This window comes from Lactuca virosa, chromosome 8 (genome assembly GCF_052849685.1).
Source record: "Lactuca virosa cultivar CGN04683 chromosome 8, Lactuca_virosa_CGN04683_v6, whole genome shotgun sequence".
Lineage (NCBI taxonomy): Eukaryota > Viridiplantae > Streptophyta > Magnoliopsida > Asterales > Asteraceae > Lactuca > Lactuca virosa.
This window is the reverse complement of record NC_136433.1, coordinates 164,701,032-164,773,120: the sequence shown is the minus strand read 5'-3', so window position 1 is coordinate 164,773,120 and position 72,089 is coordinate 164,701,032. Positions and strand designations below refer to the sequence as shown.

The 72,089-nt window shown below is 40.6% G+C and overlaps 1 long non-coding RNA gene across 1 annotated transcript; it reads left to right on the top strand.

Annotated features, from left to right (window-relative positions):
* The first annotated feature begins 25,020 nt into the window (after window positions 1-25,020).
* Window positions 25,021-44,427, top strand: LOC145129226 (uncharacterized). The gene is made up of 2 exons (XR_013717390.1): window positions 25,021-25,259; window positions 44,249-44,427. It is a non-coding gene; the product is annotated as an uncharacterized LOC145129226 (long non-coding RNA).
* The last annotated feature ends 27,662 nt before the right edge of the window (window positions 44,428-72,089 follow it).

Here is a 72,089-nt window from a genome sequence, read left to right as displayed (position 1 = left end):
CTGACTCCCCTGTCGATAATCAGTGGCCCTCAACCGTTTCGGCGCAGGCTGTGACTGCATCGGGGCCTGTCTCTGCTCCCTCAGTTGGAGCTCAATCTCTAACTCGCAACGCCTGGCAGCCTCCTGTAACTCCAACACAGTATCACATCTCTGTGTGGACACAAACTGTCTAATGTCCCTCTTGAGCATGCTCAGATACCGGGTCATCTGAGCCTGCTCCGAAGCAAACTCAGGGCAGAACATAGCCCTCTCCGTAAACATCCTGGTGATCTCCGTCACGGACTCTGAATCCTGTTTAAGCTCCAAAAACTCCTGAGCCAATCTCTCCCGCTCTACTCGCGGAACATAACGAGTACTAAACATATCCCAAAACTGATCCCAAGTCACCGCAGCTCGCTGCGCGTCAGAGTATGATCCCGTAGCCAACCTCCACCAATCCTTCGCCCCGAGCCTCAAAAGGTTCATAGCACACCTCACCCTCTGCTCGGCAGGGCACGAACACGTGAAGAAACATCCCTCCACATCCGACAACCATATCATAGCAACGATCGGATCCTGAACCCCGTCGAAGGTAGGGGGCTTCATATTATCGAAGTCCCGGTACTAGAAGCCCCGTCCGTCTCTTCCCCCTGCCACTGCTATAGCTGCTGTAGCTGCCTCGACATCCGTCTCAGTAAGAGTTGCATAACGATCATCGAAGTACTTCATCATAGCGGACTTAATAGTCCCGAACAACTCCGGAATCTGACCACGGACAATCTCGACCACCTCCTCGCGAATGATCTCCCTAACCCGATCCTCTGTCAACATTGGCCCCTCCTGGCCGATCATCTCAGGTGCCACTGAGGCCTCCTTCTCACCCTGTCCTGATCCCGATCCGGATCCAGTCACGACACGCCTCGTAACCACCATACTGAAAATAGAAGAGGAAGATGTTACTCAATCCGCCTAGATAACCGGGGACCAACTCCCTTCTAAACCCTAGGGGTTGTGACTTCCTTTCTACGCGTATGGGTCTTGTGCTTTCAGTAGTACGGGCCCATAATACCTTCCACACCTACCCATATTTGTCTCAAGTATCATCACAATACCCTAACAATAAACAAAACATAGCGAGCACTCAATCCTCACTCCTAGAGGAAAGCTAACCATCTCACAACTGACCTACCGGTCCCACACAACTCACCCATCCATCAAATGCCACACGACCCTCCATTGGTGTCAGTTAACTATTGCATGAATACAATCACATACCGCACAGCTTAAACAATCTCAGACTAAAAGATTTAATCCCACAACGGTTGGACTCAGACAAGAGCTGCGCAGCAGGACCAAATCCCTTACCCTAAGACCATTTAACCCATGTAGCATGTGACTTAGAGTATTCACCCAATAGTTAGTTCACACGCGAAAGAGTTATAAACAATCAATTGAGGTACAAAACATAAGATAAGGCATCAAAGATCAGGCAATTCTATCATACGATTCTTGAGGATCCCTATCTTATTACTAGCATGCTGTTCTAACATATCACATAATATCACATAACTTGTATGGTATTTTGGGGTCTACTTACTGGCTCCGGCTGATCGTACACCCTGCATCCTCCTTTACTTATTTGAAAACCATTCGAAAATTATTTTGAAAACATTTCCTTACTTTGAGACTGGATTCACACGAATGTTCCTCCAATTCACTCAAACCAAGGCTCTGATACCAACTTGTAACAGCCAAAAATTTCAAACCAATTTAAACTTTCGAAAACAACCCAAGTTCCATTAGTTATTACAAAAAGGTTTCCAAATGGTTTATTATCAGAGTATCCCAGAAACAAAATCATAAAAAGTGAGGAGTGGTACGATCACGCCTTTGCCTTGCCACGATCTCCTGATGTACCTGAAACAATAATCGATAAATGTAAGCTCGAAGGCTTAGTGAGTTACCCCCCCCCCCCCCCCCAAAAAAAAATACCCATACACACATAACCATACACATACAGTAACAAACAACACACTATGGGTCCAGTCAACCATCGGGTTGGAATACCCCTGGCCTTCAACCATCGGGGTGGAATACTAACATACTACGAGTCCAATCATCCTCGGGATGGAATACTCTCGGCCACAACCATCGGGTTGGAATGCCCACACACCTACACATACAACAACTACTATGGGTTCAATCATCCATCAGGATGGGATACCCCAGGCCCTCAACCATCGGGTTGGAATGCCAACCTACTATGAGTCTACTCATCGTCGGGATGGAATACTCTCAGCCCACAACCATCGGGTTGGATTGCCTACATACTATGAGTCCAATCATCCTCGGGATGGAATACTCGCGGCCCACAACCATCGGGTTGGATTGCCCACATAACCAATCAAACATATGCACCTATATCAGATAATCATATAACAGTCTACCAGAAAACATACTAGGGCCCTATCTGATGGGTTTCGAGCAATACATCATTCCTATGGTGTACATGCAAACCCTAATAGCTTTTGGATCTAGTTTGTCTAATGAACATGCAATTGAATATCCAAAGCTATAAACCCTAGATCTATCATATAAGAACTGAAATAAGGGTTTAGTAATTACCTTTGATTGTTATATAGTAATAACAATCAATTCCTTGCTTTGATTGGCTTCAGAAAGCTTAGTGCCTCAAGTGTTGCACCTCTAATGGAGTCACAAACACCACTAAGCAACTTGGATGAAGAGGGAGGAGAGAGGAGGCACTAAAAACGGCTGGAAACCCTAAAGGATTAGTTGTCCATGTTTTTGGGGCTTAGGGGCTCCTTAAATAGGTAGACTATTAGGGTTATCTAACAAGGAAACCCTAATTTGACTGCTTAAGCCCTAAACAGCCCATTGACCCCTTCTGGAACATGCCTTGGACGATTTCTAATGGGCTTCCCCATAGAATTCGTCCAACCTATTATTCCAAGGTGATCCATAGCCCAATTGCAATTATCCTATAATTACAACTCCAATCCCCTAAGTTTAATTAATCTCTTTTAGTTACAAAATTAATTCTTAATTAATTATTGACTAATATTAATTAAACAATATGATTTCTCCTTTAATATATTATTCTTATAATATATTAATAAATCATAATTAAACCTTTCTCTCCTTAATTCATCCTACATATTGCTATGGTGAAGGCAACCCAAAAGGACCATGCTCATACTCGGGTCAAGTACATACCAAAATAGTTATGGACTTAGACACTAATCCAACAGTCTCCCACTTGGATAAGTCTAATAACTATTTTGCATAACTTCAGAACCTGATCAACAATCGTAGCTTTCAAAATCCACTGTCAACTCTGATCTTATCAGATACGCGTGTCCTTTAGATAAGGGATCATATATTCCTCCATTCTACAAGATATCGTATAGACACAAGACATGGATTTAAATCATTCTCTCTGTCTATGTATTGTTTCCCGACTTCCGATTCATGACGACTGACAACAGACTACAATTGAACACATCAACTTAGTCCCGGCTTGGCCAAGCGCTTAGGGTGTCATCACTAAATCATCGAGGGGCCCACAGATATCGCTTTTATCCCACTTTGGGTAAAAGGAATGGATAAACTTCGACTCAAATGCTCGCTTGCATTACTAATCGAATCACACACAACAATAAGTTTTATAACACCAAGTTACTGGTGCGTTTACTTATCATCAATGTGAAACCGACCATCAAATAACAACTCACACGTCTCGGTTTCAAGAATATACAATGTTATCGTCTCAAAATTACTCGTGATAAAATCCATGAAGTGATTTAAGTGAGCGTGGGTTTAATCCAATACTTTAATCTTATTAAAGCACTCATGAACTCTGCAGCAAACTTGTGCTATGTCTAAACACTTTAGACAATCTACAGACAGATTCATGACAGTCTTCCTTCATACCTACTTCCAACGTATGACCGACTGTGGAGGTTCAAATAACCCAGTTATTCTGGAAGTCAAAACATGCAAAGTGAAACACAATAATAATATTAATCCTATATGGCCCCAAAACTTTTGAGCGTAAATAAAAACACTTTTATTTAAACACCATATTGATTACTCATTATTCATTGCTTACTGTTTCAGAAAATCAACTTATTACTCGAATTATAACCACAATTGTCCCATGCTCCAAGCATGCACACTATGGTTTCCTATGGTCCATACTTTGTGAAATAGATCAATTGAAAAACTTTTCTAATGAAACTCATTTCACAATCCCCAATCCTTATTATTAGTATAAGAATACCAAATTCTTGCTACTTTTAGAATATGTCAGATTCTAATATTTTATGCAACGATCCTTTCGTAAAGTCATAGCACAAAAGTCATCAAGACTTGGCCAATGAAATCACAAAGTACTCTATCGGAAATTGTTACAAGATAATTCCATAGACGTGAAGTCTCACATTCAAAGTACATTCCTTTGAACATCCTTCTCACATAAAAGTTTCTAATCTAGACATACTTCTTAATATCCAACTCCCATTAATGGAAACATTTCCATATTTTCCATATGACAACTCATTCTTAATAGAATCTTATCTATTCATAATAATGTCAATATAGTCCATCCAGTACTATACTTCCAACTACTCACAAGCGACAAATCCTCAGTGAACCTCAGATCGTCCTTTGATAGTTGTTTAATTATTTTAGTCAAAACCGATTCTAGTCCCTTTTTCCCTCTTAATGCCCTAGGCATTTGGAAAATTTTAGAATGGTCAAATATTATAGCATATGCAATCGATCCTATACCCGAAGCGTATTGGACACGATGCATAATGTCTCACATAAAGACGTGATACTTTATCAACCTTCTGCCATAATATTTTATGTGCCCTGTTCCCATAATTTGAACTATGAAGAGGGATGCCGTAATCATAATCGAATTTTGAGAATGCACTATGTATCCTTGACTAAATTTATTAACTTTTCTCGATCTAAGCTTTAGAATTTTGAAACGAAGTATAATATTCTCTCCCTTAATTATAGCAAAACAACTTTTCAACCCTTGCAACTTTGCAAAGTGAATCTTTGTTTTCTATAATTAATATTGCTAACTTGCAATACTTACCATAATAATCATGCTCCCACTAACATGATGATTATTTTCTTACCAGCATAACACTTATGCTCCCACTAGCTTTGACATGTATTCAGAAAACAATTGAACTTCCAGAAAACAATGCTTATTGAATTCCTTAAGTTCATATTTCTAATACCTAATGCTTTGATAAGCCTTTATCTAAGCTTTTTAAGCTCATACACCTTTGCCTTAGATAGCTCACATGTGTGTCTAAATAATTCAGAATTTATGTTACTAAGTCGCAAATGTTCAGACCAATTGCCAAATCTCACAATTCGAACTATGAAAAGGGATGCCTTAATCATAATCGAATTTGAGAATACAATTTTCACAATTGCTATCTTCTTAAAATCTCTCTTAGTGAAAGCATTTCCTCACAATCATTTTCATGAAGGAAGGAAACCTTACGACACTTAGATTTTAAAGTGTATGTGTTCCTATCCATGTGAATTTGTCAAAACCAAAGTTTGCTACAAATCCAAACTCATATGGACCGAACGTGCTCAATCTCGATTTCTTGCCTCATGGTAACATGAATGCCCACCATGTCTTCCAAGCAACTAATCCTTTCATATCAATGTACTTTCCATTGATCAAGGTGCTTTGTATTCAAATGAGAACTCATAAAACTCATATGCATATTAACTCAATTGGAATGGCACAGAAAAAAAGTATGTCATCCACGATAGGCTTTAAACCTCAAGTCGTGTGCTAGTGATGATCAACTAGGTTTAACTCTTGATTTGTTCTTGAAACCTTTCAAGACCATTAAGACTCCCACTGACTCCGTGACATATAAGATTCTCTTGTCAAGAAACATTCCTTGACAAAACAAATATTCAAGAGTTAGTGTAGTTTTTATCAAGACTATCGCTTCACATAATTGGTTCTAGTTGGTCTTTGTCTTATCCAAGACATCATAACTTACCAATCTCAAATGTGCAGGAATAAGAAGACTTTTTCCAATTCCACATTTGTTGAGTGTTATAAACCTACTAAAGACTTGTCACTCAATTCACAATCTTGGAATATAACTCTAAGACTTGATATTGGAACGAAGTATGATTGACTTCTTGATTTTAACCATTTCTACAATTCTCGATTCCTCTTCTTAGACATACAAATGCACTAAGACTCACTTAGAGGATCAATTGAGATATGGTTCTTAATCATTAAGACTTATCATAAAACACAATAAAAAGTACTCTCCCTTCTTCTTAGAATAGAGAAACTTTTATCTTTCTGCCTACTTGATTCTTCTTATTCGTTCTGCTATTGATTGAAACTCTTTTATTCAACTTAGAATTATACTTAATCTTATAAGTATAACCATATTTACTAAACTTTGGTAAATCATGACGAATATCTTTATCACTCTTGTGGTGGACTTGATCAATGTACAACCTAGTGTACTCGATCTCATAGTCCTTCTCTTGACACTTTGTCAAAGAATTAGTCTAATTTCCAAATATGAAGTTTCTCATTCATCACGCAACCAAGTTGCATGACTCCAAGTTTCTGTCCAACTGAAACTTGGGCGATGAGAATCTTCCCTTATTTGACAAATTCTCGACATTTCCACAAATAACATAATAAAGAATCCATTATTGCTAACAATAGAAACAATCAAACATCAATTTTTTCATACACACCATTGCAAGGATAAATAAATAAGACAAAATCAAAATTTATTTTATTGCGGAAAAATTTGTCCTTACAATGCAATTCAACTGAAAAACTATGCTATTTCATATTTCTTATCATTCTATCCTAACTCTAGAGTAGCAGCTCAAAAATCTGATCCTCGAGTCCATGCGATCGAAATCCATTTCTTCATGATCAGATTCAGCACGCTTCTTCCTTAAGCTTCCTCTCTTTTCTTCGATCCTGCAAAAACATCAAAATGTAATCTTATCACATCATGTATTAAGAATCAAAGAATAGGAACTTATAGAGTTAGTTAATAGATTTTACCTGAAGTAGAGCCATACGTCTTGACTCTCCCATCTCTTAGATCTCTCAGGTAAACAGGGCAGCTTCGTCTCCAATGCCCCTTCTCTTGGCAGTAGAAGCAAATGGACTCCTTTGGCACATCACATGGGACAATCTCATGCTTAGTACTTTCTGAACTTCCAATGTTGGCTAGTGTCCATTGAAGTTTGGGAGTTTGATTCACCAGACAAATTTGCTTGACCAGCATGCCAAATCATTGCTGATTCAGCAACTATAAGCAAATATGTCAAATCAATGAGGGTCACGTCATGGTCCATCATATAGTACTCTCTAACGAACTCACTATATGATTCAGGAAGCGACTGAAGAACCCAGTCAACAGCCAACTCACATGAAATCTCGACACCCAACATCCTTAACCTGTCAATGTGTGACTTTATCTCCAAGACGTGTGCACACACAGGTTTCCCATCTTCGTGTTTACTTGCCAATATGGCTTGAGTGAGCTTGAACTTTTCAAGCCTTTGAACTTGTGGGTTAGGGAGAATAATTGGAGGAGGTGGAGGAAGTGAAGCATGACTCTCATTTCCTTGATTGTATCGTGGAACGTCATCTTCATTTGGAAAGCTTGTTCCAAGGGACTTGGGAAGACCATTGTTAGATTTAGACATCTACAAAACGGGAGAAAATTCAAGTTAGTTGATAAGAATCCTTGATGTGACACCCAAATGAAACATCAAGGCTAAGATCCAAAACAATACTCCACAACCTAGAAGAGGGATGCCGTAATCTAGTTGCAGAATATTTGAAGGTAGGTAAATGACGATTTACCAATTTCCACCATGAAAAACGAAAAGTGAAGTTTAAGTTTGAAATGAATTGAAACTCCTAGATCTTTTGAGATTCATTGAACTTTTCAATGGCATGTTTAATCTCGATTATGCCCTTCAATTTGTGACTGGGATGCCGAGGATCACAAATAAGGTGTGAATAACCATACGAATCTACGTGATGCACTCAATGATACTATCACCTAATCAATGTGCCGGTTAACCACACACGCTCCATTGATCTATGATAAACATCGAGCCACCCTTCGCCACCAGTTTCAATCCCAAATTAGTGTGCCGGTTAACCACACACGCTCCACTAACGTTTGACAAGGGTACGAAGTGTAATTCCATGGATTAGCATACAATTTCACATTTTGCCTAAAGTAACTAGAATTTGGGAATTTGTAAAAGCATGTAGTTACTTTGTACTTCATTATACTTATAATGGAAGGTTTCGTCCTATCCTACCCGTTCGGCTAACGACCCTCCACCAGTCAAGAGTGCGGTGGGTAAGAGTGGATACCCATTCAATCGCCATTTTATAGGCAATTTCCTTAAACACCCCTTATAGACCAGCTTCGTGAATGAGGCCTACTAACGGTAAGACTGACTGTTTACTTATACATATATAATATTAGACTTTTAATGTCATATATACATAGTATAGGGTGTATTTTACACTTTTAAAATACTAGGTGGTCTAATTTAATTAATTATACTTTTAATTTAATTAAATGTAAACCAAAAACTTTATGGATTTATTAACTCTCTTTTAATTATACACTTTAATTAATTAACAAAACCATAAGGGTGTAATTTGAACTTTTTCAAAATACGAGGGTTTTAGAATTTAACATTTCAAAATTAAACTTTTAATCAACTTTTAAATTCCAAAACTTGAGGGCAAGTTTTGAAACTTTTCAAAACATTTGGGATTAGAATTTAAATATTTCAAAATTAACTTTTAATCAAAAATTAAATTCCAAAACTTGAGGGCAAGTTTCGAAACTTTTCAAAACATTAGGGTTCATCCATTCAAATTTCAAAAACAAAACTTTTAAGTTCAAATTTAAACTATAAAACCTAAAGGGAAAAATAGAAACTTTTTGTAGCACCTGGTTCCTGGTATGTAAATTTATCTAAGTATTTTGCATTTTAGCCTTGGACTCGGCGAGTTGTAGGCCCGACTCGCCGAGTAGAGCCGGGACATGGAACACGCTTAAGTTGGCGACTCGGCGAGTCCATATTCTGGACTCGGCGAGTCCCCGCTGTCTGGTGAAACCCTAATTCCAAGGGTTTGCACCCTATTTAAACCAACCTTATGTGCCCCAAGCCCCCCCCCCCCCCATTCACCCTCAGAGCCCCCTATATCGTTCTAACATCGTTCCTTGTGAAATTGAAGTGCTTGGTGTGATTTCTTGAAGACTTTGAGAGAGAAAGGAGAGTAGATCAAGAGGAGAGGAAGGAGGCCAGGCATCTTGGTGTTATTTCAGAGATTTCCTTGAGGTATAACTCAGTTTCCCTCTGTTTTCATGCTTATAGTCCCTTAGAGCTCCATTAAAGTCCTTCTTGAGCCATTTCCAAGCTTGGGTATGAACTAGGGTATGTGATAAGCTGATTAACCTTTAGATCTAGGCATGATTGAGCTCCAGGAGCTCGGATCCACTGCCTTTATGAAGCCATATTGCATGAAAGCCCTAGATCTACTCTTTTAGTGCATTTTGAGCCCTAAAACCTTCATTGGTGTTTATTTACACGTAAAGTTGGAAACTTTACGTGTTAATCAAGCCCTAGGAACCTAGATCTACGTATGGAATGAGCTGGATCCAAGCAAAATCGAGTATATAATAGTGGCATGTGGCCGACTCAGCGAGTCGTTCATCGGACTCGGCGAGTCATTCATCGGACTCGGCGAGTCGAGTCGCGAGTCCTCGAGTTTTCCCCTTTGCGTGTTGCTGAGTGGAGTCGTGAGTCATGGGGGGGGGGGGTGACTCAGTGAGTCGGAAGCCAGACTCACTCATGGAGGAACTCGGCGAGTCAATGCCCTGACTCGGCGAGCCTCAAGAACAGACTCGGCGAGTTATTCATACGACTCGGCGAGTCTCAGCATAGAATGTTCTTCGGTTGAAGATGAACTCGACGAGTTGTTCATACAACTCGGCGAGTAGGATGAAGGACTAGTGGTCATCGGTTTAGAAGGAAACTCGTCAAGTCAATGCCTAACTCGACGACTAGAGACGAGATTATGGTCAATCGAGTGGATAGGGACTCGGCGAGTTGGCAAGCCAACTCGGCGAGTCGGGTCAACTGGAAGTTGACTTTGATTTTGACTCTTGGTTTAGTTAGGGGTAAATGGTCATTTTACCCTGAGGTCGGTTAGCAGTATTTGACTGAGTGTTTTTGTGGGAATTATAGCCGGAGGATTTCCGGAGCAGCAACAGCAGAAGTCAGTCAGTTCCCACGCAGATCAGCAACCACTTTGAGGTGAGTTACCTTCTAGTAGCGGTGGGTATACGACCACAATGCCGGCCCACCAGTAGGAGTTGCATGATAGATGATTGTCTCTGTGATATTCATCTAGGGTTGTTACTACCTGTGATATGTTTATGTGCTAAAATGACATGATGCTATGTACTAGTGACTGTAGGGGGAGATAGTCCCCAGATTACCGGCCAATAGGGTCGAAGGGGCGGTCGTGCCCAGCCATGCTAGATAGATTATGTGATAAATGTGTTATGTGGTAGTAGTAAGGGGGTGAAATAGTCCCCAGTACCCGGTCGAGAGGACCGAAGGGGAGACCAGCACCCAGATATGCTAGTTAGTACCTGGTCGAGAGGACCGTAGGGGAGGCCAGCTCCCAGATATGCTAGACAGTACCCGGTCGAGAGGACCGAAGGGGAGACCAGCACCCAGATATGCTAGTCAGTACCCGGTCGAGAGGACCGAAGGGGAGGCCAACTCCCAGATATGCTAGACAGTATCCGGTCGGGAGGACCGAAGGGGTAGGTCGGGCACCCAGATATGTCGGACAATATATGTATGTTATGTAACTGTATGGTAGGTGGTATGATGGGGGAACTCACTAAGCTTTGTGCTTACAGTTTATAGTTTTGTATTCAGGTACCTCTTCGTCGAAGGGGAAAGAGCTGGCGCGGTAGCGGCACATCATACACACACATTGATTTCCACATCATGAGTTATTCCGGGATTTGTACTCTGACATTATTATGTTTTTATAAAATGGTTTCCGGACACGCGACATTTTTATGAAATGATATGATCAGTGAATGTTTTATTTCTAATGTTTGCTAAGTATATGTTTCAAAAAAGATTTTTTTTTTTTGCTCGTATTTTGGGATGTTACAAGTTGGTATCAGAGCCCTGGTTTGAGGGATTCGGACACACCTTCGGGGGATGTCTGGACTCAAATCGAGGGATTAAAAGATTTTTATAAAGAAATGATTTTCTAAAGACTGAGTAAAAGAGTTTCGAGAAAGAACGAGGTGTGTGATGTGCGCGACCGGCCGAGCTCAAGTAAGTTTTCCCCAAAATACCCATACAAGTTTATGTTATGATTATCAGTTTCAGTTTCAGTAGAACATCATGCTAGAATAGGACTAAGGATCTAGGAATGATGCCTTATGTGCCTGCTTTATGTGTTCCAGCTTTATGAGAATTGCATGCTAGTACCGAGTAGACAGTAGTAGGATAACCTGTTTAGGTTATGCCTGATAGTATGAGCTTAGCAGTGTATGCTAGTACAGATCAGTCGATATGATAGCCAGAGTAGTATATACTTGATTATGTGTACTCAATGTCCGAATGCTGCTTGCTATGTGTTTTTAGGAGTTCTAGTTGTCTTCACTAACTAGTAAACGAATATGTTAAGATACATATTGCAAGGACTAAATAATTTCAGAGGGTTGGGTCTAGCCCTATTTCGCAGCTCTTGTTTGAGTCCAACCGTTGTAGGGTAGGATCCCTTATTCGAAGAATTATCTAGTCTGAGTAATATGTAATAGTATTCGCGAGCTAGTTAGGGGAAGAAAGCAGGGACTTCTTATACAGCTGAGGGCGGAGAGTGGGTTGGCGACTTCCTAGGGCGAGCCTAGGATGAGATTAGCATGAGATCAACAGTAGTAGTAGGGACTTGGTGGAGTCGAGGCAGTTCTTGAGGAAAGTACGGATAGATGTGGAAGGTAGTATGGGCCCGTACTACTGAAAGCAGAGGATCCGTACTTGAATTAAGGAAGGCTGAGGCGAGACCAGGAACCTTGCAGTAGACGTGATCCCTTTAGATGTATCAGTACCACTGGCAGTTGTCGTTATGTATTGCAGAATGGTGGTACTACGCTCGAGGCCAGCAGTTGGCAGTTCAGGAGAGGGATCGGGTTCGGGATCAGGTTCCGAGCCAATAGACGAGAGGCTACGCGAGTTCATCGCGTCAGAGATCACCAGAGGCATCCTTGATTCGACCCCCATTATCTTCGGGTCGATCAAGGAAGGGGTAGTGGAGTTGATGGAGGATCGCCTCAGGGCATTCAGGAGCGACATGGCATTTGGCCAGTCAGGATCTCGCACACTGTCCTTCAAGGACTTCCGGGGCAGTGGTTCGCCGGATTTTCACGGGGCGAAGGACCCCATAGCTGCCAGGCGATGGATTGCAGACATTGAGTCTGCACAGTTGACTAGCTTCTGCCCCGAGGGGTCGAAGGTGAGATTTGCAGCAGGATGTTTGAGAGATCGAGCTAGGGATTGGTGGGAATCCGTTGGTGACTCGTTGGGAGCCTCGGCTGTCGAGGCTATGACCTGGTCGGACTTCGTGACCAGGTTCAGGGCAGAGTTTGCGCCGGCTGTCGAGCTTCAGCAGCTGGCCAGGGAGTTCCTAGATATGAGACAGACGACGGAGACTGTGGCGGAAATCACCGCCAAGTTCCAGGAGAGGGCGTTACTGGTGCCCCAGTACGCGGGTGATGAGGATATGAGGAGGACCCGCTATCATGACATGCTACGAGCTGACATTCGGAAGCATGTCAGTTTTTCAGCTTGCCCTACCCTGGACTCTATGGTTGCCAGGGCAAGGGAGAGGGAGATAGACCTGGAGCACATTCGGAAAAGAAAGGCGGAAGAGGGGCATGTTATGGGGGCTTCGGGGAAGAAGCCCAAGGGACCAGATGCGGGGCCGAAACGCCAACAGGGGCGGGGCCGCTGCAGGAAATGCGGCAAGACGCACGAGGGAGCGTGCAAGTTGGGATCGTCAGGCTGCTACAAGTGCGGCAAGTTAGGGCACTTCAGCAGGGATTGTACCGCTCCTGCACCCGTGTTACAGACGTCAGAGTTGCTGTGTTTCCACTGCAACCAGAGGGGCCACAAGAAGGCCAATTGCCCCCAGTTGACAGCAGCAGCGCCAGTAAAGGCGCCAGCTCCAGCGGCCCTGCGGATTACCGATGGCCGGCAGGGCAAGGCAGAGGCTCCAGTGGTGAGGAGTCGGACATTTCAGCTGACTACCGAGGAGGCACGCGCTGCACCCGATGTGGTGATGGGTATGATTCTTTCCCTCTGGTTTATTTTTATGATGTTTATGTTATTAATATGTGCTCTGTTTAGGATCGTTCCATGTGAACGGTATCCCAGTACAGGTACTGTTTGATTCGGGCGCTACCCGATCATTCGTTTCTCTTGCGCTTAGCAAGAAGTTTTCTGAGTCTTCGGGTATGTTGGATTGCCCTCTAGAGGTCGAGATTGCGGACGACCGATCAGTGCGAGCATCTGAGGTCTTCCGAGATTGTGTGCTGAAGTTATTTGAGGAGCGCTACTTGGTAGACTTGGTTCCCATTCCATTGCGTGGGAACAAGGTGATTATAGGCATGGATTGGCTCAGCCCTAATGGGGCAGTGATCGACTGCGCGCAGCAGTTGGTGCGGATCAGGACCCCAAGTGGGGGAGAGCTGGTGATTCAAGGCGAGAGGCCACAGCGAGGACCGGCCTTATGTTCAGCAGCGAGAGCTAGGCGTTACCTTCAGCAGGGTTGCGCATGTTATGTCGCGTATGTTATGGATACCCGGGAGGCGGGTAGGGCGACGGTGGGCGATGTGCCCGTAGTACGAGAATTCGCGAATGTATTCCCCGAGGAGTTGCCAGGGATACCTCCGGAGCGACAGGTGGAGTTCAGGATCGACCTAGTCCCTGGTGCGGCTCCGATAGCCAAGGCACCGTATCGGTTGGCTCCTCCTGAGATGCAGGAGTTGTCTACACAGCTTCAGGAGTTGTTAGACAAGGGTTTCATTCGACCGAGCAGTTCACCCTGGGGAGCCCCGATTCTGTTTGTGAAGAAGAAGGATGGGTCGCATCGTATGTGTATAGACTATAGGGAGCTGAACAAGGTAACGGTGAAGAACCGTTACCCACTTCCGAGGATTGACGACCTCTTTGACCAGCTTCAGGGAGCATCTTGGTTCTCCAAGATAGATTTGCATTCAGGGTATCATCAGATGAGGGTCAGGGAGGAGGATGTGCAGAAGACGGCGTTTCGGACGCGTTATGGCCACTATGAGTTTGTGGTGATGCCTTTCGGGCTCACCAATGCTCCTGCCGCGTTCATGGACCTCATGAACCGCGTGTGCAGATCGATGTTAGACCGGTCTGTGATAGTGTTTATTGATGATATCTTGGTTTACTCCAAGACGCAGGAGGAGCATGAGGAGCATCTGCGAGAGGTTCTAGAGACCTTGAGGAGGGAGAAATTGTACGCCAAGTTCTCCAAGTGTGATTTCTGGTTGCGCGAGGTGCAGTTTCTTGGGCACCTTGTCAACCAGAACGGGATTTCGGTAGATCCGGCCAAGGTAGAGGCCGTGATGAGATGGGAGGTTCCGAAGTCTCCATCTGAGATTCGGAGTTTCCTGGGATTAGCTGGCTACTATCGGAGATTCATCCAGAATTTCTCCAAGATAGCATTACCCCTGACCAGGCTAACGAGGAAGGCTGTGGTCTTTCGTTGGGGGCCTGAGCAGCAGGCAGCGTTCGAGACACTGAGGCAGAGATTATGTGAGGCGCCAATCTTAGCCCTGCCAGAGGGCATGGAGGATTTTGTTGTGTACTGCGATGCATCCATCTCAGGTTTGGGCGCAGTATTGATGCAGAGAGGGCACGTCATCGCCTACGCGTCGAGGCAGCTGAAGCCTCACGAGGCGAACTACCCGACGCATGATTTGGAGTTGGGGGCTGTTGTGTTCGCCCTCAAGATGTGGCGACATTACCTCTATGGGGTTCGATGTACGATTTACACGGACCACAAGAGCTTGAGGTACCTCATGGATCAGCCAAATCTGAACATGAGGCAGCGTCAGTGGTTGGACGTGGTAAAGGATTACGACTGCGAGATCCTTTACCATCCGGGAAAGGCCAACGTGGTGGCCGATGCGCTTAGCCGCAAGGCGGCACCGATCAGGGATATCTGTCTGAGGATGACAGTGGTGACTCCGCTTTTGGAGCGGATCCGGGAGGCTCAGCAGGAGGATATGAACGAGGAACATCGGAAGAGCGAGCGGATTGTGGGACAGGTTTCCTCCTTCGACTATGATAGTCGAGGGTTATTGACACTACACCGTAGGGTGTGGGTACCGTATCACGGGGGTGTGCGTCAGGTTCTGATGGAGGAGGCGCACAAATCCCGATTCTCCATTCATCCCGGGGCAACGAAGATGTATAGAGAACTTCGTCTAGACTTTTGGTGGCCCTGCATGAAGCGGGATGTAGCATGGTATGTTGAGCGGTGCTTGACCGGCAGGAAGGTCGAGGCCGAGCACCAGAGGCCACACGGAAAGATGCCGCCGTTGGATATCCCGCTGTGGAAATGGGAAGACATCACGATGGATTTTATCACCAAGCTTCCCAGGACCGCACGGGGAGTGGATTCTATATGGGTCACCGTGGATCGGTTGACCAAGAGCGCTCACTTCATACCGATCCAGGAGAGTATCTCGGCAGAGAAGTTGGCCAAAATCTACATCCGAGAGGTGGTGGCGCGGCACGGAGTGCCAGTCTCCGTGATTTCAGACAGAGATGTACGGTTTACTTCCAGGTTTTGGAAGAAGTTCCATGACGAGCTGGGTACTCGTCTACATTTTAGCACCGCTTTTCACCCGCAGACCGATGGTCAGAGTGAGCGGACCATCCAGACTCTGGAGGATATGTTGCGGGCGTGTGTACTAGACTTCGGTGGTAGCTGGGATACCTATCTTCCTCTAGCTGAGTTTTCGTACAACAACAGCTACCACACGAGTATCGACCGACCTCCCTTCGAGATGTTGTACGGGAGGAGGTGCAGGACCCCGATATGCTGGGGTGAGGTAGGCCAGAGGGTCATGGGGAGCACCGAAGTGGTGCTCAAGACGACCGAGAGGATCCAGCAGGTTCGGAGCAGGCTTCAGACTGCACAGAGTCGGCAGAAAAGTTATGCTGACAAGCGCCGATCAGACCTGGAGTTCCAGGTCGGGGATATGGTCCTACTGAAGGTGTCACCATGGAAGGGTGTCATCCGATTCAGGAAACGGGGCAAATTGGGCCCCAGGTACATTGGACCCTTCAGGGTTCTGGCCCGGGTGGGCAAGGTGGCATATAGGCTGGATCTGCCAGCCGAGCTCAGTCAGATCCACAACACCTTCCATGTCTCCCAGCTGCGGAAGTGCCTAGTGGATGATTCAGCGGTGGTGCCGTTAGAGGATATCCAGGTTGACGACAGCCTGAATTACATTGAGCGCCCAGTCGCAATCCTGGACCGGAAGTCGAAGGATCTGAGGAACAAGAGGGTGGAATTAGTGAAGGTGCAATGGCAGCACCGAAAGGGTTCAGAGTGGACTTGGGAGCCGGTGGAAGAAATGATGGAGCATTACCCCGAGCTGTTTCAGGACCGAGCAGCAGACTTTGAGGACGAAGTCTAAAATAAGTGGGGGAGATTTGTAGCACCTGGTTCCTGGTATGTAAATTTATCTAAGTATTTTGCATTTTAGCCTTGGACTTGGCGAGTTGTAGGCCCGACTCGCCGAGTAGAGCCGGGACATGGAACACGCTTAAGTTGGCGACTCGGCGAGTCCATATTCTGGACTCGGCGAGTCCCCGCTGTCTGGTGAAACCCTAATTCCAAGGGTTTGCACCCTATTTAAACCAACCTTATGTGCCCCAAGCTCGCCCCCCCCCCCATTCACCCTCAGAGCCCCCTATATCGTTCTAACATCGTTCCTTGTGAAATTGAAGTGCTTGGTGTGATTTCTTGAAGACTTTGAGAGAGAAAGGAGAGTAGATCAAGAGGAGAGGAAGGAGGCCAGGCATCTTGGTGTTATTTCAGAGATTTCCTTGAGGTATAACTCAGTTTCCCTCTGTTTTCATGCTTATAGTCCCTTAGAGCTCCATTAAAGTCCTTCTTGAGCCATTTCCAAGCTTGGGTATGAACTAGGGTCTGTGATAAGCTGATTAACCTTTAGATCTAGGCATGATTGAGCTCCAGGAGCTCGGATCCACTGCCTTTATGAAGCCATATTTCATGAAAGCCCTAGATCTACTCTTTTAGTGCATTTTGAGCCCTAAAACCTTCATTGGTGTTTATTTACACGTAAAGTTGGAAACTTTACGTGTTAATCAAGCCCTAGGAACCTAGATCTACGTATGGAATGAGCTGGATCCAAGCAAAATCGAGTATATAATAGTGGCATGTGGCCGACTCGGCGAGTCGTTCATCGGACTCGGCGAGTCGAGTCGGGAGTCCTCGAGTTTCCCCCTTTGCGTGTTGCTGAGTGGAGTCGTGAGTCATGGGGGGGGGGTGACTCAGTGAGTCGGAAGCCAGACTCACTCATGGAGGAACTCGGCGAGTCAATGCCCTGACTCGGCGAGCCTCAAGAACAGACTCGGCGAGTTGTTCATACGACTCGGCGAGTCTCAGCATAGAATGTTCTTCGGTTGAAGATGAACTCGACGAGTTGTTCATACAACTCGGCGAGTAGGATGAAGGACTAGTGGTCATCGGTTTAGAAGGAAACTCGTCGAGTCAATGCCTAACTCGACGAGTAGAGACGAGATTATGGTCAATCGAGTGGATAGGGACTCGGCGAGTTGGCAAGCCAACTCGGCGAGTCGGGTCAACTGGAAGTTGACTTTGATTTTGACTCTTGGTTTAGTTAGGGGTAAATGGTCATTTTACCCTGAGGTCGGTTAGCAGTATTTGACTGAGTGTTTTTGTGGGAATTATAGCCGGAGGATTTCCGGAGCAGCAACAGCAGAAGTCAGTCAGTTCCCACGCAGATCAGCAACCACTTTGAGGTGAGTTACCTTCCAGTAGCGGTGGGTCTACGACCACAATGCCGGCCCACCAGTAGGAGTTGCATGATAGATGATTGTCTCTGTGATATTCATCTAGGGTTGATACTACCTGTGATATGTTTATGTGCTAAAATGACATGATGCTATGTACTAGTGAATGTAGGGGGAGATAGTCCCCAGATTACCGGCCAATAGGGTCGAAGGGGCGGTCGTGCCCAGCCATGCTAGATAGATTATGTGATAAATGTGTTATGTGGTAGTAGTAAGGGGGTGAAATAGTCCCCAGTACCCGGTCGAGAGGACCGAAGGGGAGACCAGCACCCAGATATGCTAGTCAGTACCCGGTCGAGAGGACCGAAGGGGAGGCCAGCTCCCATATATGCTAGACAGTACCCGGTCGAGAGGACCGAAGGGGAGACCAGCACCCAGATATGCTAGTCAGTACCCGGTCGAGAGGACCGAAGGGGAGGCCAGCTCCCAGATATGCTAGACAGTATCCGGTCGGGAGGACCGTAGGGGTAGGTCGGGCACCCAGATATGCCGGACAATATATGTATGTTATGTAACTGTATGGTAGGTGGTATGATGGGGGAACTCACTAAGCTTTGTGCTTACAGTTTATAGTTTTGTTTTCAGGTACCTCTTCGTCGAAGGGGAAAGAGCTGGCGCGGTAGCGGCACATCATACACACACATTGATTTCCACATCATGAGTTATTCTGGGATTTGTACTCTGACATTATTATGTTTTTATAAAATGGTTTCCGGACACGCGGCATTTTTATGAAATGATATGATCAGTGAATGTTTTATTTCTAATGTTTGCTAAGTATATGTTTCAAAAAAGAATTTTTTTTTGGCTCGTATTTTGGGATGTTACACTTTTTCACAAGATAATTCAAATCTAAATTACAAATAATCAAACTTTATCTAATAAAACAAATGATTATCTAAATTTCGACAATTATCTTCTATTTTGGCCAAGATAATCACCATGTATACATAAAATTCGGATTTTATTGATAAAAACTGTTTTGGTAATTATCCCACAACAAAATAGGCAAGAAAATCGCAAAAACAGGCTGCCAGATCCATGGACTCGCCGAGTCAGGGACTGGACTCGCCGAGTCAGCAAGGCAGAAGGCGAAAAAACTTCGTTTTTCATACAAAAATCGATCAATCAAGCATCAAATTCACTAACAAACAGCCCTAGGCTCTGATACCACTGATGGGTTTCGAGCAATACATCATTCCTATGGTGTACATGCAAACCCTAATAGCTTTTGGATCTAGTTTGTCTAATGAACATGCAATTGAATATCCAAAGCTATAAACCCTAGATCTATCATATAAGAACTGAAATAAGGGTTTAGTAATTACCTTTGATTGTTATATAGTAATAACAATCAATTCCTTGCTTTGATTGGCTTCAGAAAGCTTAGTGCCTCAAGTGTTGCACCTCTAATGGAGTCACAAACACCACTAAGCAACTTGGATGAAGAGGAAGGAGAGAGGAGGCACCAAAAACGGCTGGAAACCCTAAAGGATTAGTTGTCCATGTTTTTGGGGCTTAGGGGCTCCTTAAATAGGTAGACTATTAGGGTTATCTAACAAGGAAACCCTAATTTGACTGCTTAAGCCCTAAACAGCCCATGGACCCCTTCTGGAACATGCCTTGGACGATTTCTAATGGGCTTCCCCATAGAATTCGTCCAACCTATTATTCCAAGGTGATCCATAGCCCAATTGCAATTATCCTATAATTACAACTCCAGTCCCCTAAGTTTAATTAATCTCTTTTAGTCACAAAATTAATTCTTAATTAATTCTTGACTAATATTAATTAAACAATATGATTTCTCCTTTAATATATTATTCTTATAATATATTAATAAATCATAATTAAACCTTTCTCTCCTTAATTCATCCTACATATTGCTATGGTGAAAGCAACCCAAAAGGACCATGCTCATAATCGGGTCAAGTACATACCAAAATAGTTATGGACTTAGACACTAATCCAACACTATCATCCTCAGGATGGGATACCCTCCACTACTGCTCAATCATGTGCACATATAACATGTAATCTCCTACCAGCATACAAACAGTCAGACCACTATAGGTCACTAAGCATAAACATATCCGCTCTCACAGGATACAGATCTAACCGATCATACAAACATATATCCATCCTATCTACCAGGATGTTGAGCTAACATATCGCAATAGTAACTATCTTAAATAACAAATCAAAGGGCCAGCCTTGGTGCCTTAGACCCTTGGGTACAGTGAGGATAACTTACCTCGCAACTGTCGAATGGAACTAGAAAGCTCAACCCTCGGATCACCAACACGAACTCCACCACCTATAATTGCCACAAAGCCCTTTTTCATAAATTCCCAAATTACCAAAATGCCATCAGAAGTCAACTGGTCAGCTCTTGGTCAAAGTCAAAGTCCACAGTCAAAGTCAACAGTCCATGTTAACTCGACTCGTCGAGTGCAGTTCACCGACTCGTCGAGTCCTTCCTGAAATCGAGAAGTCGTGAAATCCTTGGTTGGCTTGTCGAGTTCCCCTTTAACTCGCCGAGTTCATACGTGTCCAAGAATTGGGAGAAACCCTAGCCGACTCGCCGAGTCTTCGAACGACTCGCCGCATTCAAGGCAATCTTCAACAAACTCGCCGAGTTTGTTCATCAACTCGACGAGTTCATGACCATCTTCATATGACTCGTCGAGTTGACTATGCAACTCGCCGAGTCCTTGCAGACCTTCATCCATGCAGACACCTTTTAAGCCATGCCAAGGTTCCAGATTACAGATCCAAGCTTCTAAGGCATGTCCATCATGTAAAGTTGCAAACTTTACACACATGCAAGGCCCTAAAGGATCTAAATGACCAATCTAAGCTTCTAATAGAGCTTTACACCTTAGGAGAGTCTCATCCTTGCAAGAGCTGGAAACTTTATGGACTTTGGACTCAAAAGAGGTTCAGATCTGAAGTTTCAACTTCAGATCTAGCTCACATACCAAAATCCCTTCATGAATAACTAAAGAAAGCCCTAGTTTTCACATATGAATGATTCTAGAAGAAAAGAGATTAAGGTAACAACTTATTACCTTCAAGACGTGCCCAAACTGAAGTAGACTCTGGATCCATACAAAATCCTTGATGCTAGCCTCTTGATCTACAAGTTTCCTTCACAAAAGTCACCTCTCAAAACTCCAAAACACTCTCCAAGCTCTCACTCACGGAAATTAGGGTTTCTGGCTCTCAAGGGGTAACAAAGAGGCTGGGGTGAGGACATAAGGTCCTTTAAATAGGGTGCAAACCCTAAAATTAGGGTTTTCTCTTCCCAGCACTGACTCGTTGAGTCCCGCCACCGACTCGGCGAGTTGGTCACTTAACACGTGGCCAAAACCCGCTCCGACTTGACGAGTTAAGATACCTACTCGTCGAGTCTACTCCATTATTTACACATAGCACCCCGAACTTATATTCCTGAATTTGGGATGTTACACAAACAAAATTGGAAAACATGTTTTCCTAAAATGCACAAATCACAAACTCAGAAAAGTGAACAACTGGGGAAACAAGTCAGATTTACGATTGGATGTTTATGAGATTGGTATAGTGAGAAAAGTGACACAGTTATTGATTGATTACTCCGCAGGGGTTTGTATTTACACAAAGAAGATTTTGGGGTTTACAAAGCGAAGCAAGATTTAGTGTTACGTGGGAATATTCCATGGAATTGGAGAAGAAAAGCCCTAATTTTGCATAGCCTTCTTGTTGAACAAAGCCTGAGATTAAGCTGAACAAAGCGTGAGATCGAGAAAAGAACTTACTTCAGTGATTCCTGGATGCCATAGCCTTCTTGTGCGATTTCTGGAACTGAGAATTGGAGAAGAAAAGCCCTAATTTTGCATATGGACTTGTGTATCTTGAAACGCAACCATGAAACTAGCAACAAGTGTAGAAGAAGAGAAACGACGCATAATGGAGGGGATGAGATACATACGTACTTGATACCTTGATACCGGCTATTGACTTAGTCAACCGGTTATCTCTTCTAAATAACAAAGATCCTCCAAAAATGTGGTCTTTTTAGGAAAAAAGTAAAACTTTTGGTTTAAATAGAAAAAAACTGTAAATATAAGGTCTATTTTGGAAAAAACCCTGTTTTTATCTATTAAATTAAAACAGGGGTAGAAGTCAAATCATCTTATTTTTATGTGGATGAAGAAAAAACAAGATGATTTTTATTTTATATCATATTTTAGTTTTTTTTAACCGACAAATACAAATATTATAATCTACTCATAAACTACCATCTAATTCCATCTATGTCCACCACGGGACTTGAACCCTATTTTAATTGAATAGATAAAAACATGATAAATAATATAAAAGTCAAAACACTTTTTTTTTAATCTATTAAACGTATTAGATAATTGAAAATAAACTTTTTACAATAGCTTGTAAATTTACAATGTTAGATATCGAGAGCTTTTCATTATTTATTTTAAAATGAAAAAATCTTTAAAAGTTTAAACTCCTATTGTGCAGTAAGATAATGGGTAAATATTAAGAAAAATAAAAAAGTAAATATATCTTCTTTATAGATAGTGTCTTACATAATATTTATGTATAATAATAACCTATTTTTAAGGCTAAGTGAAGTGGCCATTTTAAGGCTCTCGCCAAGGCCTGTGGCTTGCTTCCCTATAGACCATCCCTTGCCTCTCGCTAGGATGTATGCCAAGAAAGAGTCCCTGCCGGAGTATAGTGAGAAAAAGAAAAGAGACTGAGAAGCATTGAGGGTTTGATCAAATGTTTTTATTTATTTTTATTTTTTTATTTTTTTTGTGGAATACTCTCTTGCTTTATGAAATACATGGTCATCAATTTGTGAAAGCATGGAGTATTATTTATTTATTTTGTTTTGAATAAAGAGTTCCAATAAATTATGTTTATTTAAATAAGAACTATCAAAGTATTAGTTTGTTAATTACCTTTTTACAAGCACTTAAATAATAAAAAACATAATTTATTTAAGTTTGTGTTTTAAAAAAAAGTTATTTAATATGAAATATGTGTTTTAAAAAGTATAATTTACTAAAGTTTGAAAAAAAAATCAAGAAATGCTAGAGATACTACCACTTTCTATGATATGTTAAAAAAGGGTTACTAACCAGGTGAAGAAAAAATGACATAACAGCAAAAAATAAATAAATTAATATGACAGTATGTTAAGAGTTCCTTTTAGCCTTAAATTAATAGTACGGTTGAAAGGATATAATATCAGCCTAGACAATGACATAGTTGTCAAAACTATTTCTCTAATTCTCTAGTGTTTTTGTAAAGTTAAAATAATTGGTTCGCATGTGAATTATGCAGTGATGAGACATGAAATGACTTTTCAGATTCTGCTTCTTCTCATGCCTTTTAACTCTACTATAGTTACTTTTTTACCCTCCACCCATAGTCTTTTTTGGAGGCATTCGAAAAAATAATACATTCTAATATTTGAAATGTATTTTAATATATATATATATATATATATATATATATATATATATATATATATATATATATATATATATATAAAAGTTAGTAGGACCGACAAATATTATCTTTGTTAAAATGAAACTATAAGCTTTTTAGATACACAGTTTTTTAAATCTTTTAACTTTTTGATTTAAAAAAAGAACTCTAAAAAAGATTTGTTTTTTTGTTTTTTTAATACAGTAGAAGTTTTTAACTTTTATTTATTCAAAAAACTCAAAACCAAAAAGCTAAGTAGCTTTTAGCCTTTTTAAACTTTAGTTTTTGTTTTATGTAATTTTATATTTTTAAAAGTTAATAACTATTTTTTCGAAACACGTATAAATAAACTACAACTTCCAAATTGTAGGTACCAATTAACAACTTCCATCTATTAGTTAGTTTTGCCAAAAACATCCTGTATAACAAAAAAAAAATGCTCCTATTACATAAAAAAATATATTGTTTAAAATAAAAATCAACATAAAATATAGCAGTTATTAATGCATCAATGTTTTATGTACAATTATTTAAAATTAATAATGTTTACACAAAGGTTGTTTAAGAGATTTTTGGGAGTGTCTTTTAACCTTAAAAGAGCTTTTAGGAAAAGTCTTGTTGGCTTTTTGAAAAAACTAAGAATCACTGGTTTTTTAAAAGTTCTTTATTTTGCCTTGCCAAAAAGTCAACTAAAATACTTTTAAAAAAGCCAAACATTTTTTTAACTTATTAAGTTTTTAAAATAATCAATAAATTAATAACTCATTTTAAAAATATTCCCAAACACCCACTTAGCTTTAAAGTGCAACATTTTGCTTGTTGACTTCTGATTTTTTGCATTTTGGATACTAGGTGTGAGACCCATGTATTACATGAGTTTATTTTAAAGAAAAACTAAATATAAAATTCTAAACATTTAAGAAGTATTAATTTATAAGACCATCAATTATTGTGTGGGTGTATGATCAATTATGTTACAATCATCATTTAAGGGTAAATTAGAAACATTGTAATATTAATTTAATAACATAAAATTAGGTTCTTATATTTTTGATAACTAAATTTTTTATTCAAACCTATATAATTATAACATCCATCACCAATAACTTTACACGATTAAGCAATGCGGCCCCAATCGATATAATCGATTTTTTTATCTCTTTATATAGAAGATGACATCATCATTTCTCAAAAACCATTAAAGGTGAAAGTTTTATAAAATTGATATGATCGTCATTATTCTCTCCAAGATGTGTGTGTCGATCGCTAATAAAGGAAAAAGAGGGAAAATTAAGGAAATTAAAAGCAAGAGCAACAAGAGCAAATACGATCATTCATCTTGATCGTACATCATCACCATCGTTGGCTTCATCTTGTTCGTACATCTTCGTCATATTTTGGTTACCATTTGTATTCAATCTACTATAGAATTATCATGAAGTCGATGTTTCTGATGTCGTTGAACTTATCCTACCAATATATTAAGCGAGGTAACTCTCATAACACATTATCTTTCATTATTTATATAACATGCTCTTAAATGATATCATATATCTAATTAGTTTTATGATGAATATGGTAAAGATGCTAAACCAAGATAAGAAGTTAGGCTAATTACCAAATGGCTTTTATGGTGATGTAGTTTGAAGTGGAGGACGAAATGTTAATTATAAAGAATTATGTGCTTGATATAGTTACCTAATTTGATCAAATCCAAAATTTTACCTAAAATGTTGAAATTCTAGATCTATATTATTGTATGATCATTGGAAATTCCAAATTTCAAATGATTTTCCACCTTTAAAGTAAAACATATTACTAGAATGGAATGGACAGAGGCCAATAAAGGCAAGGAGAGATTGGAAATGGAATTATATCAATTCAGAACTAATCTTGCTGAAATGGAAACATTAGTTGGTTCTTTGGGATGAGACATTTGGATGGAAGATGAAGGTTTCTTAGGATCAAGTTTTATGATATAAAAATGATGAATATGCAATTATTCAATCTAGGTAGAGGAGGTAGAGGCAGAAAATGATAAATTTCATAACTGAAGCATGAGTTGTCTAGCAAAATTACTGTACTTGGATCAACTCAGGAACATATGGCCTTCTTACCAATTTATGATAATTCACAGAAAGCCAAGATTCTTGAAATCAAAGAGGAAGCAAACTTATAAAACAAATATTTATGTGGTGACTTGGTAAGGCATATTGACCCATATTCAAATCATAGCACTACTCAGCTCCCGTGGTCATAGATGTTCGTCTGTAGTGACTGCAGGGCATGATGCATAGCCTCATATTTGCAGTGGGGGATTAGTCGGCATACGAAAGCTAGTCCAAAACCCTTGTTAAGGAAGTTTCCTTTCCAAGAGGAAGCAAACTTATAAAGAAAATATTTATGGAATGGAATTGCTTTTAAGATATATTAAGTTTTCCATTGTAGTTGATATTTCCTCTTATGTAGTAATTATTCTTAAAATATCTATAATACTAAACTGTCATATTCCTTGCCTTAAAATTCTTGTCCATTAAATGAATACACTGCTCTTGCTATTTCGTATATAGACCACCTGTCATAAAAAATATGAACCATTCTAGAGTTAGACTTCACAATATCTACATATACATGAGAATCATAATGAACTTCTTTTTAGATTTTAGAAACACATGATGGAACCATCACCTGGTTAAAGGATATGGAAATAATTATTGGTCTCTTTTGAATGAGTTTTGTATTTTTGTCCCACATCCTAATTTGCTTACTCGTGTCAAAAATATTTAAAAAGGTTCCTGCATATCATAACACCAACACTAAACAGAAGTATAATGATGTTTATATAATAACAATTCTTGTAAATTTAAAGGTATATGATCTTCCTTAATTACTTAGCCAACTGGACAAATATACAAAGGGACATAAGATCATCACTCATTAATTCAATTATTAAATTTATAGTGTTGATGTATAATTCTTCATCACCGTAGCATTTGTGCAGGGATACAGATCATGTAAATTATGACACCGTTGATGAAAAAAGTAATTCTTTAATAGCCAAGGTAAACTAACTAGATAAAAATAGTTTGTTCTTCCATGTAGTTTGGGAGATCAAAATGATCAGTAATTTATTGCGTGTTTTAAAAACTTAAAAAGTTGTCCCATTATAGGAAAACTATAAAATAATTATATAAATTATTTCATAATTTGGAAATTATTTGTATGCTTTCTAAATTGCTTTAGAAATTGGCAAATTGCCCTTATAACTTTGGAATAAATATTTTTTTTCATATTTTTTTAAAGGTTGTCATATTAACATTTTCTCACTTCTTTCAACCCATAAAATATGAAAACTCATCTTTCTCATTATTTATGTTTTTTTTATTTTTTAAATTAAACATTTAATGATTTGAATTTAAATATAATAATAATACTTTTTTATTAAAAATGAAAAGAGAGAACATATATAGTAATAAGAAGGAAAGATAAAGAGATTTGTAATTGTAGCGGTTTAAGTAACTCGCATATTCAACCACTAGTTGTGAGACTCATGTATTACATAAGTTAATTTAAAAAAAAGTTAAATATAAAATATCAAAATATTTGAGAGCTTTGAATTTATAAGAAAATAAGAAAAATAATGAATTATTATAATGGAAATGTTTTTTATCTTTTAAATTTAAACAAATAATTTAAATAAATAAAAGCAATTAATAAGCTTTAATTTTGGGAATTTTGAAATTAAAAGGTAAACCCATTAATGAAATTGATATCAATTTATTACTACATTTATTGCAATTATTACATTAAAATATTATGTGAAATTTAATAAAATAGAAAAACTCATAAAATGATATGTGGAAAAAGAATTAATTCAAAATAACTACAAAATGACATTTGGCAAATTGAATGAGAGTGTGACAAGTGGTAAAAAAACTTTCGTTTATTAGAGAGGATTTGTGTAACGCCCGGTTCCCGGTACGTATTTTTAATATAAGTTTTTGCATTTTTACTCCGGGACTCGACGAGTTGGAAGCCCCAACTCATCGAGTAGATGCGAATTTTGGGACGCGGGTGGAAGAATCTACTCGCCGAGTCGGAAGCCCCGAATCGACAAGTAGACGTGTCTGGATGAAACCCTAAATTTGAAGGTTTGCACCCTATTTAAACAACTTATAGGGTCTCCACTCCAACCTCCATCGCCCTCAGACTCTCTTCACGAAACCCTAATCGAATATTGAGTGTTCTTGAGCCTTTTGTGCCATTTGTGTGTCTTTGAAGCTTGAGAAGAAGGAGGAGGCTTGGGAGATCAAGAGAAAGCAAGTGGATCTAGAGGTTTTGGCACATTTCCAGCTCAGTTGAGGTATAAAGCTGATACCTTGGCTATTCATTTCTTAGATCTCCATTTAGGGCTATTTTCTACCTTTTCTAAGTTTTAGTGAAGCCATATTCGGGATTGTGTGTATCAATGGGGTTGTACTTCAGATCTTGAACCTTTAAGTGTTCCCATGGCATAAAGGTGCCAACTTTATGGCCATGGGAGTCCCATGCACCATGTAGACTTCATTTTGGGTTCTTATGAGTTAGTTAACCCATGCATGCACGTAAAGTTTGTAACTTTACGTGCTATATCGATCCTAGGAGGTCAGATCTATGTTCTGGATGCATTAAGCCCAACTGAAATCGACTTGGTAGACTTGGACTTTGGGGGACTCGGCGAGTCGGGTCATGGTTCCCCAACCTTTTCTGTTTCTGATCGATCTGGTTGAGTCTAGAAGAGGACTCAACAAGATGGACGTGATTATGAACTTGAAGATCAAAGAACTCGACGAGTTCAAGGATGAACTCGGTGAGTTGAAGGCAAAGTTCCAACTTATATGAAGAAGAACTCGACGAGTTCAAGGAAGAAATCGACGATTCAAGGGCTAAACACTTCAACTTGTATGAAGAAGGACTCGACAAGTCAATAGCAAAAAGGTACCGATTCTTTATAAAGGAGAACTCGACGAGTTCTTGAAAGACTCGACGAGTAGGATCGAAGTTCCAGTATTTTGTGGATTATAGAACTCGACGAGTTGGTGGACCAACTCGGCGAGTCGAGTCAACCAGATGTTGACTTTGACAAAATGTTGACTTTGACCAGGGCGTTGACCTTGACTTTGACTTTGAACTGGGTTGACCCTTGGAAGGGTTATGAGTATGAAATGGTAATTAAGGAAGGTTGTTATGTGTAGGAGTTTAAGTGGAGTCGATTCCAACACCGAGGACCGTCAGTTACTGTACGACATCGAGGTGAGTTACCTTCCAGTAGAAGTGGGTCTAAGGCACCAATGCCGACCCACTAGTAGGTGATTGTAGTTGAGATGATTGTCTTTGGGATAATTATCTGGTATGCCACTACCTGTTATGATTTATGTGCTAGTATGCTATGTGATTATGTGGTAGTGGTTAGGGGTGAAATAGTCCCCGTATCCGGTTGAAAGAGACCGAAGGGGTAGGCCAGCACCCAGATATGCTAGGCAGTATCCTGTTGAAAGAGACCAAAGGGGTAGGCCAACACCCAGATATGCTAGGTAGTTACCGGTTGAAAGAGACCGAAGGGGTAGGTCGGGCACCCAGATATGTCTGACAGTATGCTATTGTATGATATGTGGTATGATGAGGGAACTCACTAAGATTTGTGCTTAGAGTTTTCAGTTTTGTTTTCAGGTACCTCTTCATCGAAGGGGAAGGAGCCGGTACGGTAGCAGCGCATCACACACACATATGATTTCCGCATTATGAGATTCTTGGGATTGTACTCTGACATTGTTACTATTTTATGATATGGTTTTGAGACACGTGACTATGGTTTTATGAAATAAATTACTTAATGATGCTTTTTTACAAATTGTTTTATGAGTCGCTATATTAAAAATGAAATTTTTGGTCATGATTTTTGGGATGTTACAAGTTGGTATCAGAGCTTTGGTTTGAGGGATTCGGGCACAATCTTGGGTGTGTCTGGACTCAAACTGAGGACTTGGTATGAAATTTTTCAAAAGAAAAATCATTTTATAAAAAGAATTTTGAAAAGAATTTGAAAAGAGAAAAGAACTTGAAAAGAACAAGGTGTGTGATGCGTGCAATCAGCCGAGCTCAAGTAAGTTTTCCTCAAGATACCCATACATGTTATGTTATGATATGATATGATTATGAGAACTGAATGCTAGATTAGGGCTAAGGATCTAGGAAGGATGCCTTATATGCCTGTTGTATGTGCTTGTAGACTTGCATGCTAGTACTGACCAGTCAGTGATAGGATAGTCTGTTTAGGTTATGCCTGATTGTATGAGCCTTAGAATCTCATGCCAGTATAGATTCCTGATAAGAGGATAAAATGATTTGATTAGAATATGTTGGTTAGATTTTCCATTGTCTGAATGCTGCTTGCTTTGTGCTTTGTGGGACTCCTAGTAATGTGAGCTAGCTATTAAGTGAATATGCTAAGTCACATGTGGCATAGGCTGGATAATCTCAGAGTGATAGATTTGACCCTATTGCGCAGCTCTTGTTTGAGTCCAACCGTTCTAGGGTTGAGTCTTTTACTCGAAGGATTATCTGATCTCTGATGCTTGTGGTTATATTCACGAGGTAGCTAGTTGACATTACTGGGAATCTTTCAGCAGCTGAGGACTGGGTGAGGTCGAGAACCTAGGAAACCCTAGGAAATGCTTTAGTGGATATGGTTGCGCTGTTAGCGAGCATTCGAGGTATCGGTTTGAGAAGGTGACTTGGAGGATTCGGGATGATTCTTGAGGAAAGTATGGATAGGTGTGGAAGGTAATATTTGATGGGTTTTAGGTACAACAAATAAACTAGAAAACAATTCCTAAGTTCACATGCAACCTACTTTGGATCTATGTTTTAACTATTGAACATACAACTTTGAATTGCAAAACAAGAACCCTAGAGGAGAGAGGCTAATTTCGAAATTAACAAACTAGGGTTTAGGGTTTACATACCTTTCAATTGTTATAGCAAACAATTGATATTCCCTTGATCTTGATCTTGATCTTCTTGGAAGCTTTAGCACCACAAGTGTAATGCCTCTAATGGAATCACACCCAATGACTAGCAAGAAGGAAAGTAGAAGAAGAGAGAGGGGAGGGAGTATGCAATTTCGGCCAAGGTATTCTTCCAAAGAATGAGTACTCTAAAATGTAAGCTAGGAGGCTCCTTAAATAGTTGAGGGAACTAGGGTTTAGGGAAAACCCTAGTTATCCTTTGCTTAGGGCCTAAGCAAGACCCAAGGCCTTATCTTGGACCCCTTGGACGAATTCTCTAGGGTTTCCCCTAGGGTTTTCGTCCACCCCCTTCCAAGGGAGTTCTGGATCCTTCCATTCAACTATCAGTTAATTGCAAACTAGTCCATGCACTTTATAATTAATTCTTTTAACCCCAAAATCAATTCTGATTAATTTCTGGCTAACAATTAATTAAACATAATGATTTCTAATTAATATATTAATCCATTAACATATTAATAAATCAATTATATATATATATATATATATATATATATATATATATATATATATATTAATTTATTAATCTTATAAATTAATATCTCTCCTTTCATAATTTCCTTGTCCAGTTGCTAGGTTGAGGGCAACCCAAAAGGACTGTGCTGCTATCAATTCAAGTACATACCAATTATAGTTATGGGCTTAGACACCTAATCCAACAGTCTCCCACTTGGATAAGTCTGTAACTATAATTGCTAGTATGCCTTCTAAATTTGATCAGCAAATTGTAGCTTCCAAAAAGCTGCTGCCGAACTCTGACCCAGTCAGTTACGTGTCCTAAGATAAGTGATCATATAACCCTTCGTTCTGCTTGATATCCCCAGACAAAAGACATGGAATGTAATCAATCTGTTTGTCCAGAATCTATGTTTCCCGATTCCTGATTTGTGATGATGTAGGACTTCTAATCGAACACATCAATTTAGTCCTGGCTGGGCCCAGCACATAAGTCAACACCAAATCATCGAGGGGCCCACAGATATCGCTTTTCCTGTTAGGGCAAAAGGAACGAATAAACGTTGACTCATATGCTTGTATCTTTTACTCATCAAATTATGCATGATAATACGTTTTATAACACCAAGTTATTGATGCGTTTTCGTATCACCAATGTATGACCGACTTGTAAATCACAACTCATATATCTTCGTTTCAAGATTACAAGATATTATCGTCTCAGTATTACTCGTGATGAATTCCATGAAGTAATACTCTGAGCGAGGGTTTATCCAATACTCAAATCTCAATTTCTAAGTACTCATGAACGTTGCAACAATTCTATTGCCATGTCTATCCTTAGACAATCTGCAATCCATATCATGACAGTCTTAATTCACTACTTACTTCCAAGAGTACGAGCGACTGTGGAGTTTGAATAATCTCATTATTCAGGAAGTAAAACATGCAAAAATGAAACACAATAATAAACAATTGACAAAAGGTAGTAGCCAAACTTATAAATAATACTTTATTATTTAATCACCAAAAGTCAATTACATTTACTTTGTTACAAGTTTCAAAAACTAATCTAACTACTAAAACTAATATCATCTTTCAGTCCTATGCTCCGAGCATGCTGAATATGCTTAGCCCTACTCAGACCCTTTGTGAGAGGATCTGCTGGGTTATCTTCAGATGACACCCTCTTTACTATAAGATGGCCTTCTTCTACTCTATGTCTGATGAAATGGTACTTTCTGTCGATATGTCTGGTCTTACCATGATCTCTCGGTTCCTTTGTCAAGGCAACCGCTCCTTCATTATCGCAGAACAGATCCATAGGCTCCTGGATGGTTGGAACAACTCCGAGATCTCCGATGAAGTTCCTCAACCAAGCTGCTTCTTTCGACGCTTCACTTGCTGCTATGTACTCTGATTCACAAGTAGAATCAGCCACCGTATCTTGCTTGGAACTTTTCCAAGTAACTGCTCCTCCATTCAGTAAAAATACCCAGCCTGATTGAGAACGGAAGTTATCTCTATCCGTCTGAAAGCTGGCATCACTGTAACCATCTACTCTCAAAGTATCACTGCCACCAAGCACAAGAACCCAGTCCTTTGTCCTTCGCAAATACTTGAGTATATTCTTAACTGCTATCCAATGAGCTCTACCTGGGTTTCCCTGATAGCGACTCACCATGCTCAAAGCAAATGCCACATCAGGGCGAGTACATGTCATAGCGTACATGATCGATCCGACAGCGGAAGCATAAGGTACACGACTCATGTCATCTATTTCAACATCTGTACTCGGGCATTGAGTCTTACTCAATTTGGTATTGCTCTGGATAGGTAGCTCTCCCTTCTTGGAATTTTCCATACTAAACCTCTTTAGTACCTTATCCAAGTATGTGCTCTGACTAAGTCCAATTAGTCTCTTCTTTCTATCTCTCAATATTCTAATCCCAAGAATATAGGCAGCTTCTCCAAGGTCTTTCATGGCAAAACACTTTCCAAGCCACGACTTAACTTCTTTCAAGGTTGGAACGTCGTTACCAATGAGTAATATGTCATCGACATATAACACCAGAAAAGTTACTATACTCCCACTAGCCTTGATATACACACAAAACTCATCTTCACTTCTAGAGAAACCAAACTCTTTGACTTTCTCATGGAAGCAAAGATTCTAACTGCGAGATGCTTGTTTCAATCCATAAATGGATTTCTCAAGCTTGCACACTCTATTGGGGAACTTTGCATCAACAAAACCCTCTGGCTGACTCATGTAAACATCTTCAGCCAACTTCCCATTAAGGAAAGCAGTTTTGACATCCATCTGCCAGATTTCATAATCATGAAAGGCAGCTATGGCGAGCAATATCCTAATAGATTTAATCTTAGCTACTGGTGAGAAGGTCTCATCATAGTCAACCCCTGGGGTTTGAGTGAAACCTTTTGCAACCAGTCGAGCCTTGAATGTGTGCACATTTCCATCCATGTCTGTCTTCTTCTTGAAGATCCATTTGCACCCAACTGTCTTGCGACCTGGTGCACTATCAACCAAATTCCAAACTTGGTTGTCATACATGGACTTAATCTCGCTGTCCATTGCCTCTTTCCACTTGGAAGCCTCTGGGCCTGCCATCGCTTCCTTATAAGTGACTAGTTCATCTAAGTTTACCAGTGTTCTGTCACTTATGAATGTGTCACCATCTGAAGTAATATGAAAACCATACAACTCAGGTGGCACACTCACCCTAGTGGATCTTCTAAGAGGTAATGAGTTATCAATTGGTTCAACAGGAACTGTTTCCTCTGGTTGAGTACTAGTGTCATCTAAGGTTCCTTCATTGGCTGACTCTTGAATTTCTTCAAGGTCAATAGTGCTCCCACTTTCCTCTTTGAATATGAGCTCTCTTTCAAGAAAGACTCCTCTTCGTGCTACAAAGACCACGTTCTCACTAGGCCTGTAGAACAAATATCCAAAAGACTGCTTTGGGTAACCAATGAAAACACATTTCTCACTTCTAGCTGCTAGCTTGTCGTGAGTCTCTCGTCTTACGAAAGCTTCACAACCCCAGACTTTAATATGTGCTAACGAGGGAACTTTCCCTGTCCACATTTCGTGAGGTGTTTTGGCAACCTTCTTTGTAGGGACAAGATTGAGGATGTGGGCGGCTGTCTCTAAGGCATACCCCCAGAAGTGAATAGGAAACGAAGCCCAACTCATCATAGAACGAACCATGTCTAACAAGGTTCGATTGTGCCTCTCAGCTACACCATTTAACTGTGGTGTCCTAGGAGGAGTCAATTGTGAGACTATCCCACATTCTTTCAGATAGTCGTTAAACTCGATACTAAGATACTCCCCGCCTCTATCGGATCTAAGTATCTTTATCTTTCTGCCCAATTGATTTTCGACTTCATGCTTAAACTCTTTGAACTTTTCAAAAGTTTCTGACTTATGCTTGATCAAGTAGATATATCCATATCTGCTATAATCGTCAGTGAAAGTCACATAGAATCGATTAGCATCTCTTGTAGTTGATCTGAAGGGCCCACACACATCTGTGTGTATGAGATCCAACAGACCTTCACCTCTTTCACAAGACCCTATGAATGGTGATTTTGTCATCTTTCCCAAAAGACAAGATTCACACATATCATCTGACTTTAGGTCAAATGATTCCAACACTCCATCCTTTTGGAGTTGGGCTATGCGTTTCTTGTTAATGTGTCCAAGACGACAATGCCACAAGCATGCCTTGTCTACACTATTAGACAAGTTAATATTTAGTACACTATTTCCTAGGCTATCAACACAAGTCACTGTTTCATACACACCATTACAAGGCAAAGCTTCAAACATAAAAACACCATTCTTATAAACAGAAATTGAACCATTCAAATCATTAAAAGAATATGTAAAACCTTGTCTGAACAATGCATGAAATGAAATAATGTTTCTCGTCATTTCAGACGAATAGCAACAATTTATTAAATCTAATCTAACATCATTACTAAGCAGAAGCTGATAAACTCCGATCTTGGTTACTGGTGAAGACTTTCTGTTTCCCTTGATCAGGTTTATCCTTCCTCGCTCTATCTCCTCACTTTCCTTTAGACCCTGCAAATCAGAACAGATATGAAAACCACATCCTGTATCAAGGACCCATGAACGAGAAGATAATGAGTTATTAGCAGAAATAGTGTAAATACCTGCCGAAGATGGCTTTACTTTGCCATCCTTGATATCTTGCAGATATTGTGGGCAAGATCTCTTCCAATGCCCCTTTTGGTTGCAGTAAAAGCAAACTGCCTCTTTTGGATCAGAAACATTGGGAGTGGAACCATTGGGCTTAGCCTTTGGGCCATTACTAGATGACCCAGCTTGAGCCTTGCTCTTCCAGCTTTGCTTGGGAGGACCTTTCCTCTTTTTCCCCTTTCCCTGTCCAATAGCCAAAACAGGGGCACTCGTAGGTGTGGAGGGTATACTTTTACCCTTCATCCCTGCCTCAGCTGTCTGCAACAAGTTGTGCAATTGGGCCAAGGTCTGCTCAGTATTGTTCAAATGGTAAGTTAGAATAAACTGACCATAACATTCAGGAAGTGAGTTCAAAACCATGTCAATGGCCAATTCCTCATCAAAGTGAATATTGAGCTTGACCAAACGCTCTATGTAGCGTTGCATTCTTTGCACATGTGACACAACCGACTCCCCATCTTTCATCTTGCAAGCCATGAGTGACTTGACTACTTCGAACTTTTCTTGACGAGCTCGCTTATGGTACTTTTCCATAAGGTCCTTGTTCATCTCGAAAGGCCAGTAGTCCTCATAGTACCTCTGCAGTTCTGGGGACATAGTTGCCACCATGATGCATGCCACTTTGGTAGCATCATCGTAATGTTTCTTGTAGGCAGCAAGATCTTCAGGAGTAGCTTCATTCTCATCAAGCTCTTTGAGCTCCTTTTCAAGAACATATTCTTTGTTCTCGAAACGAAGAGCCATCTTGATGTTGTGCATCCAATCGTTATAGTTTGAGCCATCCATAACGACTTTGGAGCAGATATTGAGCAAATAGAAGTTTTGGTTGGAGGAGGACGAAGCAGAAGTGTTTCCAGGAGTAGACATCTGAAAAGAAAGAAAGTTTTAGTTAGATTTCAAGATACCTTAATAAAATAACCCAAAGATATAATATCAAGGTTAGGATCCAATTATGAAGATTCACAACTTAGAAATGGAATGCCGAGATCCAAGTGCAAATTTCATAAAGGCAGGTGAATGACGATTCACCAATTCCACCATTAGACGAAACAAACGAAGTGAAATTCCTAATTCTTTTGAGATACATTGAAACTATTCAATGGCATGTTTTGATCTCAGATTATGCTCTTCTATTTGTGACTGGGATGCCGAGGATCAAAAACAAGATGTGAATAACCATGCAAATGTGCTTGGTAACCTCATTGTCTTTATCATTAACTATTGATGTGCTGGTAAACCACACACGCTCCATCAAAATGACAATTATGAGATACCCATTACTACTATTTATTGGTGCCTTTTAGTGTGCTGGTTAACCACACACGCTCCACTAACAACCAATAAAGCACAATGTGCAATTTCATGGATTAGCATACTTTTCACATTTTTCCTAAAGTAACTAGAGTTGGGATTTTGTAAATTATGTTCTAGTACTTTCTTTAATATCATTATACTTTTAATGAGAAGTAGTTGTCCTATCAAATCCGTTCTGCTAACGACCCTGCACTAATCAAGGAAGCGGTGGGTGAGAGTGGACACCCATTCAACTACCATTTTATAGGCAGTTTCCTTATACCCCCTTATAGATTAGCTTCGTGAATGAGGCATACTAGCGATTTGACTGACCATATTCTTATACATATATAATATTAAACTTTTAATTATAATATATATGTAAGGTGTGTTCTAAAACATTTTAAAACTTCAAGGGTTTATAAATTTCGAAATTTAAGCTATTAAATTTAAATTTAAATAAACCAATTAACTAGATTTAATATTTATCTTTTAATTAACTATTAATCAAATTATTAAATCTTGTAAGGATTATCTAATTAAATTAATCCATTAATTTAATCCTAATCCTTATCCCTCTAAATTTCGAAAAATAGGGTAAGGATAATTATCCAATTAATCTAATTAAGTAACAATTATCCAAAACAAGAAACCCTAAAACTTCTAAGCAAATTTCGAAATTTACAAGGGAGGAGGCTAGGGTTTTCAAAACCCTAACCCTAATTTCAATTAGGGTTCTTTGGAGGCTAGGGTTTTCGAAAAAACCCTTTGATCCAAAACCCTAGAAATCGAAAATTTTGGCCTTTAGGGTTTAATAGCTATAAACCCTAATTTGCAATTCAACAATTCTAGCAATTCAATTTAAAACAACAATGGCTCTGATACCAATGATGGGTTTTAGGTACAACAAATAAACTAGAAAACAATTCCTAAGTTCACATGCAACCTACTTTGGATCTATGTTTTAACTATTGAACATACAACTTTGAATTGCAAAACAAGAACCCTAGAGGAGAGAGGCTAATTTCGAAATTAACAAACTAGGGTTTAGGGTTTACATACCTTTCAATTGTTATAGCAAATAATTGATACTCCCTTGATCTTGATCTTGATCTTCTTGGAAGCTTTAGCACCACAAGTGTAATGCCTCTAATGGAATCACACCCAATGACTAGCAAGAAGGAAAGTAGAAGAAGAGAGAGGGGAGGGAGTATGCAATTTCGGCCAAGGTATTCTTCCAAAGAATGAGTACTCTAAAATGTGAGCCAGGAGGCTCCTTAAATAGTTGAGGGAACTAGGGTTTAGGGAAAACCCTAGTTATCCTTTGCTTAGGGCCTAAGCAAGACCCAAGGCCTTATCTTGGACCCCTTGGACGAATTCTCTAGGGTTTCCCCTAGGGTTTTCGTCCACCCCCTTCCAAGGGAGTTCTGGATCCTTCCATTCAACTATCAGTTAATTGCAAACTAGTCCCTGCACTTTATAATTAATTCTTTTAACCCCAAAATCAATTCTGATTAATTTCTGGCTAACAATTAATTAAACATAATGATTTCTAATTAATATATTAATCCATTAACATATTAATAAATCAGTTATATATATATATATATATATATATATATATATTAATTTATTAATCTTATAAATTAATATCTCTCCTTTCATAATTTCCTTGTCCAGTTGCTAGGTTGAGGGCAACCCAAAAGGACTGTGCTGCTATCAATTCAAGTACATACCAATTATAGTTATGGGCTTAGACACCTAATCCAACAGTATTGGGCCCGTACTACTGAAAGAACATGATCCATACTCGAATCGGGGAGAGTCTTGGAGAATCCAGGAAGCCTGTGGGATAAGGATTATTGGGTATATTCGGATCTCTTGAATGTCAGTTCGGAATGGTGTTGAGCACTCAAGAATGGGATTCAGATTCTGGTTACGGCTCAGGAGCAGGACCTGGACCAATCGATGCGCGATCACAAGAGTTCGTCTCATCGGAGATTACTCGCAGAGTTTTTGGAATGGACCTCGGTGGTATTTCGTTCATCCAAGGAAGGGATTTCGGAGCCTTTGATAGTCGTCTCGGGGCCTATCGGGCAGAAAAAATAGTCGCAGGGCAGTTAGGGGCTCACCCGGAGCCCAAAGCATGTGGATCCTTAGACTCCTTCAGGAAGGAGGTCATATTTTTAGTTCCTGTCATCGGGATCGGAAGGGAGTTTTGCACCATGATCTCAGGAGGGTCGAAGTATCTCTGGAGAAGGTGATCAGGATTCCTCCAGATATTGCGGGTATGTCATCTTCTACTGCTGCTAGGTGGATGTCTGGAATTGTACCACTTTGGAATTTGATTGAGTTTGGACATGTTAGATATCGACTCAGTTCTCTGCCATCGTCTGGGTTATCAAGGATTGTTATATGCCATTTTGTATGCCGAAAAGTCCTTTGATGAACCTACAAATGGACGTATCTTGCGGAGTGGGTTCCGCATGTACCGTTACTATTCCGGATCTTTGTTGGGATCCGTTCAGAAGTATTATTTGGAAGGTCCTTTGGTCAGGAATTAGTGGGATAGTTCTCCAGTGAATTCATAGTTCAGTGGTTCTATCATTGTTCGAGTATGGTTGAAAATTGCTTATGGAAGAACTTTGGAATTCAAGACACTACCATTGCTAGGAAAGGACTGGTAGCATGAAGATGGTGGTGTCAGTTACGGGTGTCGATGCATGGGTGTTCGGTCAATGGGTGTTCAAGAGAATTGCATTTCTTGCATGGGCTATGTTCGGTTAGAGTTCAGTGGTGCTGCGAGATTGGAAGTGGGAACGAGGATTCGTCAGCCAGGGTGAAGATTAAGGCCTCTAGTTGTCAGTATGAGAGGTGGATTGGAGTGTTAGGCTGGACCAGATTTCAAGAGTACTCTTCAAGATTTCAGAGGATGGGCGATCTTAGAGTTTAACTGGAAAGTGATCATTAGCTTTAGGAAGCATAGGTTGTCAACAGCGGGTTATTAGAAAGCAAGAAGGATTGGAATCCTTCAATTCTCACGTGCCGTGAAGAATTAGTCGAATCTAAGTGGGGGAGAATCGATTAGGTATTCAGGAGCAGAAATATGTGTGAGACTAGGATGAGTTTCACATCCCCGTCAGGGAGGAAGGCGGTCGAGTGGCTGTCTTGATTGAGGATTGGGTGAGTTGGGAGTTTAGAAAATGTTCCAACTTTTGGTTCGTGTTTTTACTTGGCATCAGATAACAGGTTTAGGGAACCAGGTTAGAGGTCCAGTTAGGATTCAAGTTCAGTTTTGGATGTTAGATCGTGTGCGTGTGCTCTATGTAGGATGTGTTTGGGTTGGTAATCAACAATTGAGATAGTGTGGAAAGTGTTGTAAGTCTGCGGGTGTAGCCGTAGCATTCAAAAGGTTGTCAAATAGTGCTAGAAGTGTTGTAAGTCTGCGGGTGTAGCCGTAGCATTCACGAGGTTGACAGATAGTGCTAGAGTGTTGTAAGTCCGCGGGTGTAGCCGTAGCATTCACGAGGTTGGCAGATAGTGCTAGAGTGTTGTAAGATTGCGGGTGTAGCCGTAGCATTCACTAGGTTGGTAGATAGCATGGGAGCATTGTTAGAACGCGGAAGGAACAGTAGTACCCACCAGTTCGGGTGTAGCAGTGAGGGAGTGGAAAATCCACGGATTGGTTTATGGATTCCCCAGGGAAATTAGACCTGGTGGAGCTAGTGATAAGACTGTAGGAACGCCATTACAATTATGAGATCAAGGAAGCAATGGACTGCTTAAGGTCGTTCGTGATATAAGGCTACCATTGGTCAGGTATCAATCATTTTTAGACTTGGATTTGGTGACGTCAGGATTCGACGTATGGATCCGATCGGTTAGATCAGAAGGTTGTTAGAGCCTGAGATGCATGATAACTAGTGGCAACTAGTTCCAAAGAAGGATTTCGTTCGGAAGCCGTGTGAGGCGACTAAGTGGGAGTCCTTTAGCTCCGCAGATGGGTTGGAACCTGGTATTTCAGATGACTGGAAAATGAATAGGGACCGGGGAAGGCCAATGTTATGGTTGATGCTCTTAGCCGCAAGGCAGCCCCGATCAGAGACATTTGCTTGCGGATGACAGTAGTGACTCCACTGTTGGAGCAGATCTGAGAGGCCCAACAGGAGGCTATGAAGGAGGAACATCGGAAGAGCGAGCGTATTGTGGGTCAGGTTTCCTCCTTCGACGATGATAGCCGTAGGTTGTTGACACTACACTGTAGAGTGTGGGTTCCATATCATGGAAGGGTGCACCAGGTTTTGGTGGAGGAGGCGCACAAATCCAGATTCTCGATTCATGCTGGGGCGACGAAGATGTACAAAGACCTTCGTCCTAATTACTGGTGGCCCTGCATGAAGTGGGATGTAGCCTGGTACGTTTAGAGATGCCTGACCTGTAGGAAGGTCAAGGCAGAGCACCAGAGGCCTCACAGAAAGACACAGCCGTTGGATATCCCTATGTGGAAATGGAAAGATATTACTATGGATTTCATCATGAAGCTTCCCAGGACCGCACGAGGAGTGGATTCGATTTGGGTCATCGTGGATCGATTGACCAAGAGCGCCCATTTCATTCCGATCCAGGAGAGCATTTAGGCCGAGAAGCTGGCCGACATCTACATTAGAGAGGTAGTAGCACGACATGGAGTGCCAGTCTCCGTGATCTCTGACAGAGACGTGCAGTTCACTTCCAGATTCTAGAAGAAGTTCCACGACGAGTTGGGTAATCGTCTGTACTTCAGCACCGATTTTCACCCGCATACAGATGGTCAGAGCGAGCAGACCATCCATACCTTGGAGGATATGCTGCGGGTATTTGTTGTAGACTTTGGTGGTAGCTGGGATACCTACCTTCCATTGGTAGAGTTTTCCTACAATAATAGCTACCACGCGAGTATCGACCGCCCTCCCCTCGAGATGTTATACGGGAGGAAGTGCAAGGACCCCGATCTGCTGGGGTGAGGGTGGGCAGAGGGTCATGGGGAGTACCAAGGTGGTACTCAAGACGACGGAGAGGATCCAATAGGTTCGGAGCAGGCTTCAGACTGCTCAGAGTTGGCAGAAAAGTTATGCCGACAAGCGCCGTTTGGACCTGGAGTTCCAGGTCGGGGATATGGTTCTCCTGAAGGTGTCACCTTGAAAAGGTGTCATCCGGTTTAGGAAGCGGGGCAAGTTGGGCCCCAGGTACAGTGGACCTTTCAGGGTTGCAGCCCGGGTGGGCAAGGTGGCATATAGGTTGGATCAGCCAGCCAAGCTTAGTCAGATTCATAGTACCTTTCACGTCTCCCAGCTGCGGAAATGCCTGGTAGACGACTCTGTAGTGGTGCCTCTAGAGGATATTCAGGCGGATGACAGTCTGAACTACATTGAGCGACCAGTAGCTATCCTTCACAGGAAGTCAAAAGCTCCGAGGAAAAAGAGGGTCGAGCTGGTGAAGGTGTAATAGCAACACCGCAAGGGCTCAGAATGGACTTGGGATCCGGAGGACGAGATGAGGGAGCACTACCCTGAGCTTTTTCCAGATGCAGCAGCAGACTTCGAGGACGAAGTCTAAAATAAGTGGGGGAGATTTGTAACGTCTGGTTCCCGGTACATATTTTTAATATAAGTTTTTGCATTTTTACTCTGGGACTTGACGAGTTGGAGGCCCCAACTCGTTAAGTAGATGCGAATTTTAGGACGCGGGTGGAAGAATCTACTCGCCGAGTCGGAAGCCCCGACTCGACGAGTAGACCTGTCTTGATGAAACCCTAAATTTGAGGGTTTGCACCCTATTTAAACAACTTATAGGGTCTCCACTCCAGCCTCCATCGCCCTCAGACTCTCTTCACGAAACCCTAATCAAATATTGAGTGTTCTTGAGCCTTTTGTGCCATTTGTGTGTCTTTGAAGCTTAAGAAGAAAGAGGAGGCTTGGGGGATCAAGAGAAAGCAAGTAGATCCAGAGGTTTTGGCACATTTCCAGCTCAGTTGAGGTATAAAGTTGATACCTTGACTATTCATTTCTTAGATCTCCATTTAGGGCTATTTTCTACCTTTTCTAAGTCTTAGTGAATCCATATTCGGGATTGTGTGTATCAATGGGGTTGTACTTCAGATCTTGAACCTTTAAGGGTTCCCATGGCATAAATGTGCCAACTTTATGGCCATGGAAGTCCCATGCACCATGTAGACTTCATTTTCAGTCCTTATGAGCTAGTTAACCCATGCATGCACGTAAAGTTTGTAACTTTACGTGCTATATCGATCCTAGGAGGTCAGATCTATGTTCTGGATGCATTAAGCCAGACTGAAATCGACTTGGTAGACTTGGACTTTGGGGGACTCGGCGAGTCGCTCATAGGACTCGGCGAGTCGGGTCATGGTTCCCCAACCTTTTCTGTTTCTGATCGATCTGGTTGAGTCTAGAAGAGGACTCAACAAGATGGACGTGAATATGGACTTGAAGATCAAAGAACTCGACGAGTTCAAGGATGAACTCAATGAGTTCAAGGCAATGTCCCAACTTATATGAAGAAGAACTTGACGAGTTCAAGGAAGAACTCGGCGAGTCAAGGGCCAAACGCTTCAACTTGTATGAAGAAGGACTCGACGAGTTCATGGACGAGCTCGGCGAGTCAAGAGCAAAAAGGTCCTGATTCTGTATGAAGGAGAACTCGACGAGTTCTTGAAAGACTCGATGAGTAGGATCGAAGTTCCAGTATTTTGTGGATTATAGAACTCGACGAGTTGGTTGACCAACTCGGCGAGTTGAGTCAACCAGATGTTGACTTTGACCAAAAGTTGACTTTGACCAGGACGTTGAACTTGACTTTGACCTGAGTTGACCCTTGGAACGGTTATGAGTATGAAATGGTAATTAAGGAAGGTTGTTATGTGTAGGAGTTTAAGTGGAGTCGATTCCAACACCGAGGACCATCAGTTACCGCACGACATCGAGGTGCACGACATCGAGGTGAGTTACCTTCCAGTAAAAGTAGGTCTAAGGCACCAATGCTGACCCACTAGTAGGTGATTGTAGTTGAGATGATTGTCTTTGGGATAATTATCTGGTATGCCACTATCTATTATGCTTTATGTGCTAGTATGCTATGTGATTATGTGGTAGTGGTAGGGGTGAAATAGTCCCCATATCTGGTTGAAAGAGACCGAAGGGGTAGGCCAGCACCCAGATATGCTAGGCAGTATCCGGTTGAAAGAGACCGAAGGGTTAGGCCAACACCCAGATATGCTAGGTGGTTACCGGTTGAAAGACACGAAAAGGGTAGGTCGGATACCCATATATGTCTGGCAGTATGCTAATGTATGTTATGTGGTATGATGGGGGAACTCACTAAGCTTTGTGCTTACATTTTTCAGTTTTGTTTTCAGGTACCTCTTCATCGAAGGGGAAGGAGCCGGCACGGTAGCAATGCATCATACACATACAGGTTTTCCGCATTATGAGATTCTTGGGATTGTACTCTGACATTGTTACTATTTTATGATATGGTTTTGAGACATGTGACTATGGTTTTATGAAATAAATTATTTAATGATGTTTTCTTACATATTATTTTATTAGTCGCTATATTAAAAATGAAACTTTTGGTCATGATTTTTGGGATGTTACAATTTGATGGTATGATCAGGCCACGAGGCGGTGTATCTGACTGTAGCATCCTTAACTTGCTGAAAAAATTACACGACTGTGTGCACCCTTATAGATTATTTTTTTGGTGCCATTGTCTTGATATGTTTTGATTCCACACAAATCATTTGATTTGGATAAACACTAGTAGTCTCCTTTCCACAAGACCAATCATGACCTAAGTTTAAGGACGATCCTTTCCTTGAATTGAATTTAGGGAAAAATAATAGAAGTACACCTCTTATTAAAGTTATTTTTCCATAGATCATCTTCTTTAAGAAAGATCCTTTCCTTGGATTGAACTCGGAGTAAAACAATAGAAATATATCTCTTGTTAAAGTTATTTTTGATGGGTTTTGAGCATTCTAACACTTCCTAAGTGTACATGCAACCCTAATAACCTTGGATCTATGTTTGTCTTATAATCATGCAAAGTTGAATTCCAAGGTTATATTCCTATCTAGCATACATGGGGAACATTTTTAACTTGAATGAAAGATAGAATAACTTACCTTGTTGTTGATTATGATCCTTGAAACCTTGTGAGCCTAGCACCCCAAGTGTGATGCCTCAAATGCTTCACACAACACCATATGCAAAGGAGTAAACTTTGAGAGAATCTTACACTTGCAAAATCGGCTCTAGCCCTCTTGTTTCTTAGTGTAGCCTATTTTGGTGGAGAATGGGTTTCTTATATAGTGTTGACACATCTAGGGTTACACCATGTAAACCCTAATGTGTCATGACTCTTCATTTCCATGACCCATGGGTTTGTAACTCCCATGGAGCATCCATGGAGCATCCTATGGGTGGAACACAACTTGATAATCCATGGAGCCTCTTAGCCCACTATATAAGATATGGAAGATTTACATAATCTACCCATATATTTAATTAGTTATCTTTTGATCACTTAATTAATTCTAAATTAATTCTTGATCAAACTAATTAAATAATATTATTAATATATTAGAACTTATAATATATTAATAAACCATAAGTGTTATTTCTCTCATTTTAGTTTATCCAATTGCATGGTGCCATGCAACCCAAATGGACCATGCCGGGTCGGGTCAAGTACATACCAGAAATAGTTATGGACTTAGACACCTTATCCAACAGTCTCCCACTTGGATAAGTCTAATAACTATAACTGCAATACTTCAGGAACCGATCGGCAATCGTAGCTCTTTCAAGGTCTCTCGGAACTGAGAAGATGATGATACGCCATTTAAGATAAGTGATCATATAATCCTCTGTTCTAGATATCAGCCGGACAAATACATGGAACAATGTCTTACTTATTGTCCAGCAGTTTGTTTCCCGATTTCCGATTTGTTTGACAAAGAACTTAATTGAACACATCAACTTAGTTCTGACCGGGCCCGGTACATAGGTCAAAACAAAATCATCGAGGGGCCCAGATATCAGCTTCTAATCCAAGAAGGAACAGATAAACTTCGACTCATATGTTTGTTCTACCACTCATTGAATTATACACAAAAGCACGTTTTATAACATCGAGTTACCAATGCGTTAACGTACAATCAATGCATAACCAACTCATAAGTAACAAATCATATCTCTCGGTTTGAAGACTTATATGATATTACCGTCTCATGATCACTCGAGATAAATTCCATGAAGTGATTCCAGTGAGCGTGGGTTGAGTCCAATGCTCAGAACTTATGAGCACTCATGAGTGTTGTAGCCATGTCCAACAACTTAGACCTCTGCAACCAATCATGACAGTCTTGATTGATACCTACTTCCGACATATGACCGACTGTGGAGGTTTGAATAATATGATATACCAAACATAATTATTCTGGAAGTCAAAATATGCAAAAGAAATATAGTAAACGATCGACAAGAGATAGCAACACTTTACTCATAAATAAAACACCTTTTATTCATCATCTAATGTCAATTACACTTTACAAATTTCAAGGTTATCTAACTACTAAATCTAATATCATCCTTCAGCCCTATGCTCCGAGCATGCTGGAGATGCTTAACCCGAGTCAGTCCCTTCGTGAGGGGATCTGCTGGATTCTCATCCGATGATACCCTCTTTGCCACGAGGAGTCCTTCTTCTATTTGATGTTTGATGAAATGGTATTTTCTGTCGATGTGTCTGGATCTCCCGTGATCCCTTGGTTCCTTGGCTAAGGCAACTGCACTTTCACTATCACAGAAAATTTCCATTGGCTCTTTAATAGCTGGTACAACTCCAAGGTCTCAAATGAAGTTCTTCAGCCATATCGCCTCCTTTGCTGCCTCGCTAGCTGCTATATACTCTGATTCGCAAGTTGAATCAGCCACTGTCTCTTGCTTGGAACTCTTCCAAGAAATTGCTCCTCCATTTAAGGTAAAGACCCAGCCTGACTGAGAGCGGAAATTATCCCTATCAGTCTGAAAGCTAGCATCACTATACCCTACAACTCTCAAGTCTTCACTCCCACCGAGGGTAAGGACCCACTCCTTAGTCCTCCGTAGGTACTTGAGGATATTCTTTACCGCAGTCCAGTGTGCCTTGCCAGGGTTCCCCTGATACCTGCTAACTATGCTCAAAGCAAAGGCTACATCAGGTCGAGTACATGTCATAGCATACATGATCGATCCTACAGCCGAAGCATAAGGTATTCGAGTCATTTCTGCTATCCCAGCCTCAGTACTAGGGCTTTGTGTCTTACTCAATCTGGCGTTACTCTGGATGGGTAACTCTCCTTTCTTGGAGTCCTGCATGCCGAATCTCTTCAGCATCTTATCCAAGTGACTAAGTCCAATTAGTCTTTTACTCCGGTCTCTCAAGATCTTTATCCCTAGAATATAGGCAACTTCTCCTAAGTCCTTCATAGAGAAACACTTCCCAAGCCAGGACTTAACTTCCTGCAGAGTTGGGATGTCATTTCCTATGAGTAGTATGTCATCCATATACAATACCAAAAAGCTAACTATACTCCCACTAGCCTTGACATATACACAAGATTCATCTTCACTCCTAGAAAAGCCAAATTCCTTGACTTTCTCATCAAAGCAAAGATTCCATCTGCGAGGTGCTTGCTTTAACCCATAAATGGATTTCTCAAGCTTACACACTATATTAGGGTACTCTGTGTTGACAAAACCCTCTGGCTGACTCATGTAAACATCCTCAGCCAACTTTCCATTAAGGAAAGCGGTTTTGACATCCATTTGCCATATTTCATAGTCATGAAATGCGGTTATGGCTAACAGAACCCTAATAGACTTAATCTTGGCCACTGGAGAAAAGGTCTCATCATAATCAACTCCCGGAGTTTGTGAGAAACCCTTTGCAACCAGTCGTGCCTTATAAGTGTGTACATTACCATCCATGTCGGTCTTCTTCTTGAAGATCCATTTGCACCCTACAGTCTTACGACCTGGTACATTCTCAACCAAGTTCCAAACTTGATTGTCATACATGGACTGTATCTCGCTGTCCATTGCCTCTTTCCACTTGGATGACTCAGGGCCTACCATGGCTTCCGCGTAACTGTTAGGTTCATCCAGACCTATCAGTGTCTCATCACTGATAAGTGTATCACCTTCCGCAGTAATATGGAATCCATAGTAATGCTCAGGTGCATTCCTAACCCTTGTGGAACGCCTCAGAGGTACAGACTTGTCAATTGGCTCAACAGGAGTTTCCTCCTCAAGTTGAGTGCTAGGGTTTGAAGTTCCTTCACCACTTGACTCTTGAATTTCTTCAAGGTCAACTTACCTCCCACTGTCTCCTTGGCTTATGAACTCTCTCTCTCGAAAGAAAGCCCTCCTAGCTACAAAGACCACATTGTCACTAGGTCTGTAGAAGAGGTAACCAAAGGATTTCTGTGGGTAGCCGATGAAAATACACCTCTCACTTCGAGGTTCGAGCTTATCATGAGTCTCGCGTCTCACGAAAGCCTCGCAACCCCAAATCTTAATGTGGTCTAGTTTGGGTACTTTACCAGTCCACATCTCATGAAGAGTTTTGGAAACTTTCTTTGTGGGAACTAGATTAAGGATATGGGTGCAGTCTCTAAGGCATACCCCCAAAATGAGATTGGTAGCGAAGCTCTACTCATCATGGTACGAACCATATCCAACAAGGTTCGATTACGCCTCTCAGCTACACCATTCAACTGCGGTGTCCTGGGAGGTGTCAATTGTGAGACAATCCCACATTCCCTAAGATAGTCGAGGAACTCTAAACTAAGATACTCACCACCTGGATCGGATCGAAGCATCTTAATGTTCCTGCCCAATTGATTCTCGACTTCCTGTTTAAACTCTTTAAACCTCTCAAACGTCTCTGACTTATGCTTGATTAAGTAGACATATCCATATCTACTGTAATCATCAGTAAAAGTCAAATAATAACGATTAGCACCCCTTGTGGCATGTTTGAAGGGCCCACACACATCCGTGTGTATAAGATCCAACAAACCTTCACCCCTCTCACAAGAACCTGTGAAGGGTGACTTTGTCATTTTTCCAAGTAAGCATGATTCGCAACTATCATCTGACTTTAGGTCAAATGACTCCAATACTCCATCCTTTTGGAGTTGGCCTATGCGTTTCTTGCTTATATGTCCAAGACGACAATGCCATAATGACGCTTTATCCAAGTTATTATCATTAACAGAATCAATACACAATACATTATTTCCTAAGTTATCAACCACAGATACAGTTTCATACACACCATCACAAGGTAATGCTTTAAAATAAAGAACATTATTAAAGAAAGCATTAATCGAACCAACTTCATTATCAAATGAAAAGGTGAAACCTTGTTTATACAATGCATGAAAGGAAATAATATTTCTTGCCATTTCTGGCGAATAACAACATTTATTCAAATCTAAACTAAACCCACTACTTAGCGATAAAGTATAAACTCCAATCTTGGTGGCATGTAAAGCTTTCCTATTCCCCATGATTAAGTTTATTCTTCCATGCTCCACATTCTCACTTCTTCTTAGTCCCTGCAAATCAGAACAGATATGAATACCACAACCGGTATCAAGGACCCAAGAGTTAGAATGGGGTGAGTTATTAGATAAGATAGTGTAAATACCTGCATGGTTGGGTTTAACTTTCCCATCCTTCACATCTTGCTGGTACTTTGGGCAGTTCCGCTTCCAATGTGACTTTTTATGGCAATAGAAGCATTCAGCCTCTTTAGGGTTAGAAGAAGGAGTGACAAAACCTTTCTTGGTTCCACTTGAAGAAGATCCATCAAGGGTCCTAGCCTTGGTACCCTTCGAAGAGCTCTTCCTCTTCTTCCCTCTACCTTTCCCGATTGCCAAAACCGGGGCGGAGTTTGGAGTAGGAGTGTTAACAACCGACTTACCCTTAAGACCTGTTTCTACGGTCTTGAGGAGTCCCTGAAGTTTTCTGAGTGTGACCTCTTCCTTATTCATGTGATATGTCATGCGGAATTGATCATAGCACGATGGTAAGGAGTGCAAAATGATATCTATTGCAAGCTCCTCAGGGAAGTTCACATTAAGTTTCAGCAACCGATCCACATACCTTTGCATTTTCTGCATGTGGCTCGTGACGGATTCCCCGTCCTTCATCATAGTTGTTATGATGATTTCATACCTTTCTTGTCGTGCATTTTGATGGTATCTTTCCATCAGATCTTGGTGCATTTCAAAAGGGTAGAAGTCCTCATAGGACTTTTGGAGTTCCGTTGTCATGGTGGCCAACATGATGCATGCCACTTTTGTAGCATCCCTTTCATGTGCCCGAAAGTCAGCGATCTCCTGGGGAGTTGCAGTGGTCTCATCAATCTCCTTAAGCTCCTTGTCAAGGACATATTCTTTGTCCTCGTAGCGGGTAATCATCCTGATCTTTCTGATCCATTCATTGAAATTGGATCCATCAAAAGTGACTTTCCCACACAAGTTCATAAGGGTAAAGGAGCCATTAGGATTAGAGCCAGAAGCAACATTGTTTGAAGACATCTGAAAGAAGAGAACAAGATTAGTTTAGATATTAAGAGAGTCCTTAATAAAACACCCAAATGTAATATTAAGGCTAGGATCCAATCACAATATATTATAACTTAGAAGAGGTATGCCGTAATCCAAGCTATAACATATTTGAAAGGTAGGTGAATGACGATTCACCAATTTCCACCATGAAAAACGAAATATAAATATTAGGTTTTTAATTGGTTCTTAGAAATTCCTAGATTCTTTTGAGATTCAATGAACTTTTCAAAGGCATGTTTCAATCTCGAGTGTGCCCTCCAAGTTTTGTGACTGGGATACCGAGGATCACAAAACGAGGTGTGAAGTAACCATGCAAATCACTTGGTACCCTCAAGGTTTATCACTCAATCGATGTGCCGGTAAACCACACACGCTCCACCGATGCTATGGTAAACCTTAAGTCACCCTTTACCTACCTTGTTAAGTCCAAGTTAGTGTGCCGGTTAACCACACACGCTCCACCAACGACTTAAACAAAGTGTAAAGTGTAATTTCATGGATTAGCACCTTATTCACATTTTCCTAAAGTAACTAAGATTGGGAATTTAATAAAAGCATTTAGTTACTTTATAATATTCATCATACTTTTAATGAGAATTTATAAGTCCTTGTCTTACCCGTTCGGCTAACAACCCTCCACCGATCAAGGAAGCGGTGGGTGAGAGTGGACACCCATTAAGTTGCCATTTTATAGGCAACAACCTTATACCCCCCTTATAGACCGGCTTCGTGAATGAGGCGTACTAGCGGTAAGACGACTTGTTGTTATACATATATATATATATATATATATATATATATATATATATATTAGTAACTTATAATATTATAAAGTATAAGGGTTGAATTTTAACTTTTAAAATTCTAAGGGTTGGAACTAAAGTTTTAATCAAGACTTTACATGTTCCAAAACTTGAGGGCAAGTTTTGTAAACTTCCAAAACTTTTCATTTCTTATAACTTATGAATTAATTGAGTAATAAAAATGAAGACTCTTCATTTTTATAACTCTTGTGTTCTCTTAATGGCTTTAATAAAAGTGAGACTTTTGGTTTTCCATAACTTGAGGACAAGTTATGGACTCCATGAAAACACATTATGATCATGAATTAAACTACCATGAAGGTTACAAACAATTCCTATGATCATCTAATCTTCATAAGTTCAAGAACATGAATATGAACACTTTCAAGAATAAAAAATTACACTTAAAAAAAACTTGTAATTTAACGATTTTTTTTTCAAGCTGTTTACACACACAAAAAAAAAACAACAAACAAACCTAGGCTCTGATACCACTGATGGGTTTTGAGCATTCTAACACTTCCTAAATGTACATGCAACCCTAATAACCTTGGATCTATGTTTGTCTAATAATCATGCAAAGTTGAATTCCAAGGTTATATTCCTATCTAGCATACATGGGGAACATTTTTAACTTGAATGAAAGATAGAATAACTTACCTTGTTGTTGATTATGATCCTTGAAACCTTGTGAGCCTAGCACCCCAAGTGTGATGCCTCAAATGCTTCACACAACACCAAATGCAAAGGAGTAAACTTTGAGAGAATCTTACACTTGCAAAATCGGCTCTAGCCCTCTTGTTTCTTAGTGTAGCCTATTTTGGTGGAGAATGGGTTTCTTATATAGTGTTGACACATCTAGGGTTACACCATGTAAACCCTAATGTGTTATGACTCTTCATTTCCATGACCCATGGGTTTGTAACTCCCATGGAGCATCCATGGAGCATCCTATGGGTGGAACCCAACTTGATAATCCATGGAGCCTCTTAGCCCACTATATAAGATATGGAAGATTTACATAATCTACCCATATATTTAATTAGTTATCTTTTGATCACTTAATTAATTCTAAATTAATTCTTGATCAAACTAATTAAATAATATTATTAATATATTAGAACTTATAATATATTAATAAACCATAAGTGTTATTTCTCTCATTTTAGTTTATCCAATTGCATGGTGCCATGCAACCCAAATGGACCATGCCGGGTCGGGTCAAGTACATACCAGAAATAGTTATGGACTTAGACACCTTATCCAACAATTTTTCCATCCACATATTTGAGCATTATCAATTCTTAAACTTGTAGCATCCCTAAATCAGGTATACCTTATCAACCCTTTTTATTTTGGTAATTGTCAAGTTTGGCCCTTTATTAGAGAAAAGGTGGTAAGTTAGTATGCGGGACGTACGCGTGTGTACGCTCAGCTTACTCATATGCGTGTTTTGACGCGGAAGCCACCTAGTACGCTGGGCGTAATAGGTCCACAGTGAAAACCCTAATTAAGGGTGTGTTCCTATATAAAGAACATGATGGCCTCATTTCTGGCCACCATTCCCAGACCTCAACCCTCTCAAACCCTAATTTCTTGCCCCTTGAGCTTGTGTGTCCATTTTTGAGCTATTAAGTGTTCTTGTGGTTTCTTTGGAGCAAAGAAGGAGCTTTGAAGAGGAAGGAGTAGGAGTCCAGGCTTTGGATCTGAGCTCATCTGTGCTTGGAGCTTTAGTTAGAGGTATAAAGCTCAAAGCTTTCTCATCCTTTTTTATCTGTGCTTTATGTGGTCCATTTTAGGGTTTTTGGTCCCAAAGCTTGAAGCTTTATGAGTTGTTGAAACTCCAGAGCCTAATATCTGTCCCTTTGAGTGTTTTAATGGAGTGGTTTCATAAAAATGGAGTCTTGGACATCAAAACCACCCCATTCATGAGATATGAGCATTTTTGAGAATAGAGAGTGAGAGTTTTGGTGTTTGTGACTTTTTCAGCCATGTAAAGGCTTAAAGTCATATACTTTATGGATTTGAGTTAAGGTCTTAACGGATTAAGACTAAATGAGTAGGAAGAACAAAACTAGGACGTACGCTGAGGGTAATCCCAGTACACGCATCATAGGGTCGAGAATCCCCGATGCGTGCATGACGAAGGAGTACGCCCATCGTAGAGGGCTTGTACGCGCAGCGTACGTGCTGCCGTTGACTTTTAGTTGAGTTTTAGGGTTTGGTCAATTTGTGGACTATTAAGGCCATGGAAGGGTAAAATGGTCTTTTATCCTTCTGTGAGATTGTAGAAGGGTTTAGTCTAGCTTCTTTGAGAGTCGTTATTAATTAGAGATAATTATCGTATGTATTAGGCGGAGGTTAGACCAGTGATTTGAGTTCGAGGTTATCCGATTTCTTACGAGGTGAGTCTTCTCACTATACTTACCTAGAGTGGTAACCTTTGTGTGACCAGAGGGTCTTATGTGCTTATATTGAGTATTGTGATATCCTGCATTATGTCTATGTGATTTATGTTGTGTATTATTCTGAGCTTGCTGAGTTAGACCGGAGGGTCCACCCGAGTTGTGGGACCGAAGGGTCCGACTGAGACACATTGACCGGAGGGTCTTATTTGAGTATATCAATGAGAGGCTAATGAGATATGTGTGGTATTTTGGGGAACTCACTAAGCTTCGTGCTTACCGTATTATGCGATATGTGTTTCAGGTACTTCTCAGGATCGCGGGAAGGCGTCGGCTTGATTGTACACACACTTGAGATGGAGTTATATTTTGTGGATCCTGGATTGTGTTTAAACAATTAATGAACATGTGTTTTTGATCACTCGATATTTGGGGATTTTTATGGTTGTGTTAATGAAATTGATGTGATTTTAAATGAAAATTTTGTTTGAAAATTCACGGTGTTACAAGTTGGTATCAGAGCCTTGGTTTGAGGGATTCAGATATACCCTCGGGTGTGTCTGGACTCAAACTGAGGATTTGAGAAAAAATATTCAAAAGAAATGATTTTTCTAAAATGAGTAAAGATTTTTTAAGAGAAAGAGGAGGAGGAGCAGTGTGTACAATCAGCCAGAGCCCGAACGGTGATTCCCAAAATACCATTACTTGTTGTTATGAGATATTTATGAGATATTAGAGTTGCATGCTAGAAGATAGGCTAGGTACTTGAGAAATTAGAGCTAGAGTTGCCTGATTCATGATGCCTTAGCCTAGGGTATTCTATTGAGTGATCTTATCTGTTATTTGCTCTGTGTGAATTGAGTAGGAGAGACATAGCAGGAATCTTTTAGAGAGAGTTGAGTGATCTATGTGAGATACCTAGATAAGCATAGAGGAATTTACTGAGAGAGTAGTTTGATATCTGTGAGGGATAGAGTGTTGTGAATTAGGATCCTAGGAGGAGGACTTGGGATGACTACAGGTTGGTGTGGAAGGTAGTATTGGGCCCGTACTACTGAAAGCACCGGATCTGTATGCAACTCAAGTAAGCATCCTTAGGATACTAAGGAGCATGTAGGGGTGGGTAATCGAGTGTGAGTATGCTCGAACGAGTCTCTGATTATTTTCATGTTGTGTTTTAGAGACATTATGGTGGGTACACGCCACAACCCAGGGAGCACCAGTGGTACCAGTGACAAGGAGATCCGCAGGATCATCCATGCTGAGGTGGGCGCAGCTGTCCGAGAGGCGATACCGGAGATGTTTGGGTCTATTAAGACCATGTTGATTGAGACCTTTGATGAGCGCTATGCTACTGTTACTAAGGCTGCTGCTGCCGCACCCACCGCAACCCTAGCTGCTTCGAGATCACAGGGGGTGACTCGTTATTGTTCCGGGAGTTCAGCAACACGAAGCCACCAGAGTTCGATGGGACACAGGATCCGATTGCTGCTATGAGATGGATCTCAGACATTGAGGGATGTTTTTACACGTGCTCATGCCCTGAGCACCCGAGAGTTCGGTTTGCACTGAACCAGCTTCGCTTGGGAGCGAAGGACTAGTGGAAGTTTGTGACTGCCAGCTTTACTCCTGCGGATCATGCTGCAGTAACATGGGAGAGGTTTACAAAGTTGTTTCGAGATGAGTATGTTCCCTCAGTGGAGAGGGAACAGTTGTCCCAGGAGTTTCTGTCTCTCAAGGAGAACACAGAAACTGTGACCGAGATCACGAGGATGTTCCACGAGAGGGCACTGTTCTGCCCTGAGCACGTATATACCGAGCAGGAACGTGTGAGCCAATATCTGAGCATACTGAGGAGGGATATACGAGAGTTCGTGGCGAACTCATTATACTAGACATTGGCTGAGCTTCAGACCAATGCCAGACACAGGGAGATTGAGCTAGAGTTATAGGCTAGGGAGGAGGGGGAGTCTCAGGGGAGAGACCGGAGACCAGTACAGTCACAGCCGGCGAAAAAGCGAGCGAATCCCGCTGATGCGAGGGTTGGGGGCCAGAAGGGCCGCACTTTTGGCAACTGCGTCATGAGTCACGTGGGATCGTGCCGGGCAGGGATTTGCTACACATGTGGCAAAGAGGGGCACCTGGCGAGGGATTTCCCCAAGGAGTTTACAGTCTGCTTTCACTACAACCAGACCGGCCATCGGAAGCCCGAGTGCCCTCAACTTATTCAGGGATCAGCCCAGGGTTCCGCTCCTGCTGCTTTGCGAGCTACTGATAGTCGACCAACAAAGTTCGAGGCACCGAAGGCTCGTGGGAGAGCTTTTCAGCTGACAGCGAAGGAGGTCCGCGCAACACCTGATGTCGTGGCTGGTACGTATTTCCTTATTCTTGTCATTTTGAGATTTGTTTTGCTTATACTGTGTTGTATATAGGTATTTTTCTCGTGAGTTCTGTACCTGCTTTGGTGTTATTTGACTCGGGTGCGAGTCGATCCTTCATGTATTTATCTTTTAGTCGTCACATCAGTGTCAGGCGAGAGGCGTTGAGTCGACCTCTGAGGGTTTCTATAGCCGACGATCATGCGGTTTTTGCCACTGATGTATTCCGAGGATGTGTATTAGAGATTTTTGGTGTTGAGTTTCCTACAGATTTGGTACCGATAGCCATGGGTGATGTCTGTGTCATAGTGAGCATGGACTGGTTGAGTCGGTTTGGAGCTGTGATCGACTATGAGCGTCAGATGGTGACCATACGTGACACTAGTGGATGAGTGTTTACGGTGTATGGCGAGGGTACCAGATCTAGATCAGCTTTCTGCTCTACTGCCAGAGCGAGACAGAGTCAACAGCAGGGTTGTATGTGCTTTATGGTGTATGTGATGGATACGCGGGTTGCTTCTGGGAGACCGAGTTCTATCTCTGAGGTCCCGATAGTTTGAGTGTTTCCAGATGTTTTTCTCGAGGAGTTGCCAGGAGTGCCTTCCGAGAGGCAAGTGGAGTTCCAGATTGATTTGGTTCTGGGTGCAACGCCTATTGCCAATGCACCTTATCGCCTTGAGCCACCAGAGATGCAGGAGTTATCATCACGGCTCCAGGAGCTGCTGGGGAAGGGGTTCATCAGACCGAGTAGCTCACCGTGGGGAGCTCCGATCCTTTTTGTCAAGAAAAATGATGGTTCACACCGGATGTGTATTGATTACCAGGAGTTGAACAAACTGACGGTCAGGAACCGTTATTGTGACATTCCCATTTTCACGGCCAGAAAAAACCGATTTTGATTATGCTTTATAAAAACCAGAGTACTTCTTTTAATAAAAATGTTGCGGAATTTGTTCCCAGAAAAACATGATAAATGTGTTATCCAAGTATTTCCCAAGAAATGTATTTTTATTCCTTTTAAAACCTTGGGATGTCATTGTCAATACAGAAACATAAGCATAAACAGAACTTACATTCATTTACTCTAGTGATCTACATCTCTTTTAAATCTCTCAGTGTAAAGTGGCTTCGTATCGACACCTGTGATACAAATAAGCTTGAGTGGGTCAGGTTGGGAAACCTGGTGAGTACATAGGGTTTTCAACCCACAATAATATAGTTAATTTGTTTCTTCGCATAATACATGTCAAACAATTAACCCGATTGCCCATCCCCATTTTCTTCATTTAATATTCCCTAGAGAATTATCTTAAGGGTCATCTCCTATATCGTATTTACCTCTCATCTCTTTACATCACATTTCCTTATATGTTTGTTCCTAAGGACTTTTCCTAAGGATCATTTCCTACAACGCATAGACAGTAATGAGTCGGGGATTACCCCCTCAATACGCGCTTAGTAAGGGTTGGAGTATCATCGCATGAATACGTAGTTACAACATCGCCTGAACTCGTAATTCATAGTAAGGGTTAGAGTATCATCACATGAATACGTAGTTACAACATCACCTGAACTCGTAATTCATAGTAAGGGTTAGAGTATCATCACATATATACGTAGTTACAACATCGCCTGAACTCGTAATTCATCACCTACAGGTTATGAGCCTGCTGGTGTTTCCACGGGGTTGTCTAGAATAGTCCGTGGTCGCCATCTATACTCTGGTAGATGACTACATCTCCACATTGTCGGACAAGGTTATGGTATCTTTCCTCCTACATCACCGATTCATCATCACCCATCTATCCTCACCTAATTATCATCACCTATCTCTCATCATTTTATTTTATCACACACCAACTATTTCATCTACCCATGTTTTATCCCAACATATTTGTAGATATAAAATAAATATACAGTTTGAATCATTTAAAACATGTATAAAATCATTCATCCAACATAGACAACAAGGATTCAGATAATATGCACACATAACACGTAACTTATATAAAATACTTCATATCTATGTGTAAGATGAAAGTAACTATGCACTCACTTGATAAGGTGGTTACTCGGTACTCGGACAACGCTTCGTTAATCTTAAAACAATTTCCCTCGGACAAAACCTAGTATCATTACCACTAGAGTTTAGTCTAACGTTAACCGCGACTAATTAATAGTCTAGCTATTATTACTATTATATAAGCGTTAAGCAACACTCTTATATAACTCATAATAATAGCCCAAATAATTATTTTAAGGTCCTAATAATGTTACTATATTAAAACATAAGCTCTACTAAACATAGGGTAGGCATAGCTCACTTACAGCGAGTTTTTCGCAAAACCGGGCTTCGTTGGAGCAGCGTTCTTGAGCCGAAAGGCTCTTTTCTCGGGACTCTGGGAGCCTCGGGGATTCCTTCGGGTGCTAGGGGGTTTGCCTAGGCTTAGGGGGGGGGGGGGGGTTAGGAACCCTTAGAGAGAGAGAGTGTGTGTGTAGAGAGAGAAAGTTGAAGGGGAGAGGTGTGGGAAATGAAGGAACCCGACACCTCTATTTATTGGCTGATTTCCTGATGGACTCGCCGAGTCGGTTCACTGACTCGCTGAGTCAGTGCCATGTGTCATCACCTGATGGCTTTTCTTGGGGAGAAGGCTTTGTCCCATATTCAGCCACGTCACCCCTTTTGCAACAGCACCCTGTCGACTTCTAAATCACGTAACTTTCGCATACGAGCTCCGTTTTCGAAGTTCTTTTTTTCCATGCATAGGTAAAAACAAGATCTACAACTTTTATTTAGACTCCATCGGCTAATTCTCGACCGATCTTAAATTTAACAGTAGGAGGAGATTAGACTGTTACATGACCGTGAAAAATTCGTATCTCCTTCATACGGACTCCGTTTTCGTCTGTCTTTTTACCGTTGAGTTCCTATTAATGAGATCTTCAACTCTCATTTAGGTCGCGTAAGCCAAAAACCGCTCGAGCTAAAATTCGAGTTTCGGGTCGTGCACTGCTATGCCAAATCTTAGAAAATTCATAACTTCCTCATACGAAGTCAGATTTGGGAGTTCTTTTTTTGTATGTTCTCGGTTTAACGTACACTACAACTTTTGTTTAGATCACTAAGGCCAAAAGTCGCTCTATCGTATATTCACTATTTAAGTCTCCCGGTGTCGTGCCGGTTTTGCCGCGAAACTTCGACGGGCCATAACTTCTTCGTTATAACTCGGATTTCGGCATTCTTTATATGTACGGAAACCTTGGAACATATAATACCACTTGGTTAATATTACTCCTTCTAAATAATCTTCCATCAAAAACTCATTTTTGATGCTCATTGTCTCTAAATTGACTAGCTCGGATCTACGGGCGTTACAATTATCCACTTCTGAGGATCGACGATTTATTCGATCAGTTGCAGGGGGCATCTTGGTTCTCCAGGATTGATTTGATATCTGGATATCATCAGATGAGAGTTTGCGAGGAGGATATTCATAAGACGACCTTTAGGACTCGTTTTGGGCATTACGAGTTTGTGGTGATGCCTTTCGGGCTCACCAACGCACCGAAGGCGTTCATGGACCTCATGAACCGGGTGTGCAGGCCCATGTTGGATCGATCGGTGATCGTGTTCATCGAAGACATTCTGGTGTACTCGAGGTCCAGAGAGCAGCACGAGGAGTATCTGTGAGAGATTCTTGGAGTATTGAGGGTTGAGGGGCTTTATGACAAATTCTCCAAGTGTGATTTCTGGTTATGAGAGGTCCAATTCCTAGGGCATCTCGTTAATTAGAATGGGATATTGGTCGACCCAGCCAAGATTGAGGCAGTTATGAGATGGGAGGTGCTGAGATCCCCGTCTGAGATCAGGAGTTTTCTGGGTCTGGCCGGCTACTATCGAAGATTTATCAGAGATTTCTCCAAGATTGTTGTCCATCTTACCAGATTGACCTAGAAGGGTGTTACTTTTACTTGGGGGCCCGAGCAGCAGGCCTCATTTGAGACTCTTCGCCAGAGATTGTGCGAAGTGATGTGTGTGAAACGTACTAGTTTTAATCCTAACAAACTCAAATAAAAACAAACACACGCAGGCAGTGTACCTATCGATAGCAGTTTAGTTCAAGCAAGTAGGGTATCGAACACAGGGAACGGTAACAGCTAAAATTAATATTAATATTATCTAAATAAAAAAATTAATAAAAGAGGGGGGTTCTCTAGTTTTGCAAGACTAGAAACTTAAACAATCAATTTAACACTCAAACAAAGACAATTAACAACTAAGAAGAACAAGAAAGGACAACTAGAATCAATGATAAAAGAGACTTCTATTTAGATTTGATTCACTTATTCCTATGGTTGATTTCATGGCAAGTGCAATGGATCAATATGTCAATGGTTACCGATTCCTAATGTGATTGGGTTCATGTTCATTATTACCAATCCTTTAGTAGACAAGTTAGTTCAAACAGTGATCAAGTGATTAAATTAACAAGTTTCCTAGTGTTTAGTTCGTATCAAGCAAGACTTATAACAATAGTTAATCAAATTTGTTCAATTCAATCAACTCATGTATGGTTGTTCATCACACATGCTCACACATTGATTACACATTTTCTAGTTAACCCTAGTTTCATATTCACTATTCCTAGGCATACAATCTTGTATTCACAAAACTATATGAATCAAGTAATCAAGAAGATATTCATACAACTCAATCACTTACTTATTAACAGAAAACATTTATCATCAATACATAAGGGTCTTTAATAAGCTTAACAAGATGAATTAACAAATCAATATCAATTCAACCACTCAATCAAACCATGTTCATAAGATTATCTTATCCAAACAGAAGTAAAAAGCTTTTAGCTGATATCTACAGCAAGTAATAACCTATATTCAAAACCTAATGATTCAAACAGGGTTCAAAACAAAGAATAAGAAAAGAAGAATGATTATTTGCCTTTGATTCTCTTCTAAATTGCCTCTTGTTTTGAAATCTCGAAAACAGCAGCTCCAAGAACTCTTCTGATCTTCAATAATCGCAGCTAGCCTCCAGCAAAAGTTAGGGTTTCGGGCATAGATGTTATCTATTTATAGTTACCAAAAATCAACCCAACTCGTCGAGTTTTTATGAATAACTCGACGAGTTTTTTCTACAATCCGCATATACGGCGTGTACGGCAAGGCATCTTCGAATCTGGAACATTCTGACCAATTCGTCGAGTTGAGGCCCAACTCGTCGAGTTCACTTGGAATCAACATTTTCTCAAAACACGAAAGTCGTCCGAAATTGTGTCTAGTTTTCAGAACATTTTGAATCTCATCAATAGGAGTTACGGTTCATGAGATATGGCCAAATCACTGACGAGGGGTCAAGCTGTCCACCAACATCCTTCTTTCTTCAGTCTTCAATCTCCAAGCTTCCAATCACTCAATCCTCTTCCTTTTTCACCCGAGCATGTCTTTTATTATTGAAATTGAAATATTTAGCTAATTAAGTACCTTTTGTCCATAAAATGATATAAAAACAACATAAAGTATTAAGATAATGCATGAATTTTTATAACTAAATATGCCCATATCACGAAGCCCCGGTGTTAGCCCTTCCTGAGGGAATGGAGGATTTCGTAGTTTACTGTGATGCCTCTATATCAGGGATGGGAGCGGTGTTGATGCAGAGGGGACACATAATTGCATATACATCGAGGCAGTTGAAGCCTCATGAGATGAGGTATCCCACCCATGATCTGGAGTTGGGGGCGGTGGTGTTCGCCCTCAAGATCTGGCGTCACTATCTGTATGGAGTCCGGTGTACCATATACACGGACCACAAGAGTCTGAAGTACCTCATAGATCAGCCCAACCTGAATATGAGACAGAGGAGGTGGTGAAAGACTACGACTGCGAGATCTTATATCACCCAGGCAAGGCTAATGTGGTAGCCGATGCCTTGAGCCGCAGAGCAGAGAGTGCTCCGATCCGAGATGTGTGTATGAGGATGAAAGTGATGACTCCAATCTTATATACCATTCGAGAGGCCTAGGTGGAGGCCATGAAACCGGAGAACCACAAGAGGGAGCGGGTGATTGGGCAGGTTTCTGAGTTTGTGACGGATATTCGTGGGCTTATGACTTTTCGTGGGCGGATTTGGGTGCCCTATACAGGTGGAGCTCGGCATATACTGATGGAGGAGGCACATAGATCGAAATTCTTGATCCATCCAGGAGCCACTAAGATGTATCTGGATCTGAAGAGAGATTACTGGTGGCCCTGTATGAAAAGGGATGTGGCATGGGTTGTTGAGAGGTGCTTGACCTGTCGCCGGGTAAAGGCGGAGCACCAGCGTCCGCATGGTTTGTTGCAGCCTTTAGAGGTTCCCCAGTGGAAATGGGAACAAATTTCCATGGATTTTATCACCAAGCTACCGAGAACCGCGCGTGGTGTCGACGCGATATGGGTGATTGTGGACCGGTTGACGAAGAGTGCTCACTTCCTTGCTATCAGTGAGAGCTCTTCTGCAGAGAAATTGGCTGAGATTTATGTGAGAGAGGTGGTGGAATGGCATGGAGTGCCGACATTGATAGTGTCGGATCGGGATGTGCGTTTTACTTCCAGGTTCTGGAAGAAGTTCCACGAAGAGTTGGGTACCCGATTGCACTTTAGTTCCGCATACCACCCACAGACAAACGGACAGAGTGAGCGGAAGATTCAGACGCTTGAGGACATGCTGCGTGCATGTGTTATGGACTTCGGAGGAAGTTGGGACACGTATTTGCCCTTGGCTGAGTTTTCTTACAACAACAACCATCATTCCAGTATTGGAATGCCTCAATTTGAGCTCTTATATGGGAGGATGTGTCGGACTCCCATCTGTCGGGGAGAGGTAGGGCAGAGAGTGATGGGTAGCACTAAGATAGTGATCAAGACGACCGAGCAGATTCAACAGGTCAGACAGAGGTTACTGACGGCCTAGAGTCGCCAGAAGAGTTACGCAGACCAACGACGATCCGAACTAGAGTTCCAGGTTGGAGATTTTGTCCTCCTGAAGGTATCCCCGTGGAAAGGGGTGATCCGATTCAGGAAGCGGGGAAAGTTGGGTCCCAGATATATTGGTCCTTTCAGAGTGACTGCCAGAGTGGGGAAGGTAGCTTATCGGTTGGAGCTACCTGCAGAGTTGAGCTAGATACATAACACCTTCCACATGTCTAAGTTGAGGAATTGTGTAGCCGATGAGACGACAGTGGTACCGTTAGAGGACATTCAGACTGATGCGAGCCTGAATTACCTCGAGAGGCCGATAGCAATCTTAGATAGGAAGGTGAAGGTCTTGAGGAATAAAGAGGTTCCGTTGGTTCAGGTCCAGTGGCAACATCGGAAGGGGTCCGAGTGGACTTGGGAGCCGGAGTCCGAGATGCGCGAGCAATACCCTGAGTTATTTCCAGGAGATGACTTCGAGGGCGAAGTTTAATTCTAGTGGGGGAGAATTGTAACACCCCTAAATCAGGTATACCTCATCAACCCTTGTTCTTTTGGTAATTGTAAAGTTTGACCCTTTATTAGAGAAAAGGTGGTAAGTGAGTACGCGGGGCGTACGCGTGTGTACGCTCAGCGTAGTCATATGCGTATTTTGACGCTGAAGCTACCTAGTACGCTGAGCGTACCAGAGGGTACGTTGGGCGTACTAGGCCCAGAGTGAAAACCCTAATTAAGGGTGTGTCCCTATATAAAGAACATGATGGCCTCATTTCTAGCCACCATTCCCAGACCTCAACCCTCTCAAACCCTAATTTCTCGGCCCTTGAGCTTGTGTGTCCATTTGTGAGTTATTAAGTGTTCTTGTGGTTTCTTTGGAGTGAAGAAGGAGCTTTGAAGAGGAAGGAGTAGGAGTCCATGCTTTGGATATGTGCTCATCTGTGGTTGGAGCTTCAGTTAGAGGTATACAGCTCAAAGTTTTCTCATCCTTTTTGATTTGTGCTTTATGTGATCCATTTTAGGGTTTTTGGTCCCAAAGCTTGAAGCTTTATGAGTTGTTGAAACTCCAGAGCCTAATATATGTCCCTTTGAGTGTTTTAATGGAGTGGTTTCATAAAAATGGAGTCTTGGACGTCAAAACCACCCCATTCATGAGATATGAGCATTTTTTAGAATAGAGAGTGAGAGTTTTGGTGTTTGTGACTTTTTCAGCCATGCAAAGGCTTAAAGTCACAAACTTTATGGAGTATGAGCCTTTAGGGAGTCCAGATATGAGATTTGAGTTAAGGTCTTAACAGATTAAGACCAAATGAGTAGGAAGAAAAAAACTGGGACGTACGCTGAGCGTAATCCCAGTACATGCATTGTAGGGTCGAGAATCCCCGATGCGTGCATGAAGAAGGAGTACGCCCAACGTAGAGGGCTTGTACGCGCGGCGTACGCACTTCCGTTGACTTTTAGGGTTTGGTCAATTTGTGGACTATTAAGGCCATGGAAGGGTAAAATGGTCTTTTATCCTTCTGTGAGATTGTACAAGGGTTTAGTCTAGCTTCTTTGAGAGCCGTTATTAATTAGAGATAATTATCATATGTATTAGGCGGAGGCTGGACCGGTGATTTGAGTTCGAGGTTATCCGATTTCTTATGAGATGAGTCTTCTCACTATACTTACCTAGAGTGGTAACCTTTGTGTGACCAGAGGGTCTTATGTGCTTATATTGAGTATTGTGATATCCTGCATTATGTCTATGTGATTTATGTTGTGTACTATTCTGAGCTTGCTGAGTTAGGACCAGAGGGTCCACCCGAGTTGTGGGACCGGAGGGTCCCACTGAGACACATTGACCGGAGGGTCTTATTTGAGTATATCGCACCCCCAAACCAGAACGGCGGAAACATTCGGGGGTGGAGGACTTCATGTATAGTATCACAACAATGCATAATAGTAATCAAAGTACAACAACAACCATTGTATTTACAAAGTTATAATAATGTATATGAACTCAAAAGTACAAGTTTAAAAGACACAATTTTATAGATATCCGTCTTCACAAAAGCTGTGGTTGTACCTGTATTATTGTTTCCCCGAGAATACAAGTAGATTTTGAAAAGGTGTCAACAATTAAGTTGCTGAGTTCATAAGTATGTTTGCAACTGAAATCTGTTTTCTTGTTTATTGATAAAGTAAACATGTTTTCCCCAGAAAATCCTATATTTTCTGCTATGTTGTCTTGTAAGCAAAATGTGTGATACTTTCTGTACTATGAATTTGTAAAATGTAGTTTAGTTCTCAATAAACCATGAAAAGTATGTTTTCTCTGTATTGAAATAGTAATCTGTGTTTATACTTGTAGTCATACTGTATTATAGTCTTATAATTAAATAAAACTATGTGAAGTGTTACTTATTCATACACTAATCATTTTGTTCAATATCAAAGTGTGAGTTATTATAACCATACTAGATGACTTAGGATGGCCTGAACACGACGTTCTTCAGGCGTCGCAAAAGCTACAACATTTGTCACCATAGGTCTGCCGACCTAGCTGTTGCAAGCAGCTCTGGTGCGGGATTGTCAGTCACGTATAGATCTATACACAAGTATCACGCTCCCCCACAAGGAGATTCTGGTTATAATTTCAGGACTTTTGTTGGTACTTGGAAAAGTACATGAAGGTAGTCTCACAAATGCTATATTGATGATTAAGTGTAGAACATTGAAAGGTTACTTTGTAATAGATACACTGTAAGTAAGTTTCATAAACTGTATAGAATATGATTCATAAGTTTGTTTTCAGTAAGGTAATCTGTTTGTTCTCTAATAGTTATCCTCTGTTTGTTTTCCATCATGTACCCTGTTTGTTTTCCTGTTATGTACTTTGAAACTTGAAACTAATGAATGATTTCTCTAAACTATACCTATTATAGTTTAGTTGTTTGTTTTACTGTAAGAATTTGTAATACTGTTATTCCATGAAATTCTCTGTTTGTACCTATGCAATATCAAACAGTTTGAAAACCATTTTATATTTATATAAATGCAATATTTATATAAATGTAATATTTATATAATTGTGATTAATTAGATCTTCGATTAAATAACTTTACCCCAAGCCCACAACCAAACAAGGAACATGAAATGGGGTCAAATTACATATTCTAAATCTTCTGAATCCAAATTATATAATTTACACAGATATAAATATGTAATTTTAACAATTATAACAATTTAAAATATACTAAAACATTTAAAAATCTTTTGAGATATAAACACAATTTTATTGTGTTTCACTTGTATCCCCCCCTAAAATAGTTAAAAATCATAAAAATATAGGGGTATGAACTCACCATTTGTGAGTGATTTGATTGAAGATTTGATTTAGGATGTTACTTCCACGAGTGAAATCCCATAGTAAAACAAGTCATATATAGCAATTTGTATAGTATATATGCAACCAATTAGTGAATATAATCATAGGAATGATTGGAAATTGGACTAATTTGTAAGCATAACTTACAAATAGGAGTGTTAGAAGCTAAGATGGAGGCTGCAAAGAGTTCACGGCCAGATAAGGTGTTCACGGCCCAAGAACACTTGATGTTCTTGAGTTCACAGCCCAAACAGTGATGATGTTCTTGGGTTTTCGTTTGGTGCTCTTGATAAGTTTAAGAACACTTGAAGATTCAAGTGTTTTTGGCCTAAGAATATGAAGATTTGAGATGTTTTCATGAAGAATTGAAGAACATAAGGTGTGTTTAGCAAGATCCAAAGGTGAAAGGAGGATCTTTGGATTATAGATGAGAGCAAACTTGAGTTTTTGGCTGATGAACTTTGAGAGAGAAAAGTGTGTTTGCGGCCGAAGTGTGAAGAATGAGAGAAAAATGAGTGTCTCGCATATATATATATATATATATATATATATATATATATATATATATATATATATATATAGTCCGAGGTTCACGGCCCAAAGGCGGTTTGCAAGGGTTCACGGTCGTGAACTGTTTGCGGTCCGAGGTGGTTTGTGGCCAGAATGTTGTTCACGGTCCGAAGGGAAAGAAAGAAGATAAGATGCGAGGTTTCTCGGTTCCAACTTATTCCCTTCTTAAACACCTAATATTCTTAGGGTTTTAACATGCAAAGGTTATTATTCTAACCTTAATAAAGATCCAAACAATAAAGAGGACTTTAGTTGACCCAACTTTGACTTTGTTTGACTAGGGTTGACTTTACAAGTAGAAAATAACAGGATGTTACATTATCCCCCCGTTAGAAGGAATTTCGTCCCGAAATTTAAGATTATACAGATACACTAAGACTAGGGAAAGAGATGTGGATATTTCTGTTTCATTTGATCCTCCCGCTCCCAAGTGAATTCAGGTCCTCGTTTTGCATTCCAACGAACCTTCACTATCGGGATACGACTTTGTTTAGTTCTCTTGACTTCCCTATTTAGGATTTCTACTGGTTGTTCTATGAAGTTGAGACTCTCATTTAATTTGATTTCGTCGAGTGGGAGAACAAGAGTCTCGTCGGACAAACACTTCTTGAGATTTGAAACATGAAATACGGGATAAATGTTATTGAGTTTATGCGGTAGATTGAGTTTGTAAGCAACAAGACCAATTCTAGCAATGATCTGGAATGGTCCAGTGTACCTTGGATTTAGCTTGCCACGTTTCCCAAAATGTATCAATCCTTTCCAGGGTGAGACCTTCAATAGAACGCGATCACCAACCTGGAATTCCAAGGGTTTTCTTCGTTTATCCGCATAACTCTTCTATCTATCTCGAGAAGCTTTCAACCGTTCCCGGATTTGGACAATCTTTTCTGTGGTTTCACGAATGATCTTGGGACCGGTTAGAGTGCTATTAGGTATTTGGTTCTTTGCTAGTTGCGTATCGCCCACTTCAGCCCAAAATAGAGGGGATATGCACTTACGACCATAGAGCTTCAAAGGGTGCAACTTTAATGCTAGTGTGATAGTTGTTGTGGTAGGAGAATTCAACAAGTGGTAAATGGGTATCCCAAGATTTACCGAAATCTATCACACAATCCCTTAACATGTCTTCCAGCGTTTAAATCGTTCTCTCACTTTGCCCATCAGTCTGAGGATGGTACGCTGTACTCATGTCAAGATTTGTTCCCAAAGATTTTTGCAATGATTGCCAAAACCGCGAGGTAAATCTACTATCTCGATCAGAGATAATAGATATTGGAACACCATGCAACCGTACTATTTCTTTTATGTACGTCCTTGTTAACTTCTCCATTTTATCTATTTTTTATTGGCAGGAAGCGAGCGGATTTGGTTAATCTATCGACAATAACCCAAATGGTATCATGACCACCCGTTGTTCTGGGTAACTTGGTTATGAAATCCATTGTAATTCGCTCCCACTTCCACTCAGGTATTTCTGGCTGTTGAAGTAAACCCGAGGGCTTTTGATTTTCTACTTTGACTTTGGGGCAAGTTAGACACTTTCCCACAAAAATAGCTATCTCTGCTTTCATGTTTGGCCACCAATAGAGTTTCTTTAGGTCCAGATACATCTTTTCTGAACCCGGGTGAACAGAGTATCGAGTTTTATAGGCTTCATTCATGACAACATATCTGTAACCACCAAACTTTAGTGTCCAGATTCGATTCATGAAATAACGAACTCCATCACCCTTGATTTCCAAATTCTTTTCCATTCCCCTCAAGGCTTCACCTGTCATGTTCTCAGGTTTCAAGGCTTCCAACTGAGCCTCCTTGATCTGTACAGATAAGTGGGAATGGATAGTCATAGTTAGGGACTTTACTCGGTGGCCCGAGTACTCTTTCCGACTAAGGGCATCTGCTACCACATTGGCCTTGCCGGGGTGATAACGAATCTAACATTCGTAATCATTTAGTAGCTCTACCCATCGTCGTTGCCTCATGTTGAGTTTATATTCATAGGGTTTGATACCATATTTGATTCATTTATTATTGTGTTTCACTTTGCATGTTTTGACTTCCAGAATAACTAAGTCGCTCTTCCTGAATTATTAAGTTATTCAAACCATCCACAGTCGGTCATATGTTGGAAGTAGATATGAATCAAGACTGTCATGGGTTGGTTTGTAGAGGTCCAAGTTGGTGGACAAAGTGGTGCTACAACACTCATGAGTGCTCATAAGTTCTGAGTATTGGATTCAACCCGCGCTCATTTGAATCACTTCATGGATTTTATCACGAGTGATCATGAGACGATAATATCTTATATTCTTCAAACCTAGAGATATGAGTTGTTACTATGAGTTGGTTATACATTGATTGCACGAAAACGCATTTGGTAACTCGATGTTATAAAACGTGCCTTTGTGTATGATTCAACAAGTAGTAGAACAAGCCATATGAGTCGAAGTTTATCCATTCCTTTTACCTTCGGGATAAAAATGATATCTGTGGGCCCCTCGATGATTTAGCGATGACACATGTGAGTGCTTGGCCAAGCCAGGACTGATTTGATTTGTTCAATCAGTCAGTCATCATAAATCAAAAATCGGGAAACAACAAATGGACAGAGAGAATGATTATAATCCATGTCTCAGTCCATATGATATCTAGAATGGAGGAATATATGATCCCTTATCTAATGGACAAGTCATTGACAAGGTCAGAGTTCGACAACGGCTTTAAGAGCTACGATTGCCAGTTAGGTTTTGAAGTCATACTCAATAATAGTTTTAGACTTATCCAAGTGGGAGACTGTTGGATTAATGTCTAAGTCCATAACTATATTTGGTATGTACTTGACCCGACCCGGCATGGTCCATTTGGGTTGCACTTCACCGGCACAATTTATATGGATAGTCTTTTGAGAATAGTATATTTATGATTTATATTAATATATTATAAGTTCTAATATATTAATATGGAATCATATTATTTAATTAGTATTGATCAAGAATTAATTTAGAATTAATTAAGTGATCAAAAAGAACTAATTAAATATGGACTCTTATATATATGGAATGGGCCAAGTTCATTTAGGTTGGGCTAAGCTTTCATGGATGGTCCATGGAGCTTTTAACCCATGGATCCTATGTAAATGAAAGGTCATGGGTATTAGGGTTTACATGGATGTAACCCTAATCCTCCATAATATATAAAGTGGTCCTTGGCTCACAAAATTGGCACAAGTGTGTGAAAATAAGAGTGGGCCGATTTTAGTGTGCATACATATTCTCTCAAGTTCTTCCTAGGTGTTTTGGTGATTTGTGATTCCATTTGAGGCTTCCACACTATTGGGGCTAAGCTCTTAAAGCTTGAAGACATCAAGCTACATCAAAAGGTATGTCATCTAACTAGACCTTTGTAGTATAGGTGCTTCATAATATGCTAGTTAGGATGAAACCTTGGAATAGTTAATATTTGCATGTATAATAGAGAAAACATAGATCCAAGGTTTATAGGGTTGCATGTACACCATAGGAGTGTTAGAATGCTCAAAACCCAAGGTATCAGAGCCATGGGTTGTTTTCTGTTATATTGATGCAAATGTTTTATTTTCAAGTTGGAAAAAAAAAGGAAAAAAAAACATGACGTTTGTCAAATTTTAAGAAAATTACTTGTTTTGTGAAAAACGAATTATTTGTAAAATTTGAATCATTTGTTATATGAGTTAAATTATGTCAAATTTAGTAAAAGATAAAATGATATGATTATTTTATTAGTTTTAAAAGTTTGATCCAAATGTTTTAAGCAGTTACATATTTTGTCATAAAATTTTGGAGCTCAAAAGTTTTTTTTTTAAAGTTGTGATCTTAAGGGTTTTTGAAACTTCCATAAGTTATGGATATGAAAGTTTTTTTTAAAAAAAAAAAATTTGATTCAAAGTTTTTATGGAGTTACAAAATTTGGTGTTAATGTTTTAAAGAATTCCATAACTTGTTCTTAAGTTATGGAACATGGAAAGTTTCATCATAAAACACAATTAATTCCATAAGTTATGGAATCCAAAGGTTTTCAAGAATTACAAAACTTGCCCTCAAGTTTTGGAATTTGAGAAAAGTTTTTTATGAAAAAAAGAATTGAATTCTAAAACTCTTGGGTTCATAACTTAAACAATTAATTAAATGGTTTTAATTTTGAGTTTAATAATTGGAATTATGATGTTTTGTTGAATAGTTTAAATTAACTCTTATGGACTTTATTAATAGTTAATTAAAGCGTTTAATTAAAAGAGTATTATTAATCCATAAATATATGGTTTGAGTTTAATTAAATTAAAAGTCTAGTTTAATTAATAGATTAAACCACCAAGTATTTTAAATGTCTAAAATACACCCTTATACTATTATAATATTAAAAGTTTAATATATTATATGTATAAGAGCAAGTCGTCTTACCATTAGTAGGCCTCATTCACGAAGCCGGTCTATAAGGGGGGTATAAGGTTACTGCCTATAAAATGGCAGTTTAATGGGTGTCCACTCTCACTCACCGCTTCCTTGACCGGTGGAGGGTCGTTAGCCAACAGGTAGGACAAGGACTATAATTCTCCCTTCATTATAAGTATAATGATAAATACTAAGTAACTAAACACTTATAAATTCCCAATCTTAGTTACTTAGGAAAATGTAAATAAGGTGCTAATCCATGAAATTACACTTTGCACTTTGTTTAAGCTGTTAGTGGAGTGTGTGTGGTTAACCGGCACACTAACCTGGACTTAACAAGGTAGGCAAAGGGTAACTTAATGTTTATCATAGTATCGTTGGAGTGTGTGTGGTTAACCGGCACATCGATTGAGGGGTAAATATTAAGGGTACCAAGTATATTTGCATGGTTACTTCACACCTTGTTTTGTGATCCTCGGCATCCCAGTCACAAAACCTGAAGGGCACACTCGAGATTGAAACATGCCATTGAAAAGTTCAATGAATCTCAAAAGAATCTAGGAGTTTCAAAACCAATTAAAACCTAATAATACATTTCGTTTATCTTGGTGGAAATTGGTGAATCGTCATTCACCTACCT